This window comes from Eubalaena glacialis, chromosome 5 (genome assembly GCF_028564815.1).
Source record: "Eubalaena glacialis isolate mEubGla1 chromosome 5, mEubGla1.1.hap2.+ XY, whole genome shotgun sequence".
Classification (NCBI taxonomy): Eukaryota; Metazoa; Chordata; class Mammalia; order Artiodactyla; family Balaenidae; genus Eubalaena; species Eubalaena glacialis.
In genome coordinates, this window is record NC_083720.1 from 114,328,850 (window position 1) to 114,400,938 (window position 72,089).

At 42.4% G+C, this 72,089-nt stretch overlaps 1 protein-coding gene across 1 annotated transcript; it reads left to right on the forward strand.

Annotated features, from left to right (window-relative positions):
• The first annotated feature begins 2,761 nt into the window (after positions 1 to 2,761).
• Positions 2,762 to 46,302, forward strand: TMEM154 (transmembrane protein 154). The gene is made up of 7 exons (XM_061191601.1): positions 2,762 to 2,891; positions 25,173 to 25,430; positions 25,521 to 25,559; positions 31,275 to 31,302; positions 32,462 to 32,547; positions 34,398 to 34,458; positions 44,626 to 46,302. Exons 1-7 carry the CDS (start codon positions 2,804 to 2,806, stop codon positions 44,639 to 44,641), a joined length of 576 nt encoding a protein of 191 aa, XP_061047584.1. The 5' UTR covers positions 2,762 to 2,803; the 3' UTR covers positions 44,642 to 46,302.
• The last annotated feature ends 25,787 nt before the right edge of the window (positions 46,303 to 72,089 follow it).

Genomic DNA, 72,089 nt, shown 5'->3' on the forward strand with positions numbered 1-72,089 from the left:
AGAAAAGTACAAGGTGATGCAGGGTTTCTCTGCAGCTTCTTTTGCACATCATTCTAAGTGATGTAGTGTTGCCTGCTCAGAAGCAACACTTGGCACCCTTAGAGAGACTGAGACACTGGCTGGCAGGGTGTGGGCTCCACGGATGTCTGTGCTCCAGCCGCAGACACCTGATTCTGCAAAGCCTCCAGCAAGCTGTATTTTAAAATCAAAGAAACCAAGGCTCACACCTTGCTGTTGCCAAACACATGCCTCAAGCCTGGGATCCAAGATGGTTTTAATAGAGCGTAAATGGCAAAATGAAGAGATCTCCCAAGCCCTGGGTCTTCTCTCTGGCACACGTGCGTTGCAGCGGGAGAAATGCCTGCTAGTGCAGGAATGATTGCCCTCAAACTTAGCACTAGAGGGTCTTGGAGCCAGTGGTCTTTTCACTTGCTCATCGATAGTTTGATTAATAGGTCTTTCTCCGTTGTTTTCAAATCGATCATCCAGTTTTGAACTCTTTTCTTCTGCTGTTTGTTCTGTATTGTCACCTAGAGCGCAAAAGCATATTTTATCAGGAATTGACTTAACTGCCAGTTTAAAATATCGAAATGCAGACTGTAAATCCAGTAACACGGATTAGTACGTGCATCGTCAACCTATTTCTGTGGATAAGAACTGAGATAAGCGGTGACTAATGACAGTGAAGAGCAGCAATGCACTAAACAAAAAATTAATGGCCATGTCAGGGCCTGAGGAATCCAGTCACCTCGTGTGCTCACAGCAATCGGATCAGTGAAGATGGTATGGACCAGAAGTTGATGACTCACGATAGGCTGCCAGCAAAGGGTTAGAGATGAGATGGGTGTCTGGTGCCTCTCTCTGTCTGCCTGTCTCTCTTGGCACCATAACAAACATGATTATGAAATTCCATTCTTTTTTTGTTGTTTTTCTATAAACTTTATTTCTCAAAACAGTCTCATGATATATGTGGGATAAATACTCAACATTTATGTGAAATTCCATTCTGCAGTGTTTAGGACCTAGACTTAAACCAAGGAAAGGACTTCAATAGAACACAGAAAACCTAACCTACTCTAATCACCCCAAACACTGCTATGAACTATCACCCCCTTCCTGCATTGTTTCAATTGGGTAGGATTTCCACCCCCATTCTAATCCAACTCAGTTCTATTTTGTTTGTTGTTAACAACCTCTGAGAAAATAGTCATTCAAGAAGGAAGAAAGGTAAAATACAGAATTTATTTTCCCCCCTGAGAACATATTCTGCTTTGGAAATAGGCCCCTTAAAAGATCATTTATCTCTTACCATAGATCCAGCAATCGAGCTCCTTGGTATTTTCCCAAAGGAGTTGAAAATTTATGTCCACACAAATAGCCATACACGGATGCTTCTAGCAGCTTTGTTCCTAATCGCCAAAACATGGAAGCAACCTCGATGTCCTTCAGTAGGTGAATGGATAAATAAACTGTGGTCCATCCAGACAATGGAATATTATTCAGCACTAAAAAGAAATGAGCTCTCAAGCCAGGAAGAGACATGGAGGAACCTTAAATGCATATCACTAAGTGAAATAAGCCAGTCCGAAAAGGCTACGTACTTCATGAGTCTAGCTATCTGTCATTTTGGAAAAGGCAAAACTGTGGTGACAGTAAAAAGCAGTAGTTGTCAGCGGTTGGGGTGGTGGTGAGAGAGGCATGAACGGGTGGAGCACAGAGGAGTTTTAGGGCAGGGAAACTACTCAGTATGATACTATAATGATGATACATATCATTACTATACCTTTGCCCAAACCCATAGCATATACAACGCCAAGAGTGAATTCTAATGTGAACTATGGACTTGGGGTGGTTATGATGTATCCATGTAAGTTTATCAATGGTAACAAATGTACCACTCTGCAGGGGGTATTGATAATGGGGGAGGCTGTGCATGTTTGGGGACTGGGGGTGTATGGAAAATCTCTGTGCTTTCCTCTTAATTTTGCTGTGAACTTAAAACTGCTCTAAAAAATAAAGTCTTTATAATGAAAAAAAATAAACCAACCAAACCTAAAAAGATGATTTCTCTCTGGAGAAGAAGAGCACAGCCTTCAGGCATGGGTGTAGCATTGTCCTTTTCCTTCTGATGAGCTGGGGGGGCGGGGCATTCAGGGCCCAAGGAGGAGCATATGTGCCTGGCCAGAGAGAAGTGGGATGGCCATTTCCTGATGGCACAGGTGTCCCTGCTGTCTGGTGTCCAATATGGTAGCCACTAGCCACATGGAGTTACTGAAATTTACATTAAAAAAATAAAAACTAACAATTCACTTCTCGCTAGCCCTATTTCGAGTGCTCAGCAGCCTATGTGGCTAATGGCTACTGTATTGGACCTCTCAGATTCAGAACATTTCCATCATGTCAGAAAGTTCTACCGGAGAGTGCTGCTCTAGACTCCAGGCAGCCCCGGAGGCTGACCTGGGGACTGAGGATCAATAAAATCACAAATCGAGAACCGACCCCCAGTCCCAGATTCTGAATGACATCTGAGCAACGGTCACTGCTTCCACGGGGACAATGTCAAAAGATGGAGGCCCACGCGGGGCCGAGACGGAAAAGGGCTTGAGAGGCGTGTTAACTAAATCAGTGCTTGAAGATCAACTTCTCTTTGGCAATTCTTGCTGGTCTGACAGGCTCCTGCCGAATTACATCACTTCCTAAAAAACAGGCAAACACCTCTCCTTCAAGTCAGCACCGACCCAAACAAGCAGGAAACAGGAAACGTTCACGTTTCTGCGGGGCTGAAACTGCGCGCAGCATCACGATGCCGGGGCGCGCGGATCCCGAGGCTCCCCGCGCCGCCCTCATCTTCGCCCTGGTCATCGCGTTCCTCCCCACCCGCCAGGCGCAGGGTAAGCACCCCTAGGCTTTCCACTCCAGGCGAGGAGGAAAATGAACGCTTGTCTCGTGCCGAGGCTACAGAACTCTGCCGGGGAGGGTAACACTCAGAAAACTCTAAGCCTTCCTGTGAAAAAAGTGGAGAAAAGTCGAACTGTCTTTTTTGGGGGAAGGAGGGAGGAGGGACTTGGCTTCGTTTGCAGCCGGCTAATCCAGCTCCAGCTCACTCCCTGAATTTACCCTTCCCGCAGTCTTTGTTTTCTAAGATGTAATTTACCGGTCCCAGTCATTTACCGGCTTTAATGGGCATATTAAGAAAATGATCAACTCTTTGGCAGTTCCTGTAAAAGAATGTTTCAATCAGCTGAAACAGAGAAATTATGAATTTACTTTTAATAATGTGGGCTGAGAAGTCTGCTGGTTCCAAAAATTCCTGGAAAACTGGGGTATGGAAATTTACTACTGGAAAGTAGACTAAAGAAACACCATAATTAAAAAAAAAAAAAAGTAAACAGGAAATTATCTGAGGAATTACCAGGCATCCACTGTAACTTATTAAATCTTTCATCTGCTTTCCTTTGATCTTGTTACTTTGGGAGAGATTTTCTTTGCATTGATTGCGACTAATGAAGCTTTGTTTTAAAAAGTAATGTGACTGTAATGAATCAAAGGTACCAGAAAAGACAAAATATTAAATCTCATAATTCTGAGCTAAGAGCAGCAATTGATTTATACCCTGGCAACAAGTACAATCACCCTCCATTGCCTCTTACAGTTGTGTGGATTTGCCCTTGGGTAAATAAGCTAGTTGCCTGTGGTTCCTGTCAGTGGACACTGCCTGCTGCTAGTGTAGAGCTGTACTGGGGGTGCAGCTATACTGAGTGTACAGCTGTTCTGGGGGTGCAGATGAAGAAACTGAGGTGGAGGAAGGTGAGACCCACCGACAGTCAGCTCTCCTGATTTGGACTCCAGGGTCTCCCCTCTCGCCGCAGGGGATCGACCACGCCCCCTGCCTGGACCTCTGGACCATATTCCTTTCCGAGGGGCGTCCCTCAGCACCCACGGGAGCAGGGCCCAGCCATCCCTCTTCACCTCTTTTAACTCTCACAGCTACCACACTTGCCTCAAACACGCTCCTGAGAATGACATTTAACCTGCCTGAGTAGTTTCTTGAGCATCTGAAAATGATTGACTCAAAGTGTCTGCAATTCAGGAGATGCAAAGGACTCAGTGAAAGGTGTCCCTCTGAGACCCATATCTGATCAGTGACTCTTCCCCTGAAAGAGCTCCGGTGGCTCCTCATTTATGGCCCCTGGCCTCTCACTGCAACCTCCTTTCCACGACATCTCCTTCTGTCTCCCTCCTGCTCCCCAGCTGCAGCCCCTCAGTCACGGTACAGAGCGTGTGCTCCAGGCTTCTGGGGCTCTGGCCGCAAGTGATGACAAGTTCCCTTTTTTTCTACTGAATGGATGCCTATGTAACCTTAAAAGGCTCAGACTGAATGTTACCTCTTCTTTGGTGTCTCTCTCACTGCCCCTTCCCTGGCACGCTGCCTGTTGTACCCCCAGAGACCTAAACTTCTGTAAACCCAGCTAACCACCTGGAATCATAACTGTGTCTATGTCCATGCCTCCCACCAGGCTGTGAGCACCTCCAGGGAAAAGAAAATCCCCTTTTGTTCATCTTTGATTTCCCCAAATCTTGTAAAGGGTCAGCATAAATTAGGAACTCAGTTATTCTTGATAAATACTAAAATCGTCCTAGAATGGATATGAGACTGATCACTAAAGACTGATGAGCTCCTGAGAGCAGGTAGTGTTAGGATGTCAGGAGAAGTGGAAGATGAAAAGCTGCATTTCAGGGGAGCACAGGGATTATCTGAATCATCCCACACACTCACCTGTCTCCATTCCCAGTGCCTGAAAATGCAAAAATGCCCACTTGCAAGCAGCTGTATAATCAAAGCCTATTACTTTGAGATTAGCCAAGGGAAAGGCTGTTCTAAATTAAGGACTGAATATATATTGTAAAATTAAGTAAGGTATATCCTTTTGAGCTAATGGTGCCTAAGACTTTAGGATGTGGGTTCGTTTAAAGGTGTCACAGTTGTATCTATTTCCTTGAATTCTTCAAAAAATACCTTGGAGATGTTTGGTAAAAGAATCCGATCTACTGAACAGCCTGATTCTCCTTTGCAAGCATAATCCAGGTTTATCTCAAGTCAAGCCTTTATTAACCACAAATAGGCAACATTATTTAATAACTGCAGTTACCTGAGACCAGCATCATTATGGCTGAGTCAGCATCTTTTTTGCTTTATGTAGATAGAGAGTCTGGTGCAGAACTGATTACTATCACAAGTGAAATAATCCACTTAGAAGTGAGAGAAATGAGAAAATAGCTTTTCTGGGATTTTGACAAAACAGATGAGAATAATTAAAGAAAAGCTCTGGGCCTAGGTATCTTGGCCAGTGTAGGATGCTAAGAAAGTTCAGACTCAAGGCAACATTCTGCCCGTGGAATGAAGGACCACCTCATTCCTTACCCTGTGCCCTCTCAATGTCAGCTTAACACTATCAGAAAGCTAAAAGCAACTTCCAGATACCAAAAGCACAGGATTTATTACCTGCTAAAAGCAGAACGGTCTGTAGAAAAAAGAGCAAAAAGTCACAAGGCAGAAATAAGCCCTCTGTAACTGTTTTGGTGACCAGAGTTAAACACTGAATTTGACAGAGAGGACTAGGAGATTTTTCTGGGCTGTTTCAGAACAGTAAGGATCATATAATTATTGGACAAACCTTCAGAAGGAGAGAAAGAAGAGAAGAAAATAATGGTTGCAAAGTTGAAACTGCACTTTCTGATACTGTTCTTATTTCAATGAATGTGACTACCACCTGCTATTTCCTGGGACAGTCCCCATTTCAAGTAGTAAAAATGCTGATGACCAACATAGATAGTGCTCAGTATATGCCTGTTCTGAACACTTTATATCTACCAACTCATTTAATTCTCATAACAAACCTTATACAGTGGCTACTATTATTCCTATTTTGCAGATGAGAAAACAGGCACAGAGGGGTTAACTGACTTGCCAAGGTCACACAGCTAAGTAGTGGATCTAAGTAAGATTCAGCCTCAGGAGTCCACGCTCTAACAATACACTGTATTACCTCTGGGTGTTCAGGCTCTGCCAGGCTATGTGTCTACTTTTAGGTTTGGAAAAGTATGCCTTCCTGACTGTGTAGGTGTATCACACAAACTCTTGGCTGGGCTGTAAGTTTATCACATGTTCATAAAGGAGCTGTATTTGTTTGATTGGGTCAGAGACTGGCTGACAGGAAAAGGGATAGTGGAGTTGGGTTAAACTTTGGCCTGTGGAGGGGAAGGGAGAGGCTGAAAGGTACAGAGTGAGCCACAGAGAATCTGGGGATTAGCATAGTTAAGACCAGAAGCAGGAAAAACAGAATGTTGAAGTCACTGGGTAAGAGGCTTTGGGGTGTGGGAACCAGGGAGAGAAAGCCCAGCCTTCTGTCAGGCAGAGTCACACCGTGGGAGAGCCCTGCTGAGAACTGACCCCAAGGACCAAACAGCCCTCAGGGGCAAAAAGAAAAGAAAAAAAAAAATAAACAAGCAGAGAGGGTTTTATTAAGGCTTAAAGTTCTTCCGTGTCTAAAAGGCTGACCCAGGAAAACAGAAGAGGGCAGGACTTTGGCTGGGATAGGCTCAGTTCTGTAAAGAAACAGTGCAACCTGTAATTTGCCTACCTGTGTATAGTTTGCACCACCCTCAACTGTTGGCAAAGATGTGGAGAGACAGGAACCTGGCACCGCCCATGGGAGGGCAGATCAGTGCAATCCTCTAGTGTCTCCTACTGCTGAACCCATGCACTGGGCTTTGAATTTAAGTTACCATATTTTTCATGTCTAGAAAATCCTAGAATACAGAATATTGTACAATATATAGAGAGAGTCTTGGTTTTATTTTTCCTTATTTGTTCCTTCTTTTCTGTCTTTAAACATACTATTCACTATTTGATAATTTTTATCTGAAGTTTACGTAGATCGAATCTTGTTGCTTCTTGTATCTGTCACCTCCCATCATGATGAAAATCTTGGGGGAATTAGGGCCAAACCCAGCACACAGAGCGTGGCCCACCCTATTTAACAGAACCCCAAATTTTCTGATCCTGTCACCAAGCTACTGTAAATACTTTCCCAGTGCAGCCTCAGTCCTGTTACCACAAAATAGGGTTTGGAAGAAACTCAGGTAGGGGTGTGCTCTGGGCTTGAGGAGAGCGGGTGCTTGGACCTCAGGCTTAAACCCCAGCCTTGGGATGGGGAGAGGGAGACCTCAGGGATCAGCCTCCAAGAGCTGCGTGAGGTACCAAAACTTCATTAGAGGTGCAGGCCAGCAGAGGCAAGCCGGTAACCAGAAGCAGGTGACCAAAGAGACCAAAGTGACTGCCAAGGAGAAAGAAGCAGACAAAACCAAATTCAAAACCAGGCCGTGGGTCAGGGGTCCACAGTGTCAGGATGATGATGAGGTCAGCCTGGGGGAAGTGCACCTGACTTTGAACTTTGCCAGAATCATTGCAGCTGCTTTTCTTTTTTCTTTCTTTATTTTTTAAAACCATGAACTGGTGTTTTAGCTTTCACTTTTGACCCAGTAGGTGGACAGGAACACCTGAAAGTACTATATAGCTTCTCATATCCTGTGGGATTCGGGCAAGTCCCCATAGGTGGGTAGGTATGGCTCTGAATTTAAATTTCCTCTACAAGTTTTTTATTTCTTTCTCCATATTTTCTGGGCCCTGGGGATTTCCTTGCTTTTTTGTGATTTCTTTATACATTTAAGAAGTTGTTTCTTCTATTTCATCTAGTATTTCTAGGTGCTGCATACTGGGTGAATTTTTCAGGTTACTAACTATATGAGGTTATTGGAAAAGGAATATTTTTTGATACAACCATTCTGGAGAACAATCTGGAAATATTTAGTCAACTGGAGATGTTCATACCCTACAACTACAACAATTCACTGTCAGATCACTCACAAAATGTACGACGGCAAAGAGTCATGGCCAAGGATGTGGATTGTAGCATTGTTTGTAAAAATGGGAAAAATAGAAACAATCTAAATATCTATTAACGAAAGAAAAATACATGAAACTTGGTATAGTCACGGAATGAGATATCATAGAGCAGGTAAACTTAATGAACTACAGCCAGCCAAATGTATTAAGATAAATCAGTCTCAAATGTAATGTTGACCAAAAAACCAGTGGAAGATTATTATGCGCAGAATAATTACATTTATTTAAAGTTTTTAAAACACTCCAAATTCTGCTTCTATTGCTTAGGGACACGGGCGTATTTGGAAAGTGTGGGACTGATACGTGCTAGTTGAGGAGAGCGGTTAACTTGAAACAGATTGGGGGAAGGAGGGCTTCAGCTGTATTTACAATGTTGTGTTTCTTTCAGAAAAAAACATGGTGGTCCAGGGTCAGCAAACCAAGAATCATGGGCCAAACTCAGCCAGCTTCCTGCTTTTTTCCAACGCTTGAGCTAAGAATGGTTTTTATATTTTTAATGGTTATATAAAAACAGATAATAGCCTGTGTTTTGCCTCTTGGCCCACAAGATCTAAAACAGTTACTCTCTGGCCTGTTAAGAAAAAGTTTGCCAACCCCTGCTCTAGTCATTATGGGGAAATAGAAGATAATTAGGGTGGGTCCCCTGTTATTTGTTGCATTCGTCTCTATTCCCTTTGGTAGGTATACGTTCATAATGAAAAGTGAGGGAGCCTGTGAGTTCTTTTCCAGCTCTCCTGAGTCCCTGCGAGCTCTCCTCCCTCTTCCCTTTCTGTAACTCCCAGTCTCTTTGAAAGACAGCCAACACATCTTCATTTTCACTCTCCGTTCACTTCTCAACCCCCTGCGATCTGGCTGCCATGTCAAGCACGGCACTCAAATTGCTCTGTCTGGGTCACCAGTGCCTTCTAATAGCCGAACCCAAAGGACCCATTACCGTCTTTATCTTCTGTTTTTCTCTGTAGCACTTAACATAATCAATTATTGAAACCCTCCTCTTCCTTGGGTCTTATGAGGCCATTTTCTTCTTGGTCTCCTATGACTCTGATTGTTCCTTTCCAGTTTGGGGTTATGAATCTTTCTCTTCCACCTGTTCCTTTTGTATTTATCTTTTCTTTTCTCACTCCTTACATCATCTCAGGGTCATGACACACTTTCATCGTTTCTATCTCCCTCCTAGGCTGACGGTTCCCCAAATCACTCCAATCAGGGATGTCTGCCTAGCTCTAGCCCTACATATTCGTCGTCTGTCCTCCTTGGAGACGTCCCAGGGGCCCTGGGCTCAGCCTGGCCAAAACGGAACTCTTTCTCTGCTCCCTACTGGTTTAGGCCCTTCTTAGCTCTCACCTAGGTTACTTCATTAACTTCTTAACTAGTCTCTTTGCCTTTAGTCTCCTCTCCAACCCAATTTCACATAACCTCCAGAGTGATGGTTCTCTAACAAAACTGTGATTATTTTTCTCTTGTTTTCACCCCTTCAGTGGTTTTTCATTTCCTTCGGATAGATTCCAGCACCCTCAGCCTCATTACAAGGCTCCTTGTAAGCTTGTGCTGTGTTCCTTTCCTACTAGACACTTCCCACCATGCATCCTATGATAAGTACTTGAATGTGCCAACCTCTGTTGGACCACGGAGCTTTCCATAGCTGTGCTTCAGCTGCAGTGCCTTCCTTGCCATCGTTGCTTGACGAACTCCTGAGATTCAATTCAGTGGTCACCTCCTCTGGGAAGTTCTCCTGAATCCTCCACCCCGGATGCAATGAATGCCTTCCTCTCCCATGTCCTCATGATGCTCTGTGCCCAAACATATTATGACTTTTATGAAACTGTAATGTAATTATTGATTTGTATGCCATTGTCCCTACTTACCAGTCACTTCCCAGGGAGGTTGGGGCCTGGTCTCATTCACCCTTATGTCTCTAGAATAGTTCCTGGTACTTGACAGGCACACAACTCACTGACTAAAGGAATGAATGACATGAAATTTATTCTATAGCCCAAGACTTACTTGTGTTTGTGACAAAATTATAATCATTTCAATAATGCAATGAAACTGTGGTGATACCTGGATAAATATGATTTTTCGTTAATCCAGTTTTATTTTGTTCTGAAATGTTAAAAGTCTCCCAAATCATTTTGTGTGTGAATAGTTCAGTTCTGGCTCCTCAAACCAAACAGGGAACAGCTATAGCTCCCTCTCCTGTAGAGAAAGCTACCTGGCTGCACCTATGAGTAGTTCCGAGAGAGAGCCTTCTGTCCATCTCCCTCTCAGAATATAGAGGGAAGTTCAGACCCAGAAGATAGGCGTTGAGCAGCATGACAATTCGCAGAAAACCAGGTAGTTACAGACATTTTGGGGAAGTACTTTTTTTTTTTTTTTTACATATTTATTTATTTGGCTGTGCCCCGCGGCATGCTGGATCTTAGTTCCCCGACCAGGGATTGAACATGTGTCCCCTGCAATGGAAGCACAGAGTCCTTACCACTGAACCACCAGGGAAGTCCCTGGGGAAGTATTTTTGAAAAAAAAGGGGGAATATAAGTTTCATAGACATGAAATTTCAAGCCAGTAAGAGCTGATTTGAAAACTTGAAAAAAAAGTTATGTAACATAAAAAGACTAGAAAAGTCTGCCTCTGGTGCTAAAGACAGCATAGAAGCATTTCCTGAGAAATTAGAGGAGGTGGTTGGAAAGGAGAGCTATCCGCCACAGCAGGATCTGATGGGTGGTGGTGTTTTGCGTTTGCTTCCTTAAAACAAAACCAGCAAATCTAGGTTTTTTTTGCAATCTGAATTTTTTTCTCTGTTTCTATATTTTATATGAATTAAAACGATCTTTATTATTTCTTATTTCCCCACCCCATTGTGGCTTTCAGAAACAGGAGCCCAGTCGTTAGGAGGGTTTGTTGACATTTTTTTCCCCTGACAACACTGTTTATTAATTTAAAAATCTATTTATTGTTTTCTAAAAATTATGCTTATTTATTTGTCTATGATTCAGATGGCCAGATTTAGCAAATAATATAAAACACCCAGATAAATGTAAATTTCCAATAAACAAAAATTTTTTAGTATAACTATTGTACATCTCATGCAATTTAATGTAAGTATACATAAAATATTGCATGGGATACATTTATACTAAAACATTATTTGTTGTTTACCTGATATTCAAATTTAACAGGTGTCCTGTATTTTATCTAGTGACTCTATTTATGATTATGATGACCTTTTGCCAGGCAAAGACCATCCCTGTTTTGGTGCATCACTAAGACCAGAGACATTTTGGCTATGTAGCCAGTTAACAAATATTAGAATATTTAAGTTGAGTCCTAAATCAGTCGTTCAAATAACAAGGAATTATCACTAAAAAATAAACAAACAAACAAACCCCTGGTGATTAAGTAGACTAAAACTAGGAATCCAAGAGTGGATCAACTTTAGAGAATCTATTCATGTAATTTGTCACATCAAAAACTAAATGAGAGGGACTTCCCTGGTGGCGCAGTGGTTAAGAATCCGCCTGCCAATGCAGGGGACATGGGTTCGATCCCTGGTCCGGGAAGATCCCATGTGCCACGGAGCAGCTGAGCCCATGCACCACAACTACTGAAGTCCACGCGCCTAGAGCCCATGCTCAGCAACAAGGGAAGCCACCACAATGAGAAGCCCACACATCGCGACCAAGAGTAGCCCCTGCTCAGCTCACCGCAACTAGAGAAAGCCCATGCACAGCAACCAAGACCCAACACAGCCAAAAATAAAATGAATTAATTAATTTAAAAAAACTAAATGGGAAAGAAGTCATGGGATTGTATTAATAAACGCAGAAAAGAGGTTGACAAAAGAGAGTGAGAATAGCCCATCAGAAGCTCAAGCTGCGATACTGAAATTCTGAGGACTTGGATGGATGGGCAAGGATCTTGGATGGAAAGGCAGGACTGATTCTCTTTGGAGGTAAAATAGGATCACAAGCCAGGCCAGACTTAGAGACCTGCTAAGTGGCTTTGCTGACCCTAGAAAATCCCATCCACCATTTTCTCCCCTCAGATGCCACTTGGAAGACCTCACGAACTTGCTTCCTTCTTGAGCCTCCTGTAAGAAAACTTCCAACAGCAAACACACTCTGGCCCTCTGCTGCCCCAAAGGCTGGCACGGAGAACTTTTGGTTATACCCTCCCCCCTTCCCTCCTGCAGCTCCTTGTGAAGGCACATCAGCCACTGAGCTGGGCGCCCACATCTCCTTCCCCTGCCTTCCTCTTCTCTGATGATCACAAGCATACATCTACCGCTTAGGTTTTGGTTTGTCTCTCCTGCAGTGGCTTCTGGTAACTCTGAGCTTGTGCTGACCTGAGCAAGGAGGCCAGGCCAGCACAGAGACCTGTGTGACCTGCACCAGAGTTTCCCTCATTTATCCACCCAGAGGGAGGCTGACACAGCAGCCAGGGAGGGCAGGGCAGGTCGAGGAGCATTTGTTTTCATGTTACTCTTTTACATTGTAATTTTGAAATTGGCTTCAAAAGAGAGGTAGAAATATAATAAAAGTAGTAATTATCATTGCTAACCTGAATACTTTTCTATCACTTAATAATCTTTCATTTTAAAGTATTTTTCACACTACTATATATAAAATAATCAACAAGGACCTACTGTATAGCACAGGGAACTGTACTCAATACTCTGTAATAACCTATATGGGAAAGAATCTGAAAAAGAATAGATATATGTGTATGTATAACTGAACCACTTTGCTCTATACCTGAAACTAACACAACACTGTAAATCAACTATACTCCAATATAAAATAAAAATTAAAAAAAATAAAGTACTTTTGTATCTATCATCCCACTGATGGTAGGAAGAAATTTTAAATGTTAAAAGTGTATTCTGTGTCATAAAAATATATACATTTCTTAAAACTGCCAGGTACTGACAGGCCAGGATAGGATTCCAGTGTTTGAAAAGGTACTCAGATGGTCAAAAATGCAGCTTCTCCAGGTGAGTAACTTCAAACCAGAGACAGCCTTAGGGTCTGGGCAAGTCTGCTTAGAAACAAGCAAGCTTTCTCTGAAAAAGACACCAAATAAAAAGTATAAAATGCATCTGAGCATTGTGGGCCTCCATGGTGGGACATGTTTTCCTTCCTTTTCTTTTTTTTTAATGTTATTGGAGTATAGTTGATTTAAAATGTTGTGTCAAGTTCAGGTGTACAGCAAAGTGATTCAGTTATACATAAACATATATCCAGTCTTTTTAAGATTCTTTTCCCATATATGTTATTACAGAGTATTGAGTAGAGTTCCCTGTGCTATACAGTAGGTCCTTGTTGGTTATCTACTTCATATATAGTAGTATGTGTATGTTAATCCCAAGCTCCTGATTTCTCCCTCCCCACCACGTTTCCCCTTTGGTAACCATAAGTTTGTTTTCAGTATCTGTAAGTCTGTTTCTGTTTTGTAAATAAGTTCATTTGTATCATTTTTAAAAATTAGATTCCACATATGAGTGATATCATATGATAGGCATGTTGTAATCTGATAGTAAATTGCAATTGCAGGGTGCTTCTCAAGGCAATGGGGTAAAACACAATGGTGCTTCACAGGTGCTTTCCAGAGCAGACTATTGTATGAAAGCCTTTTATCAGATGACCCTGCTCAAAATAAGCAAAAGAGACGTTTCTTAATGATCTTTCTACATAAGGCATTGTCACCTTTCGTCATCTGATGGCTGAAGAGAAAGGGTATACGAAACACAGGCACCACTTTACCTAAACTGCCCTTCGGTGCTTACCATCTGCCACTAACCTTCGCTGATTTTGCACTGAGCCTGCAACTATTTATTCGTCTTCAAGTATAATGTCAGAGAGAACGTACTAAGTGAACATATTCACTAAATAAAAAAGGTCAGCTGCATAGTACAACAGAGCTTACAGAGGAAACAGCAGTCCCTCCACCCCGGCTAGTCCTGCTCCCCAGAGAGAGTTCAGGTGCCTGGGCTATACACGTGGGGAGCCCTGTGACACACCTGATTCCAAAACCGAAACCAAAACCAGCAAACAAAAAGAAAACCCAAAAAGCTAGAAACGTGAAATTTCATCATTAGAGATGCTTATCTTTTCACTAACCAATTCCTCTCATTTCCCAGTGTTTTCTTTAAAATTCAGATAAGTTTTTGAGAAAACCACCGTAGATCCCTTTTCTCTCCGTGGCTAAGAACACACGGTGTGTGTTCCTGGAAGGGGGTTGGGTTGCTTGAGGGAGGAAGATATCGGTCTCTTGATAGAAAGGCGAGAGGCCTGTCTAGCACTTTACCTCCGGCTCATCTGGCCTTTTTCCTAAATAGCTGTCCAGTGAAGAGCAACCATACAGCAGACACGGTTCCCGGGGCTGGAGATAGATACAGAGCAGAGCAAAGGAGGACACAGGCAATAAGCAAATAGGTACAGGGAGGAAATCATGTCAGGTAAACTGTTTCAAAACCAAGTAAACTAGAGAAAGGGCAGAGCCCTTCAGAGCTCCCCCTGTGCCTTATGCAGGATGGTGTCCCAGTGGCACCGACTGGTCCACGCCAGCACCCCAGCGCCGAGGAGGTGGTCCATCCACTCGGCGTTAGTGCCCCCTGCATCAGCACAGTCATCCTCCTGCAGCCCAGCTGGGGCCTGGGGTGTCGGGTAACATCATGCGTTCCTGTTGTATTCCCGTTTTACCCCTGGCCACATCACAGTCAGGTGTCACAGATACTGAACAACTGATTTTTTAAAAAAGATGTCAGAGTTGAAGAGATAGACTACTTGACAGGTACATGCACCTATTTTTGTTGTTGTTGTTAAAGTATAGTTGATTTACATTATTATATTAGTTTCAGGTGTACAGCATAATGATTCAGTATTTTCATAGATTATACTCCATTACAAGTTATTACAAGATAATGGCTATAATTCCCCGTGTTGTACAATATATCTTTGCTGCTTATCTATTTTATACACAGTGGTTTTCATCTCTTAATCCCATATCCCTAATTTGCCCCTCCCCCCTTCCTTCTCCTCACTGGTAACCACTAGTTTGTTTTCTGTATCTGTGAGTCTGTTTCTGTTTTGCATGTAGATTCATTTGTATTATTTTTTAGATTCCACATATAAGTGATCTCATACAGTATTTGTCTTTCTCTGTCTGACTTATTTCACTAAGCATAATATTGTCTAGGTGATTCCATGTTGCTGCAAATGGCAGAATTTCATTCTTTTTTATGGCTGAGTAGTATTCCATTGTATATATTGGGTGGGCCGAAAACTGCCTTCGGTTTTTTAAGTAAAAATAAAAGACACATTTTTCATTTTCACCAAGAACTTTATTGAACAATGTATTCACCCTTTTGTTCCACTACCCCATCTGCCATTTTCCAGGCAACTTCATAATTCCATCTTCCCAAAACTTTTTATCTTTTTGAGCAAAGAACTGTTCCTGGTGCCTTTTATAGTCTTCCAGGGAATTGAAATTTTTTCCATTCAAAGAATTTTGTAAAGACTGAAATAAATGGAAATCCGAAGGTGCGATGTCTGATGAATATGGTGGATGAATCAGAACTTCCCAGCCAAGCTGTAACAGTTTTCACCTGGTCATCAAACAAACATGCGGTCTTGCATTATCCTGATGGAAGATTTTGCGTTTTCTGTTGACTAATTCTGGACGCTTTTCATCGAGTGCTGCTTTCAGTTGGTCTAATTGGGAGTAGCACTTATTGGAATTAATCATTTGGTTTTCCAGAAGGAGTTCATGATAGAGGACTCCCTTCCAGTCCCACCATACACACAACATCACCTTCTTTGGATGAAGATCGGCCTTTGGTGTGGTTGGTGGTGGTTCATTTCGCTTGCCCCACAATCTCTTCCGTTCCACGTTATTGTTCAGTATCCACTTTTCATCGCCCAGCACAACTTGTTTTAAAAACAGAACGTTTTCATTACTTTTCAGTAGAGAATCACATGAGGAAATATGGTCAAGAAGGTTTTCTTCGCTTAACTTATATGGAACCCAAACATCAAAGGAATTCACATAACCAAGCTGGTGCAAATGATTTTCAATGCTTGATTTGGATATTTTGAGTATATCAGCTATCTCCTGCACGGTATAATGTTGATTGTTGTTAATCATTGTTTTGATTTGATCACTATCAACTTCAACTGGTCTACCCAACTGTGGAGCATCGTCCAGCAACAAATCTCTAGCATGAAACTTTGCAAACCACTTATGACACGTTCGATCAGTCACAGCACTTTCTGCATACACCGCACAAATCTTTTTGTGTGTTTCAGTTACGTTTTTACCTTTCTTGAAATAATAAAGCATAATATGCCGAAAATGTTGCTTTTTTCTTCCATCTTCAATATTAAAATGGCTACACAAAAATTCACCAATTTTGATAAGTCTTTTTTTAAATGCATGCTGATATGACAGCTGTCACTATACAATCTAACAAAATTGTTGCGAATGAAGTTAAAGACATCCAAGTGCTACTAGAGCCATGTTGAGGAAAAATCTGAATGAACCTTTTGGCCCCCCCAATATATATCACATCTTCTTTATCCATTCATCTGTTGATGGACACTTGGGTTGCTTCCCTATCTTGGCTATTGTAAATAGTGCTGCTGTGAAGATTGGGGTACATGTATCTTTTTGAATTAGGATTTTCATTTTTTCTGGATACATACCCAGGAGTGGAATTGCTGGATCATGTGGTAGTTCTATTTTTAGTTTTTTGAGGAACCTCCAGACTGTTTTCCACAGTGGCTGTACCAATTTACATTCTCACCAATAGTGTAGGAGGGTGCCCTTTTCTCTACACCCTCTTCAACATTTGTTATTTGTAGACTTTTTGATGATGGCCATCTGACAGGTGTGAGGTGATATCTCATTGTGATTTTGATTTGCATTTCTCTAATAATTAGTGATATTGAGCATCTTTTCATGTGCCTGTTGGCCATGTCTATGTCTTCTTTGGAAAAATGTCTGTTCAGGTCCTCTGCCCATTTTTGGACTGGGTTATTTGTTTTTTGATATGGAGTTGTATGAGCTGTTTATGTATTTTGGATATTAACCACTTGTCATCCATATCATTTGCAAATATTTTCTCCCATTCCATAGGTTGTGCTTTCGTTTTGTAGGTGGTTTCCTTTGCTGTGCAAAAGCTTTTTGTAATTAGGTCCCATTTGTTTATTTTTGCTTTTATTTCTTTTGTATTAGGAGACAGATCTAAAAATATATTGCTACAATTTATGTCAAACAGTATTCTGCCTATGTTCTCTCCTAGGACTTTTATGGTTTCAGGTCTTACATTTAGGTCTTTAAACCATTTTGACTTTATTTTTGTATATGATGTGAGGGAATGTTTTAATTTCATTCTTTTACATGTAGCTGTCCAGTTTTCCCAGCACCACTTATTGAAGAGACTGTCTTTTCTCCATTGTATATTCTTGCCTCCTCATAGATTAATTGACCATAGGTGCTTGGGTTTATTTCTAGGCTCTCTATTCTCTTCCACTGATCTATGTGTCTCTTTTTGTGCCAATACTATGTTTCTATTATTCTGGCTTTGTAGTATAGTCTGAAGTCTGGGAGGGTTATGCTTCCAGCTTTGTTCTTTTTCTTCAGGATTGCTTTGGCAATTCTGGGTCTTTTATGGTTCCATATGAATTGCAGGATTAGTTGTTCTAGTTCTGTGAAAAATGTCATGGGTATTTTGAGAGGGATTGCATTAAACCTGTAGATTGCTTTAGGCAGTATTAATTCTTCCAATCCAAGAGGATGGGATATCTTTCCATTTCTTTGTATCATCTTCAATTTCCTTCATCAATGTTTTATAGTTTTCAGAGTATGGGTCTTTCACCTCCTTGGTTAAGTTTATTCTGAGGTATTTTCTTCTTTCTGATGCAATTTTAAACAGCATTTTTAAAAACTTTCTCTTTCTGATAGTTCATTATTAATGTATAGAAATGTAACAGATTTCTGTATATTAATCTTGTATCCTGCAACTTTGCTGAATTCGTTTATTAGTTCTAATAGTCTGGGGGTGGAGACTTTAGGGTTTTCTATATAAAGTATCATGTGATCTGCAAATAGTGACAGTTTTACTCTTTACTTCCAATTTCAATGCCAAAATACACCTTATTAATTTTGCTCCCAAAGGCTTCTTTCTGTGTAGGATTCTCCAGTCATCTTTAAAGCTAATAGGACTATCTTCATGAATAACAGCAAATTAAAGTCAATTGAATTATGATTTAACTCAGTAATTTTCAACCCAGCATAAACACTTAATGGACTCATCTAGGGAGCTTTAAAAACATCCTGTTGCTCAGGGCCACAACCTCGGATGTCCTCAAGTAACTGATTTGGGTGGAGCTTAAAAAACCAGATGATGCTGGTGCACAGTAAGTGCCGTGAACAACAATAGGTATGACTGATAATTAAACACAACTCCATGAGATTGTTTGGGCCACTCAAACCCATGGTTCTCCAAGTATAGCCCCCAGACCAGCAGCATCAGCATTTTGTTAGAAGTGAAAGTTCTTGGCCTCATCCTAGACCTGCTAAATCAGAAGCTCTGGGGGTGGCGCCCAGCCATGTGTGTGGGAGGAGCCCTCCCGATGATTCTGGAACACACTAATGCGGGTGGACTGCTGGTTCAGACCTCTAAGCCGTTCTGCCAGCGGTGACCTTTGCTGGAGACGTGGTTTTTAAGTTCCAGCACAATCTCTCTTATTAATAAGTCTCTTATTCAAACTTATTCGAATAATAAGGCATGATTATTACAGCTCTCTCTCAATATATCCCGGCCAGAGGCTGTCAGGGGTTCAAGGCTTCAGTGATGATTTTTAAACGATTGTGTTCTTGTGATAGAGTGGGCAGCTGCTGGGAGCTGGGATCCAAATCCCTGGCCTGATTCTCCTCCAGTTCACCAAGAAGGAACAGAGAGAAAGAGGGGTAGACAGGGGAGGGCCAGGAGTAGGCAGGGTCTGGAGCCCTGGTTCTTAACCTTGGCTGCACACTGAACTCTGTAAAAGATACTGAGGCCTGGGTTCACCCCAGGTATTCAGATGTAATGGTTTGTGTGTGTGCCCTGGGCATTGGGAGGGTTGAAAGGGCCCTAGGTGACTCTAATGTACGGCCAAGGCTAAGAAGCACTGGAGGACTTCTTGGTTTGGTTTGATCTCTTCCTTCTAACATGAATCTGACTCTTTGCTGCAGACAGAGGTACGGGGGAATGGAAAGTGGGCAGGCTTCTTGGGTTTGGTTTCTTGAGCATCCTGAAATCCATATTAAATCCAGTTTCTCCACCGAGCAGGACAGCATTTGAATACCTGACGCCTGCCGTGTTTTCTTCGTTTCACTACCTGAATTATAAGATGGTTTCAACAATCTGTGTACGGAGTCGACATAACAAGTGAAAGAATGGAGCGTCTGATTGAGGTCCAACATGCTTCCCGATATTCTGAGTTTAATAACATTCTCTCCTCATTGTTTTATTTTACACTGTAATATCAGTGTGGCAACCTTGCAGTTGCTATATAAGACTTTTATTTTAACTTTAAGAACTAGAGCTTGGTCGCACATTCGTTCCATTTTCAAAAAGAGAAGTCAGCTAGTTTGCTTCACCGAGAAACAGAGTCACTTCCACTGGGGGATGATGCTCGGAGTGGTGACAAAGGGGCGAGGTGCCCACCCAGTTGCTGAGCTGCCAGGCTCACCTCAAGCATTTTCCCTCTTTTCCCACTTATGAGGATCCCTCCCAGGGTCCCCGCCAGATGTGTGAAATACACATCCCAGCTGTGTTTGCATGGATATTGTCAATAGTCGTTTCTAAGTGACTCTCTACACTGTGCAGTTAATTATCTGGCCATTTTAGGATTTTAGGATTAAAAGTAAAGGGAAGTGTTGCAGCTTAATTTCATCGCTCACATGACCACTCCCATTATCTCCTATTAATGCTCCATTATCTGAGCAGAGAGAGAGAGCGTGAAAGGGAGAATCCCGGGAGGTTTGCACTGGGGTCACTGGAGAGAGCGTGACTAAGGCCCCTGGAGGGAAAAGGGGTCCCGGCAGACTCGCCCTCAAGCCCCTACACCAGTGCAGGCAGGGTTCAAAGCCACGCCCGCTGCCCTTCACACCGCCCTTCTGTTTTCAACGATGGCCCTCCTTCTTTCTTCTGCTTCTTGTCTTGTGCACTTCGCTGGCTGCTGCCCCTCTCTCCACTCTCACGCTTGGTCCTCTCTCTATTTCTGCAGCTTCTTCAGTTTTACCACCCCCTAACCCCTGGCTGCACCCCTTTTTCCATGAAATATGTCCACATTTAGATAAGAAGACAAAATGAAGACGTTATACCGGACAGATTAGTCTCCTGGGCAACAGAGAATAGATCAGTCTAGAGATGGGGAAACAGAGTGGGCAGAGGACGGAGGAAATAGCAAACTACCAACACCAGGCATGAGCGTGGGCCTTTGTGGAACACACAGCATTTTCACAGCTGGAATTCCCGTCCCCCTGGCGACTCACTCCTGGTTAGAGATGCTTGGCCTGCCCTGGTTTTCCGGCTCCCCCTTTGATGACATTTGATGCTCTTTGCACAAACTCTTGGGCTGATCCCCAACATTTTCAGCTTTTCCATCACAGACCCCCTGCGTACCCAGCCCTTCTCCAACTTAGTTTCTGCCAATTCTCATTGCACAGGGACTGGCTGGAGTGGTCTTGGAGCAGTTGTGAGGGCAGACCCCCCAAGAGCAGTTTGGTGCTGAACCCAACCTCCTCTCCCCAGTCTGGAGATACACTGCAGATGTGCAAGCTGACAGGTGTGCAGGGGCGATTGTGGCAGCATCATGGGAAACACAAAAGAAATAACCTACAAATACGAATACAAAAGAAATAACCTAAGTCCCCATCAATAGGAATAGGTTGTGATATATACAAATAATGGAAGGAAAAGGCAGCTCTCTGTATACAGACAAGGAATAATCTTCAAGATCTAATTTTAAGTGAAAAAAGCAAGGGGCAGCACAGTATATAAATTTTGCTACCATCTGTGTTCTAAAAGGGAAACAGGAAATGATACTTACACTTGTACATGCAGAGAGTTTTCTGGCAGAAACAGTGGTTACCTCTGGGGAGGAAAACTGAGTGGCTGGGGAAAGGGTGTCGTGAAATGTCCTCTCTGAGCTTAGTGCCATGTGTGTAGTGCCTGTTCAAAAAGTCTAATTAAAAACAAGATAAATGCTTTAGAACCAACATAGAGATGTGGAAATAGATGGGATCTTGGGTCTCATTCCTTAGTTGTACAGATTAGAACATTGAGCCCAAATTTCCATAACCACTAAGTGACTAGAACCCTCACCGTCACTGGCACCTATGCTCAAGGGAACACAGCTTCAAAACCCTACATATCACATGCACTCCTATGTTCACAGCAGCACTATTCACAATAGCCAAGATATGGAAGCAACCTCAATGTCTATCAACAGATGAATAGATAAAGACGATGTGGCATATATATACAATGGAATACTACTCAGCCATAAACAAGAATGAAATGCCATTTGCAGCAACATAGATGGACGTAGAGATTATCATATTAAGCGAAATAAGTCAGAAAAAGACAAATATCACATGATAGCACTTATATGTGGAATCTAAAATACAGCACAAATGGACTTATCTACAAAACAGAAACAGACTCACAGACATAGAGAACAGACTTGTGGTTGCCAAGGGCGAGGAGAGTGGGGGAGGGAAGTATTGGGATCTTGGGATTAGCAGATGCAAACTATTATATATAGGATGGATAAACAACAAAAGGAAAGGGAGGGTTTGAGGCGAGAGAGGCTCTTCCCAGGTCACTGTATAGCACGAGGAACTATACTGAATATCCTGTGATAAACCATAATGGAAAAGAATATGAAAAGAATATATATATATATTATATGTGTGTGTGTATATATATATATCTCTCTGAGTCACTTCGCTGTACAGCAGAAATGAACAACATTGCAAATCAACTGTACTTCAATAAAATTTAAAAAGAACTCTATGTATCAGTAGAGCTGACAGAGTAAATATCGGGGTTGTACCACAGGGCGAGACATTTGAGACTGTTTCTTTATTTGTATTGTGAACAATGAACTTGTTGTGAAGATAGTTAGATGGTGCATGTTTATCCTAGTACCTAGCATATACTATCAGCATCTGATAAATGACTGTTATTTGTTATTTGGAGCTATTATGGTCTTGTTTGGGAAGGGAGGGGTGTGAGGAAGGATGTCACAGGAGTGTGTGGAGATGAAGGCTTGCAGAATAAAGAAAAATAAAACACACACAGAGAACCCTTGACTCTCATTTATTTAAATAGTCACTAGAGAATCAGAGAGAGTAAATGATGGTTAACATGGAAAACATATGTTAGGGTGTGTGTAAGAGGGATATTGTGGAGAAAATTTCCAGTCCTTTTCACTCCAAAATGCCACTAAGAGCCACCTGTGACCAGCATTGTCCCTTGTACTGAGAAATAAATGTGCACAACCCAGGACCATCTGTGTGCTTCTCTCCATTTCTCTTTCATGCCTGATTGTCCAAACACCCTCATTATTCTTGCTAGCTTACTTCCTTTCCCATTTTCTCCTCTTCTGGGGCAACAGGTCAAGTGTGACTCAGAGCTCTGAGTGTTCTACTGGGAAATTGTTCGCCTTCCGTGGAGAGGCTGGAAAGATCCTGTTGTTCTGGGCAGCTCTGCTCACAGCTGCCTGGGCTGAGGAGCTTAGCAAGAGTCCAATGAGAGCCCCTCATTGCCTTTGTGCCAGAAATCCACCTTCCTGTAGTCTGAGGGGCAAGAACACAAGTTTCCCTCTCTTGGTTACCACTTCATGATTTGTAATCATTCCATTCCTGCCTGATGGGAAGGAAAATATTGTGTGAGGTTCCAAGCTCAGGTTCTGCAATCATCCCTCCTGGGTTTAAATCTTCACTCCCCTGTGATAGCTTTGTGGTTGTGTGCTAGTTGTATAAGCTCCCTGCCCAGTTTCTATCTGAAAAAATGGTGGGGACAAAATGAGATAATCTGGGTACAAGGCAGAGCACAGGGCTTGGCTCTTAGTAAATTATCTGAAAAGGTAACTTGAAATCATAGCAGCAGCTATAGCAGCAGCAGAAGTAAATAAACAGAAGAAATAAAAAGCAGGTCTGGTTATTGGAGGAAGGTCCATCAGCACTGACTTCAAGGAATAGGGCCATTGTCACCAACTGCATTGGTGTGTGTGCCACTGCTCCCACTGCCCACCCATCCCCCCCAAATGTATCCAGTCTTTGCTGGCCTGGGTTACCAGTGAAGAATGCTGTTTGGTCTCAGTAGTTCTGCAAGCAGGGTGATTTTAAGGAGGAGATTGTCCTGGTGGACAAATATCTTTTCCTGGTCCAGGGTGATACATGATATATCAAAGTTTTTAACAAGTGTGTGAATACGTTATTGACTTACCTTATTTCAAAGACATAAATATAGGGCAAAGTCACTTAACCCTGAAGGCAGAGGTCAATAAGTGGTAGATTTTTTTTTTAATACATTTTTTAAAAATTAATTAATTAATTAATTTATTTTTGGCTGTGTCGGGTCTTCGTTTCTGTGCGAGGGCTTTCTCTAGTTGCGGCAAGCGGGGGCCACTCTTCATCGCGGTGCGCGGGCCTCTCACTATCGCGGCCTCTCTTGTTGCGGAGCACAGGCTCCAGATGTGCAGGCTCAGTAGTTGTGGTGCACGGGCTTAGTTGCTCCGCGGCATGTAGGATCTTCCCAGACCAGGGCTCGAACCCGTGTCCTCTGCATTGGCAGGCAGATTCCTAACAACTGCGCCACCAGGGAAGCCCCTAGTGGTAGATATTTTTAAATCCTGCTTTCAGTATATACACGAGAAGAACACCAGTTACTTAGACTCTGCAGTTTGTAATTGATTCTGAGGGTTTGGGGTGGCATTGACAGATGTCATTACCAAGTGGATCCCCTGGTCTTTGGAGAAATTGCAGTGTTTATGTAACTGAAAAGTTAGACTGTGATCAAAGGAATACTTTTATAAATCATTGTCATGCAGTCATGTGGAGAGCTAAGGACTGAATTGACCCTGCCGTACCCAGCCAGTCACCCTCTGGGTGGTGGCCTAACGTGCCTGAACATGGCTTCAGGAAGTGGACATCTTCCTTTGCAGAGTAACGTTCACCTTAGAAAGAACTTTCACATAAATTATTCCATTGGATAAGTTGTCTGTAGCCTCAGCTCATATGCTGGTTTTCTCATTGGACCCCACCTGAATGATAGGCAACACTGTACCACGATGGGAAGAAAACCTGGGCTCTCCTGACCATGGTCACTACAGAGCCAGGTGAGGAAAGATTTTTCAAATAATCATCTAGCTACTAGTCTTTTCCTATCCTGTGATGAGCCACGGATGTTTTCCAACACAGTCTGAAGTCCCAACAGAATAAACCTGCGTATAGCTTATTAATAGGGAAAGTTCTAAAGATGCATGTTATTCAATAAATTTAAATATTGGTACAGTTGCCTTAGTTTCTAAGGGAACTTCCCCTTGAGAATTTCACTTTACAAATGAGATACACATTATATTTTTATTTAGAGTCCAGGAGGATTTCTGTAGGATCATTTCAGAGGCGACTTAGTTCTCTGCAGAACTGAGGCCTGACACTGACATCTGATCAGTCACCCTGATTTCAAAGAATTCTTTTCCATTGGTAGGTTAACTTTCATAAAAAAAAAAAAAAAAAATTAGGACATGGTGCAATCCTTTTACCTAAAAGTGTTACGTGGCAAGTGCTTAACTCTCAGTAAAAGGGAATTTAGATTTATTCAGAAATGTTATTACAATACCCTATAGGATAACTTGGAATATCGCCCTTGACACAATAAAGCTTCTCAACGCCCTTGGCTTAAGTGCGTCTAAACTGCCTGCCTTTGTGGGAGATTTATCTCTGGGCTCTGATCCATGTTCAATATACTCCCAGGTTGAGCTCCATTTATGTTCGATCAATAATATTCTGTGTCACACTGAACTGGAAGACCAAAGCCAGTGGATCAAGTTTATCACTGGATGCATGTAGGATAAATTTCAAATCATTGAAAACATACCATACTAACTTTGTCTCCATGACAATCTCAATTTTGTGCGTGTTCCCACAGAAATGGAGGAAACAGAACTGTCAGCAGAAATGTCCGGAGACATGCAAAACCCGGAGGAAGGGGCTACGGCTCCAAGCACATTTGCTGCGGTGACCACAGAAATATTCACTGCCAGTATGACTTCTACCCTTATTGATGAAGATGCAGGCCAATTAGAGTTTATATTAATGGTGTTGATCCCGTTGATTGTATTGGCCGTCCTACTTTTATCCGTGATACTCTTTGTAATATACCATAAAAGAAAAAGGAATAAACAAGGTAAATATTTTGCCTGTTCCCATTTCCAGACAACTGCTTCATATGTTAATGAATAACTGATAAAACACAATACTTTTTGCTTCCACACAGAGCCCTCTAGCCAAGGATCTCAGAGCGCTTTACAGACACGTAAGTATTATCCTAACACCTGCCTGGAGCTGGGATGCTGTGGGAAAAGAAACCGAGAGGTTTTTAAGTGAAGCAACTACATAAAATAATACGTGATGAATGACTTGTTTCAATGAAGTTTTCCAGAGTTTAGAAATGCCATATTCCTTCCTATTTAAAAAAAAAAAAAGAAGAGAGAATGCTTTCAGCCTAAATTGAAAATTAAAATACACAGCTGCCATCTCTGTATCTAATCTAGATGAGGGCCCTGTGTAATTTTGGCCAATAGGTCAACGTAACATTTCCCGACCATTGGAGGAAACGGTTAGGCTGGTGAAGCTGTGGGTCAGATTGGGGGCAGGGTGGGAAGGCTGGAGTCCTTGGGCTCTTCGCCACAAGAAGAGGATTCTTCCATCTGTGCTTTGTCACAGATACTGTTTTCTCCCCCATGCCCCATCCCCATTTAATCTTGAAATGGCCTGGGTGAAGCATGGTTCCTATTCCTATTAAAGCTATGCTAACTTTTAGAATGAAATTCCTGATTGGCTAAAGATGACTATCATCAATGGAAAACTAATCTGATAGAACATTCCCGGGGTCAGAGATACACTCCGAGAGGATTCACTTCCAATGCCAGGACTATCAAATACTAGGTGTCAGGATAGTTCTGAGTCCAAAGCAGACTTGGTTTCTTTTGGCTTGTGCTGGTAAAAGTGACTTCAATTAGATTTTCAAGTTGAAGCCTTTAGGCATTCCAAAAATCACTCAAGGGTGATAAGATACATATTTATATGTGCATACAAAACTCACTCTGTGTCCTTCACATCCACTAACAGGGCACCTCTGGCTTTGAGATCATGCCCTTGGCCTGCGGGCCCCCTCACCATCCTTGTACCAGGAGAGGCTTTAAGCTCTCTTGGAGCTGTAAATGGTAATTTTCCATTATGCCAGCAGGTAGGGCAAATGCGAGCTGGGAAGGAAGCACTGAAGAGCATTACCTTTCATGGCAGGGTAGTAGGTTCCAAGAAAGTAGAAAATACACATGTTTCTCCACTGCTTGCAATTTCAGGGTGACCTAATAACAGTCATCACGTGGGAGCTCCTTTGTAAGCTAGAGAAAGAGAAAAAGCAAACAGAGCTGCCTGGACCCGTTTTTTTTTTTTAAGTAGGGAAAGTAAGAATTTCCTGCCCAAACCCTAGCCTATAGCTGATCTTACCTAATGGAGTCATGGGGTCAGGGGGAGGTCGGGGTTGACTAGTCAAATGGTCATGCTCTGAAGCTCTAAATCCAGAAAGGGACTTTTCACTGAACTTTATTTGGAGAATCTCAAAATTCAAAAGCCATTCACAAGTGAGAACTGACCTCAGACACGGTCCAGGCAGTATTTGCTGTTCCCTTTCCTGATGCCTCCATGCCTGATTGATGCTATCTCTTCTGTCTGGAATTTCCTTCTTGGTTGCTTGGCAAACTGCCACCCCCTTCTTCAATGCCCAGTTCTAAAGTTTTTATGAAGAGTTGAGTTATCACACCCCAGGCAAAATTAATCACCACCTCTTGACTGTTCACACTTATTGTGCACAGTATTTACACTGGCATAAGTTGGTGACTTGCCTTTTTTTGGTCTTTCTTACTAGGTTATGTTCTCTTTAAAGTCCAAGAGAACTAAGAACTTGTCTTATTTATCTTGTTGAATAGTGTGGCGAGGACAGACTTTGGAATACTCTGCCTAGTTGGCTTTTGCCTTTCCTAGCTCTATGACCTCTGCTTCAGTTTCCTCATCTGTCAAATGGGCAAACTCAGCACCTACCTCATAGAGTTGTTGCATGAATTAAGTGGATTCATCTATTTAAAGCACTTAGAAAAAACAGTACCCAGCATGTTGTGTCAGCTAATTATTATTACCCCTTTTATCTAACAGAATGGCTAGCTCAACACATATATTAGCTGCTCAATATATGTGTTGCAGGAATGAGTTGATGAAAGAATGTGAGAACTTTTTTAGAGAACACTTATTCTCAGAGGTAAAAGTAAATTTGCACATTATTCTTAATACAAATTGGCATATCGTTTTTACTTTAAATATGCCTCACTTTAAGAAAACACAAATGGAAAACTTAGAATTTCAAAGCAACTGCTTATCACCAAAGTTTTTGGTAAGGAGCGCTTTATTGGAATATTTTCTTTTACTTGCCACTCCTTTAATATAGATTCAGATGGTTAACTGATGAATCTCTCTTCAGACAGACTGACAGCTAAAAGGTTCACAACCACTGCCCACTGAAGTCCCCCCATTCATATTTAGCATTACAATGCAAGTCAGTAAAAGGAGAATATATTTAAATTAACGGAATTTGATTTAGATATATTTTTAATTTATTTTTCCAGGAAAAATAAAACTGTCATACTGGGTCAGACCAGCATTTTGCTTGGAAAGTTCCCAAAGGAATGTTTTGTGGGAGGGCATGGGTGATGTCTCCGGTTAGGAATAGACACATTGTTTCTGTCCTCAGGTGAATAGAGCCTGCTGTATTCTTCCACACCAAGAAATGTCTTTAAATTTGACAACTGGGGAGCACTTGGCCAATATTTGTAGAAAGAACACTTCACCTGTTTGGAAATTACCTTTTTTCTTTGGGCCTGTCCGTTCCTTGTCCAGGAAAGGGAAGGCTGTGTAGTGACTTAATGTGCTATTGTCCTTCTCCCTAGACTTGCAGGCATTAGATTTGCGGTTGTTATTATTTAACATTTATTAGGTGTCCTGATGTGCTGCATCTCTGGTAAAGAGCTGCAGGGGAAACAGCTGGCAGTAAAGCAGCCCTTTAAACAGGCTTTAACTACAGGACACCTGGCTGGGCTCAATCTCCAGAAAGACACTCTCTTGCTCACTGTTCAGCACAGAAACCAGATAAGCAAGCCGGTGTCCTGCTGGGTCCCCCGTCCCCACCCCTACCCTGCAATCCTACAGTCAAGTGCACCCGGGAGTCTAGCCGGCAAGGGGGCTTCGTGGGGCTAAGTGGGTGTCAGGGGGGAACTGAAGGAGGCGGAGGGAGTGGGGAGGCCGACAGGAAGTGGCAGGGCTGTGGGAGGGAAAATGGAATCAAGTGCGGGTCGGGGGTTGTGCGAGACCTGCGTCTGCCTCCCGGTGCAGAAGGAGTAGGTGGCTATTAATAAAGAGACAGAAGCCAGGTGGAGTGGAGCGGGCAGGGCCTGATCGCTGAGGACGGGTAATTGGTCTCCCTCCCAGTTTAATGCTCGGCTCCGGGGCGCTCTCCCAGATGTTTTCCCGTTGCCGTGGCGACTGGGGCAGGGGTAATGGCTGTGGAGCAGGGGAGACGAGGCCACAGGAGGCTTTTTGCTGTCTTTGAATACTGATTACAGGAGCTTCACGTTTGGTGCATCTGGAGCACTTTTGTAATGGGTTTTTAAACTTTTCTATCATCCGCATGCAGGGCTAGATTTGGCTCACCGCGAAGCCTGCGGGCACCCAGATTAGAAAGATAAATCCCCTCCCTCTACAGTGGGGCTGTGAGGGGTTATTAAGCAGGGAAAGAGGGAGGGGGAGACGGGAGGGACAAAACAGGGGCATTTTTATGGGTCACCTGTAAGGGAGGTTCAGCTGTATAGGGGCTTTATTTATAGTAAAATCCCTTAAGGAAATAGCCTGTACATTTTAGATGAAAAATGCGTGGATATAAAATGAGATGAGCGTACTCCCCTTTCCCCAATTTAAGTGTCTGAGGAGTCAGGCACCTGTGGGAAGCTTCAGATTCCTACCGAGAGGCAGGAGGACACAACCTACAGCCCCTCGAAGGGAAGCAGTGATGGCATGAAACTGACATATGAGCCCAACTTTCCTGGGTTAGCGGTGCCATTAAAGCTTGCCAACCCGCAGGAAATTACAGCAGCTCCCGGCTGCCAGGAGCTCAGTTCCAGGTGCCTGCTGGTTGTGTCCCCTCGCTGAGGACCTGCACCTCTGCCTGCCAGACAAAGGAGGCCTCTGATGGCTAAGGATCGAGACCATTTGACTATTCGGTGGACCTCTACAAAGTGGTTTGCTTCTCAATGGTTTTCACATCGTAAAAGGTGCAGTGAGGCTCTCTGGCCATCATTGCCTCGTTTCTCTGGGTGCATTGGTTCCCCTGCCAAACAAAACAGAGTTTGAGCACTGGGCCCTAATTTTTGCCCGTGTTCATCTAGAGTCTGGTCAGCATTCGAGCCATTTTGCAAACTGTTACCTGACTCACCTCAACTAACAGCAACAAAAAGCAGGCTTGTTGGAAGTTTCACTATTATGAGAATGCTAAATCCAAAACATTGGGCACGAATTTAACCCCAGGGCTGGACAATCCAGATTAAGACCTATTCATTTATTCAATAAATATTTACGGGGTGTTTGTCAGGTACCGTGCAAGCTGGATGGGGTAGGGCTGGGGGATGCCACCATGAACAAGGCAGACATGATCCCCGTCCTTTGGCAGCTATGGTCTAGTGGGAGTGACAGTCAAAAAAGAGTTAAACAGAGAAACTGATCAATGACAAATTGTGGCAGACACTATGAAGGAGCACACGAGGAGCTGAGCTGGGAAGCAGTAGGAAAGATGGGCCTTCCTTCAGACAGAGGAGGTAGGGGAGGCCTCTCTGAGGAAAGAGTATAAGCTGATGTAACTGGGCAAAGGGCTCGAGTGCCCGCGGTGCAGGAAGCCAGGCTCTGAAAGAGCAAAGGAAGCCAGAGTTTGCAGCAAAGGAAGGATTTATTGCAGGGCGCCAAGCAAGGGGGTGGGAGACAAGCCTCAGATCCACTCCAACTTGATCATTGAGGTAGGGGTGTTTTTAAAGAAGAACAAAGAAGCTGCGATTAATCATAGTCTTGTGTCATTTCTGTGACATTTCTTAATCGTGATTCTAGGAGTCAAGACGTTTCTGGTTTACGATTCTCTGGCCAGGTGGTCCATGGCTGGGGGTCTGTGAGCACCACTTGCCCTGGAGAAAAAACCTGAGTTTGTGCTTTAATGATGAGATCTACAACAGCAATTTTAGTACATTAACGATGTTATCGATAACAGCAGTTTTAGTCATCTGACTCTGGTTGATTAGTGTTCAGTTAGCACAGGACTGAGGTCAGAGGGAACAAGAAGGGGGATGAAGATTTGTATAGAGAGATTAATCATAAACTTGGTAGGGGACCTTCTGTTTTAGGGGGGACTTGGTTTCACTGAGACCAGAAGGGTGTGAGAGATCCACCCACACAAAGAGCAGGGCGAGAGGAGAGTTCCAGGGGAAGCCCGTGATTGATACCCCACGTCCTACTCCGGGACAAAGGGACAGTGTCACGTTTGGTTTGGTGTGTTGCAAGGAGATGAGACAGCAGTGGTTTGAACCGGCACATGTGGGGGCCCAGGAACAAGCCCTTTTTTCAACTCCTCCTTTCTCCCTCTTACCACTGTTTTCCTCTTCCTATGGATAAAAATAGTCAAGAGGGATGGACATCCGCTGTGAAGTGAGCGCTCTCAGAGGACCACCAGATCTAAAAGAACAGATTTCACGTGGATGGGACCTCATTTCAATATGGCAGTCTGCCCTTGTTTGACATAGAGGTTAACTATTGCTCCTTTCAAAACCGTTATCTACTTGAAGTCATTTCCTCTCTTTGTTGAGGAGATTTCAGCTGTTGTGGAAATAAAAAGTTGTTACACACACTGAACGCTAACATGACTTTTCTATTTACTCTCTTTCAGATCACCTGGGAAGTGAAAACATGAAAGTGTAAGTTCCCCACTGCGTCCAGTCCAGCTCGGGATGGGCCAGGATGTCGGGGGATGAACAGATTAGAGAGCCGGCTTTTCAAGAGTTTTGGGTTTGACACCCCTTACGGGGACCTTTGGCTTCCCCAGCCCCAGGAGGATGTGCCAGAGTGCCCACACTTCACCCTAGGGGAGATCTGAGAGGAGGGCAAGGTCCTTTGTTCAGAAAAGAACTTTTTTTCTGACTGCTACTGATTCCAAATGCATTGTTGGTTGAGTATGCTGACGCTGGGTGTATTTCAAGGACATCCGTTCATTTATTCTGATTAAAAATTTTATCTCCAGGGAAGAGACTTTAGCTGGTATTAAGGGAGGGGAGCCCTGGTAGAAGCCTGAGGTTTGTATGTTGAGAAGTAGAGCGTGGTGGGGAGAGGGGGCGAGAAGAGGAATGGAGGTGGCGGGAGGGGTGGAGGAGAGAGAGGAAGAGAGGATGCCACCCGGAGGAGTGGCCTGGGGCGATGTCACCACCACCTCTGCCCCCCCTCCCCGGTTGTTTGGACACTAGGCTGGCTTCCTCTGCAGGGTGGCGCCTACGCAGCGCAGCGGTCAGAGCAGGTGGTCCCCTCCCCCAACCCCACCTACATTAACCTGGGCTTCTCCCCTGAACTGCGCGCTGAGCCCCGGCCAGGGAGGACGGTGGATTTTTTAGCACAAGGGCTCCATTTCTTCAAGGCAGGAAAGCCTGGGAATGGAAGGGCGAGGTGATGAAAGTAGCCTGTTGACCGTGGCCTCTGGACCTGGAGCACTGATCAGAAACCCCCAAAGAAAGGGAAGTGAAATTGAGCAAGGCTAAAATGCTAAATGTGGCAACTCCCCGGAGGAGTCTCGGGCTTGGTACCTTCCGGGGGAGCAGAGTCTCCTGGGCTGCCTTTCAGCCCATCATCAGTAATGGATGAAGGTTTATTTTCGTTTTTGCCTTTTTTCCTATTAGAGTTTGGTCCTCTGGAATAGGGCAAACCCCCAGCCTACCCTGGAGTGTAAGACACTGTATCAAGTTCATCTTCCTTACAGTCAACGGTCAACATCCTAGGTGCTCCTCAAACAAAATTCAGCACATCACACATGTTGATTTTGTTTTTTGTTTTGTTTTTTCCAACAAGCTCTTTATTTTCTCTCTCCAGCCCTATTTTTGAGGAAGACACACCCTCTGTGATGGAAATAGAAATGGAAGAGCTTGATAGGTGGATGAACAGCATGAATAGAAATGGTATGTGGTGTGGAATAACCTAAGGTGGTTTTTTCTGTGCTCTCTGGTAAGAGAAGGCTGCCCCCGCTTTGTAACTATTCCATGAGTCCTGGAGGGACCCTGTGAGCCCACCCACATTACATCTGGCACATGCATGAAGTAAGCGGGGGGTCTGACCATCCTTAAATATGCAGTTTAATTATTGCATCAATTGTTGCCACTCTTTTGTATTTTTGCACAAGTTTTTCAAATGGCCTTTTTCTTCTTGAAAATGATCTTATTTTCGAGCAAGGAAATCTCTTGAAACCAAACTATCTGGAAAAATTTACCATCTGGCATTACCTGATATATTATAGAATCTAGAGATCTGTGATTTTAATCTGTATATAAATATAAAACTTTATCAAATATGGTTTACATAGATCTGTCTGTCTAGTAGGCACTAGCCATATATGTCTATTTAACTTAAAATTTAAAAAATTAAATGAAATTTAAAATTTTGTTCCTTACTCACTCCAGCCACATTTTGAGGGCTCAGTAGCCACCTGTGGCTAACAGCTATTATATCAGACAGTGCAAATCTAGAACACTCCCTTCACTGTAGAAAGTTCTACTGGACAGCACTAATAGAGATAGTAATATAAATATCCAATTATAACTTAATTTCCAATTGATATCTGGCAATAATTGTAGTATATGTCCCTTACTTTTCATTAAATCAATATTTAGATTTAAAAATGATGACAGCTGTTTTTTGTATTTTTGATTCTGTTAAAAAATCAATAAATTATTTTAATGCTCATGCTAAATTAATACAATCTACTATTTATATTATCATATCACTTGTATTTTTAACATTTATCTTAAAGAAAATACCCTGGGAGCTGTCAGATTCAACAATCTACAATGGAGTTCTCAAATCCAGAGGCTTGGTGTTAGAATTTTTGTACCAGAGGCTCATCAAGATGAGCTTTCCAAAAGATGAGAACCATTTAACTAAATTGTACAATTTTGAACAGTTTTTCGTAGTCCAGTATTGAGGGAAGAATGGTTCTGTAAAGCATTTGAGGATAGGGGTGGGTCATTGAGATAACCCTTAAAGTAGTTTCATTTTGTTGTTTTTAGTTTATAAAAATAATATACATACACAGTAGAATTTGGAAAATGCAAAAAAAAAAAAAAAAGAAGAAGAAGAAAAGTGTTCCACCACCCAGAACCAATCTCTCTTAATATTTTGGTGTATTTCCTTTTGTGACTGAGATAATTGTAATATAAAATCATGATCCTGTTACACTCACTAAAACCAGAAATCTGGAAAAAGGCATTTCCATTTGACAACTAAAGCAGAGAGTGGTTTTGACACATAGGTGATAGATCCAATTGATTTTTCTCCCCCTTGAAAACAGCAGTCGTGTAATAGGAGAGAATTCTGATGACTTTAAGAAGGTCGGCTGTTCCCCACTTTACCTGCTTCTTTTCTGTTGTGCCTCCGGACTGAAATCATTCTGCAGACACAACAGGACCTTGGGTGAAGCCGTTTTATTCCAGTGTCTACCCTGATCCATGCAGATTCTAGCCTTTGGAGCCCCAGTGGTGTTCTTCAGGGACTGAATAACCAAGCAGTGATGAATTGTGCCCTTTCCAACGGGGCCAGAGGCACGTTGAAGTCTTGTATCTGTGCTGTTAGTGCTTTTTCCATTTCAAGAGCCTTGCCATCATTAATCTTTTAACCTCTGAAACTCCCTGGTGAGGCCATTTCTGCACAACTAACCATACAGATCAGAGAAATGTGATGCTCAACTGCACGAGTTTTGTGGATAAAAAACAGAATTTTAGTGACTAACAATGAGCTTGCTTTTATTCTGTCCTAGCCAACTATGAGTGTTTACCTACTTTAGAGGAAGAAAAGGAACCAAACCACAGCAACCCAAGGTACTTCTAATTTCTACCACAGATTATATATGGTTGGGAGGGGGAGATTGGAGACCACAGTTGAGGACTTTTGCTCACCTTCTCTGTGCCTATAAATTTTTTTTTTAAGATTTCTTTATTATTCATTTATTTATTTTATTATTTTTGGCCGCGTCGGGTCTTAGTTGCCGGCACACGGGCTCTTTGTTGTGGTACGCGGGCTTCTTACTAGTTGTGGTGTGCGGGTTTTCTCTTCTGTATTTCAGGGCGCCAGCTCAGTAGTTGTGGCGTGCGGGCTTAGCTGCCCCGCGGCATGTGGGGATCTTAGTTCCCTGACCAGGGATGGAACCCACATCCCCTGCATTGGAAGGCAGATTCTTTACCACTGGACCACCAGGGAAGTCCCTGTGCCTATAAATTTTATGTGACAATTTTCATGGGTGTATGGAGAAACGGAAGTGTGAGTTATGGAAAATAGAAAGGTACAAAGTAAATATCCTAGTGACTCTTTATCTTTAGAAATAAATTAGTAGTGACATTTTTTTGCCCTTCTAAAGAGACACTGTTGAGTCGGCTTCTGTTTTAGTCCTAAAACTTTCTGATTATGACAAACTCTAGGTTTGTTTACCTTGGATGAGTAGCTGTTTGGTAAGGAAAACTGATGGAGGTGACAATCTCAAAGGGGTAACTGTAAACAAGAGTAAGTAAAATGAACATAAACAAAACAAAAGAAAACCCCGCCTGAATTGGATTGTTATATGAGAGAAATTAAATGAGAATTTTTAAAAACCTATATTCCATTCTACCACTAGGTGGCTCTGCTTAATAGAAAATTTTAGTGCCCTGGGGCCTGTGCGTCCTTTAGCCTTCCACAATCTTGTTTAAATTATATTATCTTTTGTGAGGATAGAAATTACCGTGTCTGGGTGTTTTTGATCAGAGAATCCTTTGGTCAGGACCTGGGACATGCTCGCAGGAAATAGGATTGATGATTCAGTAAGTCAGGGACTTGCTCCACAGAGCACTGCTGTGATTTGGGGGGCACACAATTGCTGATGGGGTGACTCCGAGATGACCAACGAGTAGGGAACTTGACTGAGCCTGTAACTGAGATATTACACTTCTGTCGGAATAAACAAAATAAACTTTCAAAGCAGGATAAAGACCACCCACCGTCTCTCCTTCCAAGTTAACCAGAGGTCCTGCACCAGTCACCTTAAACGTTTCCAGAGTGCAGTCACTTGTCATAAGCAGTTCCTGAAGCCAGAGCATTGCAAGGAAAGACTGATTATTAGACAGTGATTGAGGCAGTCAGATGTTTGTCTTCCGGACCCTTGTTCTGCTTCTTCCCCTAAGCCTTACCTAAGAAGTCATGCCACCACAATCTTACTGAGGTGAACCTCCGCTCTGATGCAGAATATGCATCTTATTGTAGATGTCAGTCATTGTTACCTCTGCAGGTACTTGCATGTTAGAATTCATCACTGGTTCAGAAAAGAGTCTATCCTATTTAAAAGAGATATCAGGCATTAACAAGCAGATGAAAGAAAAAAAGAATGCTAGTGGGAGTATCACAGAGGACATTACGAAGGAATTATTTCCTTTGCATTTTTACCTAAAAATGAACATCTATGTGTGTCCAGTTTAGGGCTCAGATCACCCCCCCAAAACCTTATAAATATCTTATTACTGTATCTCTGATGTGCACCCTCAAAAGATGTGAGATGTCATTGGTTTTTATATACCTGCCTCTTGTTCCTTGAAATTATTGGCAACATAGAAGAAGCTTAACGTTAGAGAATTGTATGGTGCTAAAAGCTTCTTAGAAATCATGTTTTTGAAATGCTGAGAGGCTGGTCTCTGAAATAAGCTCTACCACATTTCTGCCTTTAAGGCAAAAAGCCTTAACCTATTTGGAGAGCTGCTTTATGCTAAATTATTGATTTTAAAGGGAATGTCTACATTCCTTTGTTGGTCTGGTTTTAATTCACAGGACAACTGTCAGGCTGTCACCTCATTCCCTCTTGATGAAGCCAGGACCAGGGTTATAGAACCAAGAGTGGCGAGTCCCCAGTCTTTGGTGCTGATGACACTGTCTGATTACTTCAAAGGGTATCATGATATTGCAGAGCAAATTTAATTTTTATTCACTAAAAACTCAGAAAAGTACAAAGCACTTAGAACAAATCCTGGTACAAAATTAACTCTCAATAAGTATTAGTTATTTTTAATTATTATAAAAAGTTAGAATTGATGTACATAAACTTATTGCCTTTTGGGTTAGTGAGCCTGTGTCCTAAGGTCCAGGCACATCTAGTATGTGGAGCATTATTTTTGCTCCCGGTTTCCCTGGGGACTTCTTTTTGGAGCTTACCAATCCTGAGAAATCATGAATTTGTTTCATCCCCTAGTAATGCTCTGGAGCCTTTAGGTTCCCCATCCATTACCAGCATAGGTAATATGCTGGTGATTTCAGAATAGTCCTCTTAGCTGTCTGGAATTTTTGAAACGGTACATAGTTTGGATTATCTTATAGTTTGCATAATCTTTTCTGTCGTGATTTTATTTATATTTCTTTCTCTTATTGTCTTAATTACATTGATAACTGATGAAACATTTACTTTGAATCTCGAATCCAGGACAGATAGAAGATTTTTTTTTCTGAAAGCTTGTGAACCATTGGAGATACAGGTGGTGAGTGCAATGGTCACTGGGCTTAGAATCAGAAGACTGGTTTCAAGACCCGACTTGGATGATCATTTGTTCTTTGTACTAAGACAAGTCACTTTAACTCTGTAAGCTTCAGTTTCCTCATCTTGTAAAATGGATATAATGCCACCTGTCCTTCTAGTTTAACAGGATTCCAAGAGAGAAAAAAAACTTTGTAAGTTTTAAAGCACCACACAAATGAAATGAATTCTTTTATGCTCTGGCAATAATTCTCGCCATCCTCTCCACCTGACTTTTTTTTTTTTTCTCTAAGATTTTCTATTTTAGAGCAGTTTTAGGTTCACAGCAAAATCGAGCAGAAAGTACATAGAAGCCCCCCGTACCCCTGGCTCCAACATGCACAGCCCTCCCCCCTGTTGACATCCCCCACCAGAGCGGGATCTTCGTTACAATCAGTTAACCTGTTTTGACACATCATTACGTCCAAAGTTCCCCAGTGGTTTTGACCTCTGTGAATCATCCTTCCTCTACCGTCTAAGCAGTATACGGGTGACTCTAATGTTTCAGAAAATTTATAACAGTCACTGCAGATTGAACTTAGTGGAAAACACACTTCCCCATCCTGCTTGGATTAGCAGGAGGATGGGGAACTAAGACTTCTGGAATCCATTTACTTCTTGATGCTAGAAAGACACCGTGACATAGAGCCTCTGTTATCCATAAAGTCCACTCTGATCCTGGGAAAAACGAGGTGATCTGGTCACCATCCTACACTTAATGCACTACATTGTGTGCAGACGTCAACCCTTCACCTTCTCTTGTTCAGGTCCATAATCTCAGGTCTTTCCGGACTTTTCCCACACATCCCATTAGCCAGCAGTTCCTCATTACTTTGCCTTGTCCTCACTGAGTGGACATTTTCCTTGAGCTGTGGAATCTGAAATTTAGCACAGGAATTTAATAAGGGCCAGGGATGTACATAGTACCATGGGAAGTTTAAAGTATGGTTTTCATGTTTTCAAAAAATCAGTGGGAAAAGACAGCAAAGGAACGGCGGGGGAGGGGGAATTCTATATCCTTATTTCCCACCTTAGCATTTTTCCCTATAGTTCATACATGTTATGTGCCAGGCAACATATGGGGTACTGGGAACAGTGTCAGTGGAACAGTGTCCAAGGGGTGGGCAGGGTGGAGCCGAGGTCTGCCCTAGAGTTGAAGAGAATTTCATCACTGACATTGTTCAGCCTTGCCAGCGTGTGTTGACAACAAAAAACAGATCCATTGAGTTGGTTTTATTATTGTTTAAATTGTCTTGAAAGAATTCACTCCCTTATTGTCTACCCCCATCCTTACAGTACTTTCTCAAATGCCACTCGACAGTGGCAAAAACAAGATGGAATTCCTTTCATCTTGGTGCTTACAGTCTGGGCAGTCTCTTCCTTCTTCCTGAGGCCTTTATAACTAGACAATTTCCTGAAAGCGTGGTGTTTCTGCCTCTGCAAGCTTAGGTGAATAACCACAGAAGGGGAATTGCAAATATTAACCAAGCGCACGTCTTCTTTCCCTTTATGCCTGTTGGCCACAGTGATGATTTTATGTTGAGTAACAGCATTGGGAAAGATTGGGGGAGAATTAGATTTCATCCAAGTCGATTTATAACTTTGAAAGTACAGTAATAAAAACAATAATAAGACATTTATTCTAGATGCCAGATACCTAGCTACTATTACCTAGGAAATTAACCAAGTCAGAGAAGGTAAGTAACAGTATACCTGTTCTGCTTTTGTAATAATTCCATTGTTCATTTTATGATTCATGTCTGAGCTCAATAATATTATAAAAATGTATCACTTTAGTATTTCTCAGGAAAATGCAGGTTAGCTTAATAGAGAATTTTTTGAATTTCTCCCTGTTTCTTCCCTTCTCTTTGTCTTTTTTTGGAGGAAGTATGATCGTCAATGTAGTTTTTCAAATATATTTATTGAGTGCCTAATATGTGCCTGGCATTGTCCACATCATGCCAAGACAACCAGCTAAAAATGAAACAATCCATCTGAGTAAACCTGGAACTCAGAGAGGTTAAGTGATTTGTCCAAGTTTGCACAGCAAGTTTTTGATGAAGCTCAATCTAGAGAAGCGTTTCTTTTAAAATTGGATTTTCATTTTCTTTGACTAATTAGTTAAAATAAAAGAGGTATTCCATAAATGAAAAGACAAATTAGAAACTTTTAAAAAGAACCCTTAGTAGCAAGAAAGCCATCCACCATGAGGCCAACTATGAAAGTCTTCGGTGGCTGGTGCAGTGCAGACATTGACAAGACTGAACCATGAATTGCAAGAAAACAGCAGTTTTGTGTGAACCGTTTTGGCCTCTCCACTCCAGTAAATCTCTGTGGCCACTTCTAATTACTTTATGAGTTTCCTTCCTCTTTTTCTCTCTAGTCCCTCAAGTCATTTAAAAGTCAACAAGTATTAAATATTAAGTATATTAAGTGCCAACTGATTTCCCTCAAATCCGAGCTAAGTATCATGAGGGATACAAAGTAACAGTTTATAATCCTGCAGGATGCTAACCTCAAATGAGATGGTAAACATGCAGGGATGTGTGTGTGTGTGTGTGTCTACGCCTGTGTGTGGTGGGTGAGGGAAGATACACTAAATTCAATACACCACAGCCTTGCTTGAATACTAGCCCAGATTGTGTCTACACCGTGGGCATGATCTATGTGTCTTGGACCAATTCTGGGCCTGGCTCTGATGGCAGCCAGATTCTCGTCTCTATAATTCCACCTGGGCAGGCCTCTTACGGGAAGGAGAAAGGACGTTCTATTGATGAAGAGGAAGAGAGCATGATCTAACTGTTCCGTGACTTTGTGCTAAGCTGAACTTTGCACTCCTCTCCAAACCAAGTTAGAGAGCATCATAATTAGAGAAAGGTTTAGCATGGGTTTATTACATCTTGGGAGACAGGCAACATTAGCTGTGGTCAGAAAGAGGGATTGTTACAAGGTAAACTGGTCAGAAGGACAAAGATGGCTTATCTGATCCTGACTGCAACCAAGGGGCAGTTATGAAATGAGGTGTTACAACTGCACCTCCTCATTTAACTGGTGGCGTTCCACTTGAATGCTTTCTTAAAAATCATCAGATGATGCTTTTTAATCAATTCAATTGGTTTTTTACAGTTTGGAGGCTTGTTACTATACAGCTTTTGGGAAAGCTACCCCACATTCTTAAAATATCTACATATAACACTCTGAGAAAAATCACTCACTCATGCCGCCGTCACAGATAAGTGACCAAAACTGTACGAATTAACATCAAGGCAAGCAATAGAGGTTTGAAGCGGGATCGCTGATTTTATTTGTTGCAATTCTGTGGCAGTTTGCCAAGATATTTTTAACAGGGAACTCTAGGATTTGCCAGAGCTGGAAACATCTGGGCTGATTCGATCATTTCACAGAGATGATAAATAGCCACAAAGATAGCAGGGAACACACCTAACTCAATAAAGGAATGAGCGTGAGGGAGAATAATGCCTCCAGGCTCGGGGATGGGTGGGGAGCCAGGTCCCGGGTTGCTGACTTGCTAACAGGCACGCTGGCCATCACACCACCGGTGAAAGTCACGTGTGAGAGTTGCGACACTAGGAATGACCTGCTGACCCACTGCTGAAGCAACTTGTACCCACACTGGGACTGTCTCTGGTGTGGCGGGCCTGGCACGTTGTCAGTGCCCAGATCTCTAAGCACATAAGCTCCACACGTATCATGCGTGAGGTCCTGTGCTCTTTGATACTTTAAATGAATGGGTTCTGGTTGGTGGACAGTGTCACACTTTAAGCCTTCATAATGTTTGTAGAGTGTTCTAAACAAACCGCATTTAGGTTACACTGTCCTCAGAAACTGAAAGTTTGTTTTGGAAGATGGTTTCTTAAAGGCTCTGGATATTTGAAGCAATGTTCAAGCTTGTGTTTAACTGAACATTTGCTAGCATAGAATCTAGCAAAATCAGAATGCCCGTTCATGTGTCTGGAGGTCAGGCCCGTGGCATAGAGCTTCGCCTACATTTTCTCATTGATTTTTTCCAACAGCCTTCTAAGGCACATGGTATTATTATGCATGTTTTGCAGATGAGATGGGCTAAGAAATGTTAACTTGCTCAAGCTCACACAGCGAGAAAGTGGCTGAGCCCTGATTTAAGCTCTGCCCACCTGACCCTGTGCTCAAAAAGCCACCATGAGCACACGACAGCATTGGCTCAACCATAGAAGCAGCCCAAGAAGAGAAATACCTAGGCAAAAACTTAATCAAAAAATGTATGGATAATATAAAAAAAAATTGTTCAAATTTTTATGGAGGGACATCAAAGATATAAACAAATGGAGAGAGACATACTGTGTTTCTGAATGAAAGACTCAACAGTGTGAAAATTATCCTTTTAAATTCAACTTAGTCTTTTAAAGATCCCAATGAGCATTTCATCTGGAAGAATAATTGTGCACAGATAGTCAGGGTAATTCTAAAAGAAGGAAAAAGAACAATTGTGTGTGGGGAGGTGGATTTGCAGGGAACATGCTCCAATAATTAAAACTGTGTACACCCAGAAACAAATAAGTATTACTGGCATAGAATAGAATATTCAAAACAGCCTCAAGTATATGTAAACATTTAATATATTATAAAAGTAGCAATTCATAGCAAGTAGATTATTCAGTAAATAGTCTTAAGACAACTGACTAACATTTGGAGGGAAAATTTAGAATTCGACCTCACACTTCAGATTAAAATAGACTCCGGATAAGTTTATATGTGAAAAAGAAAGAAAAAAAATCCAGAAAAAATTAAAGGTAAATATTATAACTGTAAGGTGAGGTCTCGTTGAAAAGCATGACACACAGTCAGAAACCATATCAGAAAAGGATAGACTTAACTACATTAAAAACTCAAATTTTTTATACTTCCAAAAACACAATATAAAATTAGGAGGAAAATGACAAATTGGGGGAAAGTACGTGTGATATGTATGATGAACAAAGAATTATTATTCTTAATACATAAATCAATAAAAAGATAATGTCCCATATGAGCAAAGAATATTAATAAGCAGTTTGGCAAAAGAAGAAATTAAAATTACCAATAGAGCTTTGAAAAAAACTTTAGTCTTCCTAGTAACAAAAAAAAGTAACCCAAGAATACGTTAAGGTAAATATTAGATTATTTTCACCTATTGACTTTACAAAAGCTGAAAATAATAATATCCAGTATTAGAATGTTGGGGAAAGGATATTTCCCGAAAGGAAAGTGTCAAGAGAAGGTAAATTTCTAGGGAAGGGGGGTAATTCGACAATGGGCTGGTCAAGCTTTAAAATTGCATACATTTTAACCTAGCAATTCCTCTTCTAGATATTTATGCAAAGGTAACAACTGGAAGCATGCAAAGATGCAGCAATTTTTATAATAAACAAAAATTATAAATTGGAAATAGCTTAAATGTTTAACAATAAGGATATGCCTAAAAATAATGTTCTTGGTATAGTGAGACAATGGTGTGCTGTATAGCCACTTAAAAAGATATGGTATATTTATTAGCCAGAAAAGAGGTCTATATATGAATGAGAGTGAGAAAAGCAGATTACAACACAATATGCATAATTCCATTTTTGTACAAAAAGAATATATATCATTATCACAGAAAAAAGTTTGGAAGAAAAAATACCAATATGTTAACTGTAGTGAGGTTGTTAGTATTTTTATTTGGCTTATTTGTATTTTGTATTTTTTAAACAATGAATATGGATTGGTTTTATAATAATTAACTTTAAAAATCACTTCTATTTTAACTGCTGGACACAGATTAGTGTTGTGGACAAAAGAGGGATTGTGCCCATTGCTGTACAGCCTTGTATTTTGGTCTGCTTAGAGTAGCTGAAATGTCAAGATAAGGCCACAAAAGGAAAACATGCACTTCAGAGACTTATGCTCCATAGAGATGAACTCCTGGATCTCAGAAATATTATCTTGCTACCACCCAATTTCCAAGAAAGGAAGCCTCCTTGCCCAGTTTAAGAGTTGTTCAGTGTGACTTATGAAACGGGTTGTTATGTTTGTTCTTCAGATAAAGAATGTCTTCATTTTCAGTCAGGTTTCCATTAAATAAGTTTTCCTACAGAAGTTGTCCTTTTGTCCATGTCTGCTTTCCCCTTTCTTTCCCATTGGTCATCCTTCCTGGTCACAGCTTCTTCCCCCTGTCTTCACAACACAGACACAGACACACAAACACACACACAATGTCTCCCCTCCTCTTTCTTGGATAAATCTAGCTAGCTAGCTAGCTAGCTCGCTCTCTATCATCTAGCTAGCTAGCTAGCTGGCTCTCTATCATCTAGCTAGCTAGCTAGCTGGCTCTCTATCATCTAGCTAGCTAGCTAGCTAGCTGGCTCTCTATCATCTAGCTAGCTAGCTAGCTAGCTGGCTCTCTATCATCTAGCTAGCTAGCTAGCTAGCTGGCTCTCTATCATCTAGCTAGCTAGCTAGCTCTCCATCACCTAGCTGGCTAGCTGGCTCTCTATCATCTAGCTGGCTAGCTGGCTCTCTATCATCTAGCTGGCTAGCTAGCTGTCTATCATCTATCAAGTTGTTTCAGAGACCTTCTGGAAACACCTGGTGTTTCACTGAGCAGGCGAGAACTGAAGTAGGAGTCAGAACAACATGGTCTATTGCAGCCTCTACGAGACTCTGAGCTAAGGAGACACCAGGCCCTGTTGATGATCATCATTCAGGCACTTCCTTGGAAACACAGGTCACTTCAAGTAGAGACATGCTAGAATTTGGGTGAAAGGACACAAAATTTTTAAAAAGTAGGTGGAGGCAGGGGAGGTCAAGTAGTCTGCTTTCCAGGAGACTTGGGTGGAGACATGGTCTCACTGGGAAAGAGCTACAGAGCCAGATCTGTGGCTGAGAGAGCCAAGTGAGAAACAAAAGCAGAAATTAGCCCACTAGCATGGTTATGTCCACACACCATGTCCATAATTTATTTCTACTCACACCTCAAGATGCCTGATGATCGAATTCTAAATGACACTGAGAAGGCACTTCCAGATCCTCTGTACATGGGGGGGAAATGGGCTTTTGAAAACACGCCAGGACCACAAACCCTTGAGAGAAAATAACATATCGAAATTTTTTTTTAAGGAAAAAGAAAGGCAGTTTGGCATCTATTCATAGAGAATGGGATTCGATTTCTTTAAAGGGGGAACCCTGGCTCCGTCTGGTTCTCTCCACATCAGCCCTGGGGAAGGATATTACAACTAGAGCTAGGGATTATTTCTTGGCTTTCCTAGATTTCCTCCTCAGGGTTCAGATATAAAATCCAAACTGAACTGACCTTTGTTTCAGAAATTGTAATCTGGACACCGTCGGCTCCCTGACTGCTTATGTTCTCCTGAGTCACCTCCATAGCCGAGTGACCAGCTCTCAGTAGCTTCTTGGAAATATACTATTGTTCTGTTTTTTGCAGTGACAATGAATCCTGAAACTGAATGGTGCTAATGTTTTCCAAGAGAAAGCAGCCCCGGAGGGAGCCTGCTGGGCCTGCCAGCAGAGGATGAAGAGGATCCGAATTTAATTAATTTCAAATCAACGTAAACACAAGAACCTTTTGCTGTTGCTTCCAGCGCCCACTCTTCCAACGCCCAGTGCATCACCTGTACTTGGAAGAATGCTCGATTGAGAAGTGCTAGGCAAAGGCGTGGCTGCTGAGGGTGGAGGAACCATAACATGCAGTCAGCGCTTATCAGTGGGTGTTCCCTCCGCTCAGCCAACCTCTAGATGACTGTACCATTACCCTGGCCACGCTCTCAAGTCCTTGTTACCTTTCTGCTTCATTCCTCAGGGTACAAATCAGGAAGCTGTCTATGGTTTCCTTCTGGGTCACCTTGCGACCTAGATAGCTTTGGATAATTTCCTCTCATGAGTTAAGTTCTCTGATAGGTCAATTACATTCAGTGGGAACTTTGCTCAAGGTGAGTTACGTCATGGAAAAGACAGCAAACAAAGCAAGTGTTTCAATGTGGACACCATCCCAGGGGGTGGGTAAGCTCATTTCCACCTGCCATGAGACACAGTGTGAGAGCCCACAGTCCTGAAGGGATGCTGTTTGGTGACATGTTGACCCTGAGTTGGCCAGGTGATGGAGGAGTGGAATTCTCAGTGAAAGAGCAACTGTTTTCCTTCTCGGAGAAAATCAGCTGCTTGTTCACATTTCCCCATGGCTCATCCCTGTCCTCACCACAACTCCCTTGCGTGTGATGTATGGATAGATGTGTGCAGCTGGGCCTCCTCTGCCACCTTCTGTGTCTCTGAGATCTTTAAGGTTGTTTGGAACAAACAGAACAGCAATAGGCTCTGTCTGTGCCCGAGGCAGGTACCCTTCCTCACACTCAGGATCTTTCCTGCCAGCCGGACCAGGGCTCGTATCCTCAACGCAGCTCCCAGGAGGCCACCACCGGTCATCAGAGATGACATTCTACGTGATATTTGTTGACATCCTCCTGCTAGAAGCAATGGTGCAAAATGCGGAAGGGCCTAGTTATCACTCCCACTCACGTAAAATCAATCTCCATTTAATCCTTAATTTTCCAATTCTGACCTTTAAAGCAATCTAGCAAATTAGGAGCCCTCAGCTCTTCCACGGCACCTGATGTTTTATTCCAGGAAAGAAACAAAGAATGAAAACTGTATCTTACTCCCCGCATATAAACTGAGGGGGGTTGAGGTTCACCAAATATTTGCTGCAGTTATTTGGGGTCTTGTGTTTGAAAGGCTGCCTTAATGCATAACGAAAACAGTCCTTTTTTTCAGAATCCCTTTAACCAGCACTTGCCTTCTGAACTATGCCCACAATTTTAAAGGCAGAGTTCCAAGCCAGGGAGGTCTTTCCACCGCAGTGAAAGATAGAACTATCTGGCTGTGTTTAACCACTGCTCTTATGCCATCCCGGGATTGCAAAGAGCTTTGGCAAAAGACAGTCTTCATGGTACAGAACCACAACAGATCTGTCTGTTGTATTCTCTTTAGCACATCCTAATATGGCATTTTTGTTTTCATTGCTATTTTGCATATTCACATTCAACTTGTGGTCCATAGTGACTCTCAAGATATTTATGCCAAAATTGCTACTTTCCAAATCATCATTTCTGGCTGTTTTGTTACTTTGTTTCTCATCCACATTTTGACTCTGTAAAGAGTCTCCTCTTTCTCTAGGTAGCTAAGATTTTTGCTTAACTTTTAGGCCTGTAAGCGTCATCCAATCCTATCAAATAATGGACTTTAGCGGTTCAGAGAAGGATAGGAGGTCTTGGAGTCTCACTTTGATGAAGTTATATTTTATGATATGGTAAATATATTCTCATTCAGTATTTGAAATGACTTCAAATTCCAGAAGAAGCAAGCTTCAGCAATATGTCATTGTGTTTATATCTGAAAAATGTACTAACCTCTATAGTTGCATAATGTGCAAAGAACTTTAAAAAAAGAGTTTATTCTGGCAAGATATATGACATTAGTATGAGTCAAAACAGCCAAAGTTCACTTCTAGTGCTCTGTATCTTTTTATTACTGTCCAGTCAAGAGGCATCATAGATTATGATCATTCCAAGAATTGTTTTTAAACCCAAACTTAATTTTTATGTTTCAGATTATTGTTAGTAAAAATCTTAATAATTTGCCCTAATTGGGTAGCCAATCAGAGCAAAATCTGACTTTAGAATATTTTCAAGTTGTGTAAATTTTATTGCATTTTTGTACATATTAAGTAAGCTAAGTTAGCAACATTGCCTTGTTGAACTCCTCAGGAAACTTGTTGTAATAAATATGTGAAAATCTCAGTCTTAACTCAGTGATGTGACTCCTCTCTCTGGGAAGGTCATTGTCATCCAAACAGCGAGCACATAGCATGGATCGATCTTGACATCCATGGGGTGACAGATGCTTCTGATCACCCTTGTAGCTCTAGCAACGTAAACGGGTGCTTTAAAAAATACTTTTGTCTATTCATTTGTTTTGGTTGCTTAAACTATCAGTTTTCACCATCTCTGTAAGAAGGCCCTTATGTTGAGTAAACATAAAGTGTACCCATTAGTTTCAACTTCTGTCAGAATTAGTACAAATTCTGAATATAGTAGAGCAATAAGACATGGCTCACACTGGGAAGACATGGCTGAAATTCTCACTGTGAGGAAAACATTGACATTTTCTACTGAATTAAATTTACACATGCTGCTTTTTCACACTCAGGATGAATTCTGGCCTGTCTATTTAATATCTACAATAGGTGGTCCAGAGTAGCTTCATTCGTAGATTACATTTCTTTGCTCTTAACAATAACCAGAAGATCACCATATATTAGTGTGGTGTGGAAGTAGTCAAATTGGTTATTAATAATTGCATAACCCAAATACCCAATTGCCTGAATTATTTATTTTTTTGAACAGTTCTTTCACATTGCCTTGATACTGTCTTGTCTGGTAACCAAATTTTATTTTCCTCTTAGTCCTTTTGTAGATATCTGGTGGGGTTTGTATTGTTTTTTGCCCTATTATCTTTTCTAAATAATACGTCATGTTCATGAGACAGCAATCCATACAATTATATAAAATAAAACTTTTTAAATCACCTCTATGGATACTCTAAGCCATTTCTGAAATGATATTTTAAGAAGTTAAATTCTTAAACCAAAGTACTTACAGTAACATAAGGACTTTAATCTCATTGCTGTACAAGATTAGAAATATATGCTGAACTGCTTAAGACAACCAAAGGTGGATGGGGTCCCATGCCAATTGGTCTCCAGGTGCAGAAGGCTCAGTTAATCATCCTCCTTCGTTGCCGTCATATTATTATCACTGGCCTTTGGTAGGTTATAAATAAATAATTAGACTTTTACAAAAAGCCTATTCTTCACATTTTTCACTTCTTTTGTCTGCATGGAAAGGAATAAGTTAATGATCTCTAGATACTACAAACAGTAGGTGACATCTTTTCCAGTGTGTAGATCAGTTGACTGAACCTTCAAGATGGCGGACGAGTAAGACATGGAGATCACCTTCCTCCCCACAAATACATCAGAAATACATCTACATGTGGAACTACTCCTACAGAACACCTACTGAACGCTGGCAGAAGACCTCAGACCTCAGACCTCAGTTTCTTCCCAAAAGGCAAGAAACTCCCCACGTACCTGGGTAGGGCAAAAGAAAAAAGAAAAAAACAGAGACAAAAGAATAGGGACAGGACCTGCACCTCTAGGAGGGAACGTGAAGGAGGAAAAGTATCCACACACTAGGAAGCCCCTACACTGGCAGAGACGGGTGGGGGGGAAGCTTCGGAGCCGCGGAGGAGAGCACAGCAACAGGGGTGCAGAGGGCAAAGCGGAGAGATTCCCGCACAGAGGATCGGTGCTGAGCAGCACTCACCAGCCCGAGTGGCTTGTCTGCTCCCCCACCAGGACGGGTGGGGGCTGGGAGCTGAGGCTCGGGCTTCGGAGGTCGGATCCCAGGGAGAGGACTGGGGTTGGCTGCGTCAACACAGCCTGAAGGGGGCTAGTGCGCCATGGCTAGCCGGGAGGGAGTCCGGGAAAATGTCTGGAGCTGTGGAAGAGGCAAGAGACTTTTCTTGCCTCTGTGTTTCCTGGTGTGCGAGGAGACGGGATTCAGAGAACAGCCTAAATGAGCTCCAGAGACGGGCATGAGACGCTAAGGCTGCTGCTGCAGCCACCAAGAAGCCTGTGTGCAAGCACAGGTCACTATCCACAACCCCCATCCCGGGAGCCTGTGCAGACCGCTACTGCCAGGGTCCCGTGATCCAGGGACAACTTCCCCGGGAGAACGCACAGTGTGCCTCAGGCTGCTGCAACGTCACTCCCACCTCTGCCACCGCAGGCTCGCCCCGCATCCGTACCCTTCCCTCCCCCCGGCCTGAGTGAGCCAGAGCCCCCGAATCAGCTGCTTCTTTAACCCTGTCCTGTCTGGGCGAAGAACAGACGCCCTCAGGCGACCTACACGCAGAGGCGGGGCCAAATCCAAAGCTGAACCCCAGGAGCTGTGCGAACAAAGAAGAGAAAGGGAAATCTCTCCCAGCAGCCTCAGGAACAGCAGATTAAATCTCCACAATCAACTTGATGTACCCTGCATCTGTGGAATACCTGAATAGACAATGAATCATCCCAAAATTGAGGCAGTGGACTTTGGGAGCAACTGTAGACTTGGGGTTTGCTGTATGTGACTGACTGGTTTCTGGGTTTATGTTTATCTTAGTTTAGTATTTAGAGTTTATAATCATTGGTAGATTTGTATACTGATTTGGTTGCTCTCTTCCTTTTTTTTTTTAATATATAGATATATATTTTTTTCCTTTTTCTCTTTTTGTGAGTGTGTATATGTATGCTTCTTTGTGTGATTTGTCTGTATAGCTTTGCTTTTACCATTTGTCCTAGGGTTCTGTCTGTCCGTTTATTTATTTATTTATTTTTTTAGTATAGTTTTCAGTGCTTGTTATCATTGGTGGATTTGTTTTTTGGTCTGGTTGCTCTCTTCTTTTTTTTTCTTTTTTTAAAATTACTTTAAAATTTTTTTATTTTTAATAATTAAAAAGTTTTTTTATTTTAATAAGTTTATTTCTTTTTATTTCTTTCTTTCTTTTTTTCTCCCTTTTCTTCTGAACCGTATGTCTGACAGGGTTTTGGTGCTCCAGCTGGGTGTCAGGCCTGTGCCTCTGAGGTGAGAGAGCTGAGTACTGGACGTTGGTCCACAAGAGACCTCCCAGCTCCATGTAATATCAAATGACAAAAGCTCTCCCAGAGCTCTCCATCTTAACGTTAAGACCCAGCTCCACTCAACAACCAGGAAGCTACAGTGCTGGACACCCTATGCCAAACAACTAGCAAGACAGGAACACAACCACACCCATTAGCAGAGAGGCTGCCTAAAAACATAAAAAAGGTCACAGACACCCAAAAACACACCACCAGATGCTGTCCTCCCCACTAGAAAGACAAGATCCAGCCTCATACACCAGAACACAGGCACCAGTCCCCTCCACCAGGAAGCCTACACAATGCACTGAACCAACTTTAGCCACTGGGGGCAGACACCAAAAACAACGGGAACTACAAACCTGCAGCCTGCAAAAAGGAGACCCCAAAGACAGTAAGTTAGGCAAAATGAGAAGACAGAGAAACACACAGCAGATGAAGGAGCAACGTAAAACCCACCAGACCAAAAAATGAAAAGGAAATAGGCAGTCTACCTGAAAAAGTATTCAGAATAATGATAGTAAAGATGATCCAAAATCTTGGAAATAGAATGGAGAATATACAAGAAACGTTTAACAAGGACCTAGAAGAACTAAAGAGCAAACAAACAATGATGAACAACACAATAAATGAATTTAAAATTCTCTAGAAGGAATCAATAGCAGAATAACTGAGGCAGAAGAACGGATAAGTGACCTGGAAGATAAAATAGTGGAAATAACTACCACAGAGCAGAATAAAGAAAAAAGAATGAAAAGAACTGAGGACAGTCTTAGAGACCTCTGGGACAACATGAAATGCCCCAACATTCGAATGATAGGGGTCCCAGAAGAAGAAGAGAAAAAGAAAGGTACTGAGAAAATATTTGAAGAGATTATAGTTGTAAACTTCCCTAATATGGGAAAGGAAATAGTCAAGTCCAGGAAGTGCAGAGAGTCCCATACAGGATAAATCCAAGGAGAAACACACCAAGACACATATTAATCAAACTATTAAAACTTAAATACAAAGAAAAAATATTAAAAGCAGCAAGGGAAAAACAACAAATAACATACAAGGGAATCCCCATAAGATTGATAGCTGATCTTTCAGCAGAAACTGTGAAAGCCAGAAGGGAGTAGCAGGATATATTTAAAGTGAAGAAAGGGAAAAACCTACAACCAAATTACTCTACCCAGCAAGGATCTCATTCAGATCTGACAGAGAAATTAAAAGCTTTACAGACAAGCAAAAGCTAAGAGAATTCAGCACCACAAACCAGCTTTATAACAAATGCTAAAGGAACCTCTCTAGGCAGGAAACACAAGAGGAGGAAAAGACCTACAATAACAAACCCAAAACAATCAAGAAAATGGTAATAGGAACATACATATCGAAAACTACCTTAAACGTAGATGGATTAAATGCTCCAACCAAAAGACACAGGCTCGCTGAATGGATAGAAAAACAAGGCCCATATATATGCTGTCTACAAGAAACACACTTCAGACCTAGGGACACATACAGACTGAAAGTGAGGGAATGGAAAAAGATATTCCATGCAAATGGAAATCAAAAGAAAGCTGGAGCAGCAATTCTCATATCAGACAAAATAGACTTTAAAATAAAGACAATTAAAAGAGACAAAGAAGGACACTACATAATGATCAAGGGATCAATCCAAGAAGAAGATATAGCAATTGTAAATATTTATGCACCCAACATAGGAGCACCTCAATACATAAGGCAAATGCTAACAGCCATAAAAGGGGAAATCAACAGTAACACAATCATAGTAGGGGACTTTAACACCCCACTTTCACCAATGGACAGATCATCCAAAATGAAAATAAATAAGGAAACACAAGCTTTAAATGATACATGAAACAAGATGGACTTAATTGATATTTATAGGACATTCCATCCAAAAACAACAGAATACACTTTCTTCTCAAGTGCTCATGGAACACTCTCCAGGATAGATTATACCTTGGGTCAGAAATCAAGCCTTGGTAAATTTAAGAAAATTGAAATCGTATCAAGGATGTTTCCGACCACAATGCTATGAGACTAGATATCAATTACAGGAAAAAAAATCTGTAAAAATACAAACACATGGAGGCTAAACAATACACTACTTAATAACCAAGAGATCACTGAAGATATCAAAGAGGAGATCAAAAAAATACCTAGAAACAAATGACAATGAAAACGACAACCCAAAACCTATGGGATGCAGCAAAAGCAGTTCTAAGAGGGAAGTTTATAGCAACACAATCCTACCTCAAGAAACAAGAAACATCTCAAATAAACAACCTAACCTTAAACCTAAAGCAATTAGAGAAAGAAGAACAAAAAACCCCAAAGTTAGCAGAAGGAAAAAAATCATAAAGATCAGATCAGAAATAAATGAAAAAGAAATGAAGGAAATGATAGCAAAGATCAATAAAACTAAAAGTTGGTTCTTTGAGAATATAAACAAAATTGATAAACCATTAGCCAGACTCATCAAGAAAAAAAGGGAGAAGACTCAAATCAATAGAATTAGAATGGAAAAAGGAGAAGTAACAACTGACACTGCAGAAATACAAAGGATCATGAGAGATTACTACAAGCAACTATATTCCAATAAAATGGACAACCTGGAAGAAATGGACAAATTCTTAGAAAAGTACAATCTTCAGAGACTGAACCAGGAAGAAATAGAAAATATGAACAGACCAATCACAAGCACTGAAATTGAGACTGTGATTAAAAATCTTCCAACACACAAAAGCCCAGGACCAGATGGCTTCACAGGCGAATTCTATCAAACATTTAGAGAAGAACTAACACCTATCCTTCTCAAACTCTTCCAAAATATATCAGAGGGAGGAACACTCCCAAACTCATTCTACGAGGCCACCATCACCCGGATACCAAAACCAGACAAAGATGTCACAAAGAAAGAAAACTGCAGGCCAATATCACTGATGAACATCGATGCAAAAATCCTCAACAAAATACTAGCAAACAAAATCCAACAGCACATTTAAAGGATCATACACCATGATCAACTGGGGTTTATCCCAGGAATGCAAGGATTCTTTAATATACGCAAATCAATCAATGTGATAAACCACATTAACAAATTGAAGGAGAAAAACCATATGATCATCTCCATAGATGCAGAGAAAGTTTTCGACAAAATTCAACACCCATTTATGATAAAAACCCTCCAGAAAGTAGGCATAGAGGGAACTTACCTCAACATAATAAAGGCCATATATGACAAACCCACAGCCAACATCATTCTCAATGGTGAAAAACTGAAACCATTTCCACTAAGATCACGAACAAGACAAGGTTGCCCACTCTCACCACTATTATTCAACACAGTTTTGGAAGTTTTAGCCACAGCAATCAGAGAAGAAAAAGAAATAAAAGGAATCCAAATCAGAAAAGAAGAAATAAAGCTGTCACAGTTTGCAGATGACCTGATACTATACATAGAGAATCCTAAAGATGTAACCAGAAAACTACTGGAGCTAATCAATGAATTTGGTAAAGTAGCAGGGTACAAAATTAATGCACAAAAATCTCTTGCATTCCTATACACTAATGATGAAAAATCTGAAAGAGAAATTAAAGAAACACTCCCATTTACCATTGCAACAAAAAGAATAAAATATCTAGGAATAAACCTACCTAAGGAGACAAAAGAACTGTATGCAGAAAATTATAAGACACTGATGAAAGATATTAAAGATGATACCAACAGGTGGAGATATATACCATGTTCTTGGATTGGAAGAATCAACATTGTGAAAATGACTATGCTACCCAAAGTAATCTACAGATTCAATGCAACCCCTATCAAACTACTAATGTCATTTTTCACAGAACTAGAACAAAAAATTTCACAATTTGTATGGAAACACAGAAGACCCCAAAGAGCCAAAGCAATCTTGAGAAAGAAAAACAGAGCTGGAGGAATCAGGCTCCCAAACTTCAGACACTACTACAAAGCTACAATAATCAAGACAGTATGGTACTGGCACAAAACCAGAAATAGAGATCAATGGAACAGGATAGAAAGTCCAGAGATAAACCCACACACCTATGGTCACCTTATTTTTGACAAAGGAGGCAAGGATATACAGTGGAGAAAAGACAGCCTCTTCAATAAGTGGTGCTGGGAAAACTGGACAGCTACATGTAAAAGAATGAAATTAGAACACTCCCTAACACCATACACAAAAATAAACTCAAAATGGATTAAAGACCTAAATGTAAGGCCAGACACTATAAAATCTTAGAGGAAAACATAGGCAGAACACTCTATGACATAAATCACAGCAAGATCCTTTTTGACCCACCTCCTAGAGAAATGGACATAAAAACAAAAACAAACAAATGGGACCTAATGAAACTTAAAAGCTTTTGCACAGCAAAGGAAACCATAAACAAGATGAAAAGACAACCCTCAGAATAGGAGAAAATATTTGCAAATGAAGCAACTGACAAAGGACTAATCTCCAAAACATACAAGCAACTCATGCAACTCAATATCAAAAAAACAAACAACCCAATCCAACAATGGGCAGAAGACCTAAATAGACATTTCTCCAAAGAACATATACAGATTGCAAACAAACCCATGAAAGGATGCTCAACATCACTAATCATTAGAGAAATGCAAATCAAAACTACAATGAGGTATCACCTCACACCAGTCAGAATGACCATCATCAAAAAATCTAGAAACTATAAATGCTGGAGAGGGTGTGGAGAAAAGGGAACCCTCTTGCACTGTTGGTGGGAATGTAAATTGATACAGCCACTATGGAGAACAATATGGAGGTTCCTTAAAAAACTAAAAATAGAACTACCATACGACCCAGCAATCCCACTACTGGGCATATACCCTGAGAAAACCATAATTCAAAAAGAGTCATGTACCACAATGTTCATTGCAGCTCTATTTACAATAGCCAGGACATGGAAACAACCTAAGTATCCATCGACAGATGAATGGATAAAGAAGATGTGGCACATATATACATTGGAACATTGTATATATATATATATATAAAATAATAATATTATACTACAGCCATAAAAAGAAACAAAATTGAGTTATTTGTAGTGAGATGGATGGACCTAGAGACTGTCATACAGAGTGAAGTAAGTCAGAAAGAGAAAAATAAATGCTGTATGCTAACACATATATATGGAACCAAAAAAAAAAAAAATGGTTCTGAAGAACCTAGGGGCAGGACAGGAATAAAGACGCAGATGTGGAGAATGGGCTTGAGGACACGGGGAGGGGGAGGGGTAAGGTGTGACGAAGTGAGAGAGTGGCATGGACTTATATATACTACCAAATATAAAATAGATAGCTGGGGGAAGCAGCCGCATAACACAGGGAGATCAGCTTGGTGCTTTGTGACCACCTAGAGGGGTGGGATAGGGAGGATGGGATGGAGACACGAGAGGGAGGACATATGGGGACTTATGTATACGTATAGCTGATTCACTTTGTTATACAGCAGAAACTAACACAACATTGTAAAGCAATTATACTCCAATAAAGATGTTAAAAATAAAAAAGATCAGTTGAGAGTAATCACTGTATTAGTCTGACTCAGGTGAAACCCCTGAAATTATAAATAACATAAGGAACATGGGAAAACTGCATGTTTAATAAATGTCAGCTTTCAGAAAGAGCAAGAATTGTAGTGATTCAACAAGTTAAAAAACAATCTGATAGATCAGCAATAATTTAGTATATGTATATCTTGCTTTTAAAGTTAAAAGTGAGATTAATGTAAAAAAATACTGTGTTAGATGCTCTCATTTTACAAGCAATGTAAAGTATTTCCTCAGGAGGTCAGTAAGATCATCAGATGTCGTATTTATCACTTGGCTTTTGTCCCACCAACGTATAAATTCTACCTTGTAAGCCTCATACAAGAAATGGTCCCATTGATGCTGATTGGAACTGATTTGCAAAACTATCAAAGTTTTAAGAATGATTGAAGGTTTCAGGTTTTTTCTCCTACCTTGCATGCTGAGAATGATATATATAATAATATTTTTTCTTTATGACTTATGGCTTCATAAATGTCAGGTATACATGTATAAATATATGTATGTATAGATTATTCTATTCTCAGCTGCATGGTTTTTGGTACATGTTTATATATCAAATTGCTCATTCAGGAGTGATAGACTGAAAAGCATTTCTAAATTTAATTGAAAAAGCTCTACAAGATAAGAGAAAAGAAATCTTCTGCGTTAATTTGCAGGTAATTAATGTATACGAATATTTAGAATAAATGTTTATTTGAAAATAAGATATTTGTTTACTAAAGTGTTGATGACTTAGTGTAAAGAGGTGAATTATGCATCTTTCTAAAGGAAAATCCTTTTAACTTAACTTCCATGACTATTAAAAAGGATTGTTACCTTCATAGTCGTACCCTTTTGATCCATATACATCTTTAAAATAAATGAAGCAATATCAATGCAAAAAATTCTCATAGAACTGAACCTGCTTTATGCAAAATTGTCGAGAAGAAAAATAATTGGATTATCTGCATATCGAAAAGGTATTATTACCCATTCTTGTCGTTTTCTTTCTTACAAAGTGTTTTTAAGTTGAGGAATAAAATTTTAATTGTCTATGGGAATGTAATTTTAAAAAATATTTTTAGTAAAAATGGAAAAATCTTAGAGATAAAACATTCTCTTTTTCCTGATTACTCACTTTTCTTCATGCCTTTAATTCTAATCTCATTTTCCACACCTTGACATTGTAACAGTTACAGAAAGGCCGACTGGCAGGTTCGTGACGTAGAAAACACGGAGACTTCTTTGAATGGGGATGCATTCTTGCAGGTCACAAAAACTAGTCAGTACATTGACAAAGGATGAGCAGAAAGATTCCTCCTCATGGTCCCAATTAAAGTAAAACTAGTCAGGGACTTCTCTGGTGGTCCAGTGGCTAAGACTCAACACTCCCAATGCAGGGGGCCCGGGTTCGATCCCTGGTCAAGGAACTAGATCCCGCATGCCGCAACTAAGAGTTCACGTGCCGCAACTAAAGATCCCACATGTGGCAACAAAGATCCTGCGTGCTGCAACTAAGATCCGGTGCAGCCAAATTAAAATATATATATATATTTTTTTAAACAGTACCAACTGTTTAAAAAAATAAATAAATAAAGTAAACCTGGTCAGTTATGGCATCAATAGGCCTCTAGAGTCTGCTGCAGTGTGGATTTACTTCTTATTTTAACTGGAATGACCGAGCAACTGAAGTGATGGGACCGATCTGCCTGGAGATGACTTGGCCTCAAAGAGCACACAGTTTCCACAGTTTCACAGAGTTAGGGAAATGATGCTTAGAGAGAACAATAATTTCGACTAGCATTTATTATGTGTATCAGATATGGATTAAGTTCAGCCTTTAATAAAATTGTTTTTGACAAGATGGTTTTTCTCTCACACATGAAGGAGTAGAGAGGTAAGCTGGTATGGTAACTCCATGGTCATCTGGGACCCGGGCTCCTGCTGACTCTCCCCCGTGTCCATCAGTGCTGAGCTTCCATCCATGGGGTCACCATGTGATCAAAGATGGTTGCCCCAGCTCCAGCATGATATTCACAAGAAGGGGAGTGAGGGAACCAGGGCGAGGGTGAGGTTCCAAACTAGGTCAGCCACTTTTCCCCACCAGCCCAATGAAACAACTCGGCCTGCATCTCGTTGGCCAACCCATCTGGAAGGCAGCAGGGAACTGTAGTCTCTATGGTTGGAACCTATCACACCCAACAGTGAGGGTTCTGTTTCACAAAGCAATGAAAGAATATTGGGCATTTGATGGAGTAGCAATCCTGGCCATAGGTGATAAACACTTAATATGTCATCTCATTTTAATGCTCACAGTATACTTTTCAGGTCTCCCCAACTGCAAAGCACATGCTTTAGACCACTGTTTGATACTGCCTCCCCCCATTAAAAGCAATAGGAAAATGTTTCAGAAGGTGTTAATCATTGTCAAGGAGGCCTGAAGGTGGGCACTGCCTGAGATAAATAACAGAAGCTGCAGCATGACAGTAAAGGCAGGACCCCGGAGCCAGTGGAAATGGTGTATCATGCTGAGAAAAAAGGCCAGGTCTTAGAATAGGGGTGAAAAGGAAAAAGCCTAGTTTCTGGACCCAGGTACTGGTAAGGGTTTGGTCACCTAGGAAAAAAAAGTTCCCACTTGCTGAGGTCAGCAGGATAGCAGGTATACTCTTGAAGGCTGCAATGGAGAGGCATGCCCAGATACTCTCAAGATGGGTGTTGGGGGTTTCCCCGGTGGTGGAGTGGTTAAGAATCTGCCTGCCAATGCCCGGGACACGGGTTCAAGCCCTGGTCCGGGGAGATCCCACATTTCGCAGAGCAGCTAAGCCCGTGAGCCACAACTACTGAGCCCACGTGCCACAACTACTGAAGCCCACGCGCCTACAGCCCGTGCTCCACGACAAGAGAAGCCACCACAATGAGAAGCCCGCACACTGCAACAAAGAGCAGCCCCTACTCACCGCAACTAGAGAAAGCCCGCGCAGCAAAGAAGACCCAATGCAGCCAAAAATAAATAAATAAAATAAATTTAAGAATGGGTGTTGGTGTTAGAATTTGAAAGAATTTAAAATAGCATGAAATATCACCTCTTTCACAGTCACAGTCATCCTGGCTTTCAGAATAGCCAAGCATTGGAACTTCCCTGGCGGCACAGTGGTTAAGACTCCACACTCCCAACACAGGGGGCCTGCACTCGATCCCTGTTCAGTGAAGTAGATCCCACATGCATGCCGCAACTAAGAATTCCAATGCCACAACTAAGGAGCCCACGTGCCGCAACTATGGAACCCATGAGCTGCAACTAAGGAGCCCGCCTGCCGCAACTAAGACCCGGCACAACCAAATAAATAAATAAATAAATATTAAAAAAAAAAAAAAGAAGAGCCAAGCATAACGTATACATAAGACTTGTGTAGAAGAGGAAAAGCTGCATTGTTTGGGATTCAGCCTGAGTTCAAGGGGCCCACCTCTGGATGCATTCATACTTCCCAAGAGAGAAAATCTGATTGGATTGGTGCTTTGGCCATCTGTTGCTGCTGAGCAAACCAGCTCAAAATTTAGTAGCTTAAAATAGCAACATTCATTAATTTCGCTCATGCGTCTGCAACTTGGGTGATGCTCAGTGGGAATGGCTTATCTCTGTTCCGCATGGCATCAGCTGGGGCTGGGGTATCCACTCTCAGATGGGTCACTCACATGGCTGGCAAGTTGGTGCCAGCTGTTGTATTGGAGCTCAGCGAGGTCTGTGGGCCAGGGGCCTTGGTTCCCATGGTAGGGGCCTCTCCATGGATTTCTTTTTTTTTTTTTAATTAATTTTTTTAATTTTTGGCTGTGTTGGGTCTTCGTTTCTGTGCGAGGGCTTTCTCTAGTTGCGGCAAGCGGGGGCCACTCTTCATCGCGGTGCGCGGGCCTCTCACTGTCGCGGCCTCTCTTGTTGCGGAGCACAGGCTCCAGACGCGCAGGCTCAGTAGTTGTGGCTCACGGGCCCAGTTGCTCCGCGGCATGTGGGATCTTCCCAGACCAGGGCTCGAACCCATGTCCCCTGCATTGGCAGGCAGATTCTCAACCACTGCGCCACCAGGGAAGCCCCTCCGTGGATTTCTTGGGTTTCCACACAGCATGGTAGCTGAGCTAGTCCAAGAGCTAGTCTCCCTAGAGACCAAAGTGGAAGTACATGGCATTTTTATAAGCTGGACTCAGAAGTCACATCCCATCACTTCTGCCATACTCTGTTATTTGAGACAGTAAAGAGTTCAAGGTGGAGAGGACATACACTCTACCCCTCAGTGGGAGGGTTGTCAAGGTCACATTGTGAGAAGACAAGTGAGATAAGCGATATGCTGTAGGCATCTTTGGAAAATACGATCTGCCCAAATTGGTGTAGCCCTAAGCATTACAGAGGAAATATGTTAGGCAGTCTCACACCAGGTGTCCTCAGGAATATATGACATCTCTTGAGACCAGTGCCCTTATGGCTGTCTTTGGCTTAGACATACATCCCTGGTCTAATAATTTTTGGTAGGTGGTAGATCTGGTTTCACCCACTTCACGAGGCATGAGCTGTGGCACAGAACAGATTGTGGGTGGGTCAGACACATAGAAATTTATGACTATTCTCAGTTCATAAGGTTATGACGGGACCGGATTGGTTGTGAGCACCTTGAGGATAGATGTTGAAAAGTCTCAGGCAAGTGTATCCCAAACAGTGTTTCGCACTAGTAGATGCTCAATAATCATGGAAAAACCAATCACCTACTGAGCTAAGAGTCACTGTACTACCCTTACTCTGATACCTAGTCAGTCTTTATCAGCAGAGAGAGCAGAATCCAAAGAATTACTCAATTTCCATCATCATTTTCTCTCCAAGTTTCCCAGTTTGTGTTCTTTCTCACCTTCCATCTAGTGGATTCTGATATCACTTTTAATCTTTATTTGAAATTGTCCTATTGTATGTGTGTTTTATTTTTAGCTACCTTAAATCCATTCTGGAAGGAGGCTGAGAACAATCATAATTGAACTAACAAGCAAGTGGAGCTGGAGGAGATAAAGTGGCCCCAATTTGGAGGGTGAAGGAATCCTGGGGAAGGAGCCCAGAAGATCATTAAGATCCTCTCCACAGTTCTTTCTGCCTCAGCTCTGGGCTTCTCTTCTTTGCCCTCTGGAGGGTCCATGGAGAAAAGAAATAGAGGTTTTATTAATCAAAGAGTAAATAATCTATTTAAGGTGATGATACAAGCACAAGATATGGGTTGTTTTTTCTCTGGGCAGGAAGACAGATTAACTAGATAAGAGGTGCTATACATTCTTGCCGAGATGTTCTCCAGCCAGCGCCGGATGTTGGTGAAGGCAGCCAAGCCAGTTGACAGGGCGAGATAGTAAACTAGGAGACCCATTTATTTCACACTTCCATGAATCTGGACAGAAATGTCTCCATCTTGTTCCAAGTGGTGACTGATGACTTTTTACCTGGTGTGAATGTATCCCCGCCCCTGTTCATTCCAGATGGACCTCCATCCTTCCTCTGTGCTTATACTACCCAACTTCCATCTTCAGGGAGTTGGGATAGATCTACCTGAGGAAGCAGCCACATGGATTAATGTCAGGATTTGTGTTCTCAGTGGGGCTGGGAAGTGAGCAAGGAGAACTTAGTGGGCTGGGGGTTGGGGGAGAATGTGAGAAAAAATTCTTAGGGAGTTCTCTGGTTAAACAGGAGAAACCAGGATTAGTTGTGAAGATGAAAAAAGGACAGGAGAGGAGTCAAAACCTGGGACACAGATTAGAGGCAGGAGTTAGAAGCGGGCTAGAAAGGGATGGGAGTGGGATGAGGGGGCTCTGGGTGATTCCACAGTGGAGCCGAGATGTCCACAGCCTGCCTCTATTGGCCCCTGGATGCACAGGGAGCGGTGGTCAGCCTGGCCTAATGGTGGGAGGGTGGGAAAGACACTGAAGAGCCAATGCTTTCTCTTTGCCAGAGTTGCACACCCTCCCTGTCAAGTGGGGAACCCCAGCTCCAGGGAGACAGCATGAACAGCAGACCCTGGGCTAGGACGAGTGTCCCCACAGCACAGGGCACATACCCCGCCTCCTGTCAGAGCTGACAGGGCCACCTGAGGGAGGGGGCAGGCCACCTACGTCTCTGGCCAGATACAGAGCGGTGACATGAGGTGTGGACAGGGCAAGGCCCAATGCTTTCCTTTGAATAAACAAAAAAATTACCCTTAATAAACATACTTCTCCTAATTTTTTTTTTCTTAAATGTTGGTGTGTTTGTTTAAACAAGACTCTTGTTTCCAGTAAGAAAACGTCCCACTCAAACTGGCCCAGACCAAGAAACTTAGGGACTTCTGGACCCAAACTGGGGAAAGGCAGGAAGGCAGCCAGTACCAGGAGTGTCTGGAACGAGGGACGCCAGCCCGGGGACTCCAACACAACCAGGCTTCCAGTTTTCTCTCTATCTTTCATTCTGAGACCAACCTTCTCCACAGGGCTATAACGATTGCAGCTAGTAGCTCCAGGGAGCTCATCTTTCCATCTTGTCCATCAGAGTAGAAGGGAATCTCTTTCCTTGCATCAAATTAAGAAAAGTCCCCCAGAGGGAAGTAGATTAGACCATCTGGGTTTTATGTCTAACCCTGTGAAAATGGGGATTGGGACTGACTGCGATGGACATTTCTTTCTCTTGCCACAGGTTGAAGTCTGTGCATGTGTGTGCATGCACTGGTTGATTGGTTGGGTGGGTGGATGGGTAGGTGGGTGGTTGACTAGTTGGTTGTTTGGTTAGTTGGTTGGTCGAGGAGAAGAGGATGCGGGGGAAGCAGTTTCCAAGGGGAATCAGAGCGTGGCAACCAGATGAAGGGCATTTGGGCCCAGCCAAGTACACAGTTATTCACTACTAGGTATGTTCCTCTTTCCCATTCCACTCATTTACCCATGCAGAGAGTCAGAGCTCCAGAACCATCCAGGTTCTCAGGATGGTGGATTTACCGATGCTTTTCACATCCTTCTTTTTGCATTTAAAGTATTTTCTAAATGTTCTGCAGTAAATATCTATTGCCTTTGTAGCATAAGTTTTTAAAAAAAGAACAGAGTGGGTAAGTTTTCATTAACCAAGGCAGAACTATTAGGAACCAAAACATAGAAAAATCCTAATTTTAGGTCTGATATTCTTGCAGCATAAATGTCTTTTGAAACTTAGTTGCAAAGCTGACTGACTATATTTAGGTGTACATGACCAGGACCATTTTTTGTAGGTAGGAAAAAGGATACTGAAAAAAAAAAAAAAGTAAGAGGCCTTCAAAACCTTGCTCCATAAGGCAGAATATATAGATTTTTCGACATGCTCTCCTGTAAGCCAGGCAGTTTGCCTCTTTCTCTTCGGAGACTATGGGAGAAGCAGGGCAGTTTCTGGAACTCTGTATATACCCTGTGCATGAAGTCACTGTTTAGGACAGGAGCGGAGGAGGCTAAGGCGATTGTCAGGACCCTGAGAAGCTAAGCAAGACTAAGGCAGACCAGGAAAGATGTTCTCTCCCCACAATGCATAATATCTAATCACTAGGGTTCTTTTCATTTTCTTGCCCTAAGGATCATTTAACATTGAAGAAGGTTTTGAATAAAGAGCAAAAATATTCTCCATTTAAAATTCTCTTTCTCATGCACTTTTGTAGTAGCCAGAGTTTCCACAATGAATACACACAACTTTGATAGAGTAAAAAGTTATTGAAAAATAAATTCCAGTTAAAATCCTCTTTCTAAGAAAGAGGCAGTGAGAAGAGGGCTGGGGGTGGACCTTGGTGGGGCGTTCACGGGGTGACTCCCTAGAGCAGCCTAGCAGGAGCAGGGTTTCCTGAAAAGGGCAGGCTCACTTACCAGCTGCTAGTGGAGAGTTTAAAAAAAGGGTCAGTGGGAGAGGAAACCAGTCAGAAATCCTGTATAGAGAAAATACTGGAAGGCTTCCCTTCCACTGGGATTCCTTCATTCAGCAAACATGTATTGAGTGCCTATTATGCTCCAGCTGTTAGAGACGCAGAGGGGAGGTGGAGGAGTCTGGTAAAGCCCAGAGCCCCTGGAGCCAGATGGCCTGGGTTGAAATGCTGGCTGTGTGCCCCTGGACAGGTCACCTGACCTCTCTGTGTCCTAGTTGCCTCATGAGATTTTTCTGGTGAATGCTCTGAATAGTGAGTGCCTGGTGTATGTTAACGATTGTATAGTACTGGCTGGCGCTCTTATGGTCTCTGCCCTTAAGGAGTTCAGTCCACAGGCCGAAACAGCACAAACTGGAAGTCTATGAAACAAGACGAAAGGCCTGCCAGGTTCATTTCGTCAAGTTACAGAGTTGCTGGGAGGCTCCCCCGATGAACAGTTTGTGGGGAGTCGTGCTGCCCAGGGCTCTGGCCCCAGGAGCCATTTTGTAGGTCACTGGGTCACAGAAGGCATTTCTCACAAAGGTAGAGTTCTTCTAAGTCAGCATGACAGGGTGATGATGAAGATTTTATTGAGTAATTCCTCTGTAATAGGCACTTTCCTAAGTGTCCATGTGAGGTAACTCACTTACCTCACCAGATAGGTATATTATTACCCCCATTTTATAGATGAGGCAACTGAGGCACGGAGAGGTGAGGTAACTTGCTCATGGTCATACAAGTAGTATGTGGTAGAGCTGGGATTTGAACCCAGATCGTCTGTTTCCGAAATCAGCCTGCATCTCACCAGGGTCACCGTGCAGATGTGCCATTTTTATTGACTTCAGAGAAAGTTTGCAAAGTGTGACCCTGGATGCTGTTTACATGCTTATTTGAGTTTCATTCATCTGTTCCTTCAGTTGCCATTTGCTGAGCCCCTTGCTCTCAGGGGGGCACAGTGAGACCTGTTGGGTGCAGAAGGGAAGCTAGGATCCTCCCATCAAGGTGTTTGGGGCGATAAGGCTTGTGCCCAAATGCAGAGAGTGACAAGTTCCTGGTGAGGAGCAGGTACAGAGCTCAGAGACACAGGAGCAAAGATGGCTTTGGGATGGGAAAGCCGGCGACACCTCAAGGAAAGAGTTGACTTGGAGCAGAGTCTTGAAGGACAGAAGGTTTTTACAGATGGTCATTCAAGAAAATGACATTGCAGTCAATGATAATTTCTTGGTTTGACAAATATATCATGGTTATGGCAATATCACTGGATGAAGTACCTATGGAAACTCTTTGTACTATCTTTGCAACTTTTCTGGAAATTGAAGTTTATTCCAAACTAAAAAAAAAAAAAGTTTATTAAAAAAGTAATAACAGTGAATATGAAAATCTATAATAAGTTTTGGATACATTAAATATAGATCGAATAATATTTATACATGAGATATTGAATCTCCACAGGATACATTTATTTACTGCAGGGCAGTGCCAAGATTATGTCTGTACTATAACATTTTAATCAACATATAGCAAACTATGACTTTGAATTTATGACTACTAACTTGCTAAATTAACATCACACAATTTTACCTATCAGGCAATAATATCTATACTAATTCCATAATTTTTAAAATGTCCTAGTAAAGTCCTCATTTCTATTTATCAAATTATTTTTCATTTTTGTTTAAAAGTATTTTTTGCATCTTCAGTGTATTATTATACATCTCATACATTATCATACAGGTAGCCTTTGGAATATGTAACAACTTAGACACAATGGGTGTTTAATAAATGCTGGCAGAATCAATTAATAAAAGAAGTTCAAAAAAAAAAAAAGGAAGAAAATGACATTGCAGTTCCCAGGGAAGGGCAGGGGGAAGGGCAGGGAGACGGAGGCACAGCGAGGTGCAGTCTGGCTGGAGCGCACAGGGATTGGAGGGAGACCGGCCGGTGACAAAGGCTGCACAGTTCAAGCTGGATTTCATTTGGCAGGAAATGAGGAGCTCGTGAAGACTTTTGAGAATGGGGGCAAAATAATCAGCCCTGGGATTTGGGATAATGATGCTCAGTCCGTGGAGGGAGAGCTTCAGGAAGAGAAGCAGGCAAGAGGGAACGAGTGTAACAGCAGACGGAATTACGAAAAGAGGAGGAAAGAACTAGGAATGACACGGCAAATATGGTCAGGTTACTGCCCACCGTCTCTTTGCCACTTAAAACCCTGCAAATGGCTTCCTGTTGATCTTAGAATGAAGCTCAAAGTCCTTGATATGCCTGCACCCTGCCTTTGCCTCAAGGCTCCTAGTGCTTCAGCCTTCTTTCAGCTCATGGACTGTCCTCTGCCCTTCCTTCCTTGGGCCCCCATACCCAAGGTCCCACTCATCCTTTGGGTTTCAGCTCAGTCGAAGCCTTCCCTGGCCCTCACTCTGTGTCCTCAGCACCTTTTTTTGTGTGTAACACTTGCTTGTTTGTGTGTTTTTTTTTTCCAACTAATGCCTGCCTTGATTATAAGCGTCATGAGAACAGATAAATGTTTGCCCTTGGTTGTAAGCATCACGAGAATAGATTAATATCTGTTTGGCTTACCATCGTACCCCAGTGCCAAGCATCTCTTGAGATAATATGCCCTCAAAACATTAGATCAATGTGTGGAGAAACTATAGGATTTGATAACTGATTAAGAGGAATGGAGGCTTTTGAACACTAGTGACAGAAAAAGTGACCCTGCCATTTACCGCAAAAGGGAACAAGAGAAAAAGTTTCTAGGGATGATTATGAATCTGGCATTGTACATATTGATTTGGAGGGGCCAGCAGGTCATGAATTTGTCCAGCAGGATGTAGCAAATTTAACACTACAACTTAAGGGAAATATTACAGCTAGAGGGAAAGAGAGGAAGAATGAAGAGTTTGTAGGTATATCTGTGAGAGTTAGTTTGCCTGCATATAGCAAAAAAAAATCTAAAGACAGAGACTTAAATTTGTAAAGGCTTATTTTTCTCTCCCCTAAAAGAAGTCTGGAGGTAGGAAGTCCAGGGCTGGTCTGGTGGGTCCATGGTCCCCTGAGCCCACACTCTCCCTCTCTTTTCTGTGCCACCATTCAATCCTCAGAGTCACCTTTGTCCCCAGGTGGCTGCTGGGGCTCCAGTCATCAAAGCTGCCTTCTGGCAGCAGGAAAGAAGAAGAGGGAGGTGAAATGGACTCCCCTGAAAGCCCGATCCACTTCCATCTCATTGGCCAAAGCTTAGACAAGAGGTGTCTCTTGCTTTAAGTAAAGCTGGGAATGTAGCCTTTGAGATGCACGCACTGCTACATTGAAGAAAGTCAAGGATTCTTCTACTAAGAATAATGTATATCAGGTGGGTGGGGCTGATTCTACCACACAGAGCAACAGCCTAGAGGAGACCGTCGAGGTCATGAGAGGAAAGTGAGGTTTCATAAATGTTCTCCCAGCTGAGAGGCATGAGTGTCCAGTAACAGACGCGTGGAATGCTAGAGCAACAAGGAAGTTCGGGAATCACCTAGTCAGTCCCCGCATTTTGCTGATGAAGAGACTTGACCCCTAGAGACGAAGGGACTTGGCCAACATCACACAGCAAGTAGGAGGCAGAGCTGGGCAGAACCAGAGCCCCTGGAGGAAGTGAGGGAAGAGTCAGCGGGAAGAGTTCGTAGCAGCTGCACCTGAACCTGCCTGAATAAAGGCTCACTTTAAACAACTTAATAGTGACTCAAAGGAGAGCTGGCAGGGAGCAGGCTTGGATTTGAATCCCAGCTGTGTGACCTTGGGCTAGTCACCCAGCTTCTCTGAGCCCCAGCTCCTCTGCTGTGTGAAGGGGGAATGGCACACAGTAGGCAGTCCATAATTGGTAGTCACTATTATCGGTATTATTAGAAAGCAACAAATCTTTTTTGGAATCATTGAATGAATTGGTGAATAAATAAAACATGAATGAATGAAATGAGAATAGCCAGCCAGCCAGCCATCTGAGATGGTTTCAATGTAAAACTGGATAGGTAGCTTCTCATGAATGAATGAAATTAGATAGATGGTTCACCCATCCCTCTGAGATGCTTTCAGTGTAAAGCTGGATAGGTAGCTTCTCATGTGCCTCAGCTTTAAATTCCATCACTCCAGTTCTCCGCATCTGTCCTACTAGCATCTCTGCTTCCTTGGAATCATTGTGGCCTGCCTGCCAAACCATGCCACTCTCCTCTGTGACACCGATCCCCTTCCAAACACACCAATCCTATAAAGGCTTCCTCCACACCTTGATTTCATTTTCCTTTCTCACCTTCACGTATCTCCTCTCCCACTATTTCACCTTCACCTCAACTCCCTCTTCCATTCATCAGGCAACATATTTTGAGTGTTTCCATGAGGCTGAGCTTAGTGTTGCAGGACAGTATAAAGAAGACAACAGTCACAGACTCTGGCCTTGAATTACTTCCAATATGATGACAAATGCACGAGTCTCTAAAACATCATGACTTGGAGGTAAGATACAGACACCTGTATTGTAGCTATGTTTTCCCCACCTTCAGCCTTTATCCCTGACATTTCCCAACTGTGTCATGATCTACTCTTTGCTACTTTACATAGTTTTGTGTTAGCAATAGTAATTCTTGTCAAATATAAAAGGCTGGGAAATATATTTATGGTCTTTTCTTTCCTATCTTAAAAGAAAAAACACTTCATCAATTCAATATCAACACTCAAGGTAAAATAGCATAAAACTACCAAATGAAACATGCAAAATCCATAAACACTGTGAGATCCTCATTAAAATTAATTTATTTTCATTGGGCATATACTGGATTTGAGTTTTATTTGGAAACACAGAATTTACGTCTGTTGTAAAATATGGCAATAAGTCTCCTATGGCTGTGGCCAGGACTGTATGCCAGCTGGAGAGGAAACAGAACTCTGTATTTGCTTGTCTGGGAAGGCCTCTCATCCGGAGAGCCTGAAGTCCTCTCTGTGGTGAGAACACACCCGAGTTTCCTCTCCTACGGGCTTCTGCAACTACCACTAACTAGCTGGGTGACTTTGGGACAGCTGCTTCACTTCCCTGGCCTCAGTTTCCCCATCTGCAATATCAAGACACTAGATTAAACCATTTCCAAGTCACCAGTTCTCACACTAAACTGCATAAAAAGCATCTGAGCAGTTTCTTAAAAATTCGTAGTCCTGGGTCATCACCCCTGAGGAGGGCTGGCCTGGGAATCAGCAGCTTTAATGAGCACACCAGATCATTTTCCAGCAGGGAATCTGAGGACCACACTGTGAAATCCACTGTAAGATCATATTGGATACCACCTCAATATGCTGGGTCTTCCTCGGAAACATATTTCAAATAAATTCTCGAAGAAGAAGGAGGAGGAGGAGGAGAAGGAGGAAGAAAAAGAAAAGGGAAGAGAAGAACCTGTTAGCACTGAGAAGAGAGGTCTGTAGGGCAGGTGTTACGGTTCCAGGGCCGAGCTGTTTGCTCTGATCTTTTTCTGCCCGGAGCGCCCGAGTGCTGCCATCCCCACCACGCAATGGGGAGGCCTGATCAGAGGCTGCCTTTTACATTATCCAACTGTTCCCACACTGCTTCAAAGTATGAGTGCTCCGGTTGCAGGTCTGCTTTGACAGCCCCCCACAGTGTCAAGTGAGCCCCCCAAGACTTGATGAGATACCAACACAAGTGAGGCATGACCAACTGTGAGTCCTGGGAGAGGAGGTCTTTTCAGTTTTCCACCCAGAGGAAAATGCAAGCACGACTCCATCAGCACCCAGGAGCAATCACCTTCAGAGACCAGCTCCCTTCACTAAGGATCTGAGAGGTGGGGGGAGAGGCTTAATTTCCCCTGATGAGGTCTTCTTATTGCTGATCTAGGGTGATGGGCACCACTGGGCACTTTGGGGCATTTAAAGCGGGAACTGCTTAGTACAATAGTTGAAATAACAACCGTGGCTAGAACTCACTTTGTGCCAGGCGACAGTCTAAGTAATCTACCTGCACTAACTCATTTAAGCCTCTCAGCAGCCCCCTGCAAGAGGAACTATGATTGTGTTCACTTTCTAGAGACTGAGGGTCACACAGCTACTAAGCAGAAGGCCCAGGATTCCAGGCAGGGCAGTCCGACTCTGCAGCCAAAGTTCTACACTTGGCTCTACCACTTCTTGTATGTTTTGAGGAGTCTCAACTCTCCCTTGGCTGTAGCTCATGACCCCAAAGAGCTGCTTAGCCATCCCTTTCTCAATTTGCCCATCTGCATCTTTGTTCTGCAGGAGGGCTGTGCAGAGGGGGGACCAGTCAAAGAGGAATCCGTGCTCTGGAGAATAACAGAGGGCAGCCTCATGCCCTCCTTGGCGGTAAACATTCAGAAATCTGGGGAAAGCAGAGAGCCTGGTGGGCAGAAAAAAATACAGAACAGCTCAACAGTGATGATCAGACCCTTGGGGGCTCTGATATAAACACACAGGCAATTGCAAGAAAAACTGGAGCCACTGCAAGCCCCTCTACACCCGGCCCCAATCACCTCCAAGGCAAAAGTCTAATGCATTTTCCTTTGAGGGTTGTACTCTTTTTTTCTGACCAAGTAAGTATGCTCCTCTTAGTCTTCGGGTGATTAGAAGAAAAAGATAAAACGCCTTGTGCATAGAAAGTTTCCTCTGCAGGAGGTGAGCAGCTGGGAGAGACGTGCTGTAATGATGAGTCACCAACTGGATTTGAAACAAACACCTACAAAGATGCACAGGGTGTAGACTCAGGAAATAACCAGCTGACTGGTGCTTCTGAGACCAATTTCAGATTCGTTTTCCTGATGTTTTTTCTCATCGTCTTTCACTGCTGTGGAGCTGCAGTCAGCAGCAGCCTGCTCACTGTCTCCATTAAAATGCAGATAGATCTATGTCTCCTCTTCTACCTTTGAGTCCTGGGAGCCGGGCTTGGTACAGAGGGAAGAAATGAGGGCAGGGCTAAAGAGGAACATGTAAAAAATAAATGAGCCATTCATAAAAATGAAGCTTATTACCAAAAGGAGCCGTCTGCCAACATCTCCGTGTGTATATTAACTCCGGATGCTGGGCTCTGTAACAACACGGAATGAAGCCAATGCATCATCTTTTTAGCAGTTGCTCACTTGATCTATTATTGACTTTAAACAACCGATTGTGAAATGAAGGCTTGGCTCTGCCGTAACGATGATGGGGCTTCGCCCAGGACTATGTTTTATAATGTAAGCTTGAAAATTGTTAAAGTGAATTTAGCTGTGCTTAGTACACGCTCACAGCTCTCCAAAGAAACCAGATATTCGGGGTGGAGTGGGGGGCGGGGAGGCGGGACCTGCTTCACTCAAACAGCTTCGTGAAGTCATTTGCACACATTCTAAAAACTGATTTTCTTTCTCTTTGACTCAGCATATCTTCCCCTGAAAAACCGATATGCCAGGATGTTGGGCTTTTTGCTGCCCCCGTGAGCAACTGCAGTGGGCCTTTTTTTCTTCACACCGAAAGACGTACATATTGGACGCCTGTGTTTTCCTCGAAGGTCTACGAGTCTATTGAGGTGACGGTAGGAAAGAATCCCACAAACAGCCTTCCTGTCACCAGCACGGTCCCCGAGACAGTCTGAGCACCTGTTTCTTACTTCTTACTTGGCATTTTGCTGGGTCGCACGAGTCTTTTTGTTCTCTGATTCTCACAGTTGGTGCTGTGTTCAGGCCCCTCTGGTGAGCTGTGACTCTGAAAAAAACCCAAAAAACTACTGATTTCCACCTGTGGCTAGTGCAATCGGTGTTGTGACTTTGCAGCCACACCTTGTAAATCTGCAGGCTACAAGCTTGCATCTGTCTCCCGTGGTTCCGAGAATAATGTACCGCAGACACCGACAGGTAGGACCGTTATCGTCGCTGATGTTCTCACCATCTGGAATGGTTACAGTTGTCAGGATCTGAGCTGACTCATGGCGCTGAGGAATCATTTCACTAATGGCAGCTCTAATCAGGAGGGATGAAGCCGTTGCTAAGTGCTGCTGCATGAAGAAAATACCCTGCCAGATGAAAAGGAAAGGCTGTTGATTTGCTCTTGCCCATTTGAAAATAAAGTGGCTTGGAATGTCCTTCTCGGTTGCATCTAATAACGGGCCATCCTTCATGCCAGGATCCAGGCCAGACTTCAGGAGCTATGGGCAGAGGACATGTCCTTCTTCTCTGTGGCCACCTGTGCCCTGAGGAGACAGAGCAATCCCCTGATGGGGGCTTAGCAGTTTGGTGTGGAGAGAGCTGCACAAACAGACGTGGATAAGGTTTTTCACCCAACACCCTCCCTCCAGCATTTGCCGTCGTGCTGTTCTGTGCAAACCCTGACCTCACCAGAGGCACCCTATTACTGTCACAGTCGGGCCCTGTGGAAAGTTCCATCGGCAGCTGGAGGCTCGGAGGGGGGTCACTGAGCTCATCCTGAACCTTAACTGTTGACTCCAGAAGGAATCAGCTCTGGCAACCCCTTGATCTGGGACTTCCAACCTCCCGAACTGTGAGAGAACACCCTCTGTTGTTCTATGCCACACTCAGTTTGTGATCATTTGTTATGGCAGCCCTGGGAAACTCATCCAGCGGGGGATCAGCAGACCTTACGTGTCACGAGAAGCAGCCAGCAGACCAGAGCGAAAGAGACTCCCCTTGTGACTGAGGGTTTTCATCAGCT

Coding starts and splice junctions, on each gene's coding strand:
- TMEM154 (XM_061191601.1), top strand. CDS start 2,804: ATGCCGGGGCGCGCGGATCCCGAGGCTCCCCGCGCCGCCCTCATCTTC. Junction 31,303..32,461: donor GGAAGTGAAAACATGAAAGT/GTAAGTTCCCCA, acceptor TTCTCTCTCCAG/CCCTATTTTTGAGGAAGACA. Junction 32,548..34,397: donor GAACAGCATGAATAGAAATG/GTATGTGGTGTG, acceptor ATTCTGTCCTAG/CCAACTATGAGTGTTTACCT.